We start from the raw sequence: 72,089 nt of genomic DNA, 5'->3' as shown, positions 1-72,089 counted from the left end.
TTCTAATTTTTGTCTCAATTTAGTCCTTATTTTTGTAAAAATAATTCAATTGCGTCCCTCTCCAAATTAAAACAAAAATTAATTTTATATGAATGTTATACAAATATTTTTATTAAATTTGATATTTTTATTCAAATTGATATTTTTATTATATATTTTTAACATAGCTAAGTTTATTTAAAATTGTATTTCACATTCAACTTTACTTAATTGTTTTCAAATTTTAAATTTATATGTTTTTTATTGTTACGTGAACTAGTTAATTTATGAATTTTTTTCTATTAACATGATTTTCTATTAACAACTTTAAAACAATTTTAAATAAAGTTCAATGTAAAATATTAGTTAAATGAACTTAATTTGGTTAAAAATATTTACTTAAAATATCAATTTTGATGGAAATATTTGTGTACATTTATATAGAAATTAAATTTGATTTCAATTTGGAGAGGGACAAAATTGTTAATTTTTACAAAAAATGAGACTAAATTGAGATAAAAATTAAAATAAAGGGATCAAATTGAGACTAAGAGAATGACACTTGACATAATACTGACACGTGTCACTGTCACTGTCACATCACTCTGTCATTGCCACGTTGCACGATGACAGCTTGACACGTGACAAATTTTTTGATTTTTAAAAAAAAATCAAAAATCAAAAATCAAAATAAAAAATTTGAGGAACTAACATGTGGCACTCCCTCTAACGACGTCAACCTTGACTTAACAGAAAGGGCAAACTTGAAACGTTTTAACAAAAAAAGGGACCAATTTGAGACTTTTAAAAATTTAAATATCATTTTGAGATTTTGACTCCAAAATGGAAACTAAAGGCATAATTAAACCAAAAAATATATAAGTCCCACATATATATAGAATATTGCATAATGTATTTTTTGTTATTTGCTTATAATGAGAGCTAGAGAGAGATTTACTCATTCTTATAAAATTGGCATAAGTTGTGTTTTTAAAATTGAAAATCTAATTTAAAGAATTTTTTAAAATATAGATATTAACTTCTAACTTAATCATTTCAAATAAGCATGATCTTTAACCATTTATCTCATATTAGGATAAAAAAATCCAAAATGTGCTTATTATCAATAATTTACGCAAATGGATCAATTTACTTTTTAATTTATGCAAAAAGCATTGTTTTTTAAAATATTATGAATTTGGGTGAAGTCGTGAGAGGAATACATACTTTAACATATTTTCAGAGCTTAAGTAGTATGATGTGTTACGACTTCTATTCTCTCTTTCTTCGGTGTAGTCTTCACCTTAACGACGACTTTAGTTAATTGTTTTTTTCAACTAAAGTTATATTAAAAGCGATGACTTAATTTTTTTTTTAAATGTGAAGTCATCATGCATGAAGACTTAAGTTTGATTTTTTTTTTGCAAACTTCTTTTTAATTGGTTTTTATTATTTATTCAAATGTATTTTTATTTTGTTAGTAAAGTTATTTTATAATTTTTATTCTATTATATTTTAATGATTTATTTTTTATTTAACTACTTTAATGTTTAAAATTAATTTAATTAATTAAATACATAACAAAGATTATTACAATAATAAAATTGCACATAACTACTTTTAGAAATCATTTTAAAGCTTTTTGTGAAAATTGTATGTAAATTTGTTTTTACCCACCCAGCGTCTAACTAGCTGGCTTGCAAATATTTTCAAAATACTTTTAAACTCTATTCATCATCCCCGCACTCCCCACCTTTGAGCTAAGGAAGGATTTGTTCTAACCAAATAATTAGGAAGAAGGGATAAATTCGGATATTTTTTTGCTAATTAATTAAGAAAATAGAAAATATAACGATCATGAATGATTGACCAATAAAAAACAGATTTGTAACTTTAAATTAGAAATTCAGAGATAAAATAAAGACTTTTATAAAGGAATGTTAAAAAAAAAAAGTATCATCGCAAAAGTTTACTTAAAAATGAGCATAAAAACTTTGATAAATGTAACATATGTTTGTTTATACTAAGATTAATAGCTCATTCACTAATAAAGTTTGTCTAATAAATTCTCTAATTAGTTAAAAGAAAAGTAACGAACATAGAAGTCTATAACTATAAAAATTCGTAGATAATATATATTTATGCAATCCTTAACTCTAAGACCCAACATGCTCAAAGTACAAGACATGGTCAACAACCAAATATGATCAACATAAAGTCTAACAGAAGACCATCTAATTTGAATAATCAAAAGATGTAACTTGTTCGAAACCTTAGATGCATCTTACATGTTTTCAAGATCAAACACATCAAATAATGTGAGACTTTTTGCAAAAAACTAAACTAGAATTCATTCTAACAATTATTATGATGTAAACCTTAGAAGGTTGATAGAATTTTAATCAACTCAAAAGTTGTTGGAGAAGAACCTTGTGTAAACATGTTTAATGAATATATTTTCTATCACATTTAGAACACTTAATATTAGTTTTTATAAAAAAATAATTTAGTTTAAATCTAGTGCTTTTACTAAGCTTTATCCAAATGGGATTAACCGAGCTTTAAATAAAATCATTTGTTAAATAAACTTTTTAAGCAATGTTAGATGATAAACTTTTTAGGAAAACTACTTACATTAGAAACTCTAGTTAGACGACTCTAGAGAAGTTGATACATGACAAGTCACCTAGGTAGTGTGTTGTTGAAGTCACATAATCCGTATATCATTGGAATCGTCTAATACTTAGGAGTCTCATTGGATTGATTATCATATTGAACCTTATACAAACAAAATTTTTTACTTGGAAAATATTTTGTTTATATAGTCTATTACACCCCTTATTTATTGTTATTTTATGTTCTTAACCTCAATATTCTTTTAAGCATTGGTTACATTGAAACTCTTATTGAATTTATTGGGATACAAATTAGGTTAACTAACCTTATCTAACTCATGTTTTTTATTAGAGTAGATGTCTAACTTTATTTCATTTAATCTTAGAAACCATAGTGATCGATGACCCATGGTTATTCAAATTCATAACTCACTAAAAAATTCAAATTCATAACATTTTGCAAACAAAAATAAAGAAAATAGATTAAGGACTAGAAAATGGATAGAACATATCACTTTTGTGATGAATTCCTAGAGCATAAGTGCATGAATATTAGCTTGAAAGGCTTTATGTCCTTGAAAGGCTTTGTGTACTTAGTTTAAAAAAGCAATGTGTGCTAAGTATGTAAGCTCAAGGAATAATAGCAAATGTCCTAAATAAGTTTTATGTACTCTTGTAAATCATAAGTGACAAAGAACAATACTTGTTATCTTTATGATTAACGGAACTCTTAACAAGTTGCAAAGGAGAATTGGATATAGTTAAAATATTTACTATCTTTTCTATTGCTTGAGTTATCTTTCATTTTGAGCTATGAAAGTGTTTGTTTGTGAAAAGTAAATATAAGATAAATAAATAATCATCAAAAGATATGATCTAAATATAAAAAGCCAAAGAAAAAATTAAATTACTTTTGCTACACCTCAATAACCTTCCAACTAAATTTAGATATTCAAGTTATATTAGAGTCCAAATTTTTACTAATTTTTTTTGTGTTGTCCTTTGCTAAGCATTAAAAATACACTATGTTGTTACTTTAAAAATATTTTTAATATATTTTAAAACTTTAAAATTAGTGACCATCATGATATTTTGAAGGCATAGCAAAAGAAAAACATAAAAGACCAAGTAAAGAATTCAAATTCGTTTATTATCTTATCAATGAAATAAGTTGGTGAAATGTATTAAATGAGATTTAATATAAAGGAATGACTTTCTTTGTCTTCATCCAAAAATAAATGATAGTTCTTAAGGAAATCTTTCCAAAGTAACCATTTCTTTCATTTTGAACTAAGGAAGAGTTTATTCGTAAAAAGTAAATATAAGTTAAATAAATGATCATCAAAACATATGATCTATAGAAAGTCATAGAAAAAATCAAATTAGATATTCAAGTTGTCTTATCTCATCAATTAGTGAAATATATTAAATTAGATTTAATACCGTAGGATGACTTTGATAATATTTTTTAAGGAAATCTTCTAACGTCTCACTTATTTTTTATTTTTTTTTCTCAGATTCATATATAAAAGAAAATTAGATTTCTCTGTCTCCAAAGTGACCCTACAAAACTTCAAAATTTTGTTTATACCATTCTTAAAATCTTAAGATTATTAATAATAGTTATTATTTTAATAACTAAATTAGTATCTAAATAAATTACTATATAAATTATTATATAGTAACTAACAATATTTTATTATTAAAATTATTTTTTATCATTAAAATTGATTGTTAATAAAGAATTTTACTATATAAATTATTATACAGTAATTAACAATCTTTTATTATTAAAATTGTTTTTTATCATTAAAATTGATTGTTAATAAAGAATTTTCATATAGCGTTGGTAATCAATTAAACAAATAATTCAATTATTAATGAAACTTAAAGGTTTTTCAAAAAACTATAAATATACTAAGTGGTTGTAATATATCAGTATAAAAAATATTGAATGCATTCTTTTTCTTCTTCATTTTCTCGTCCAAAACTAATTTAAAAAGGGAAGTTGCTAATAAAATATTTCTAAGTGTAAGTATCTTTAAAAACAATAATACTACTTTTCAAACTCTTTCTGATTTAATAATCAATAAGTTATGAATTTTTTTATTTACTAAATTCTGAAAATATAATATTCTAAAAAATTTAATTTCATGTATCGCATGTTAAACATGTAAGACCCACTTTTTCATATGCCCTTATTTTAAAAGGCTGTCCAAACTATTGGGCCTTAGGGCTGGCCTAAGAAGGGGAAAACAGACCTAAGTCTGTCCTAGCTCACTTGCCTCTTGTACTTTCAGAAAACTCAGTCGTCATCTTTCCCCTTGCGCCTAAAATTGAGCTCTGCTAGGGTTTAGCTTCCGCTCGTTCGTACCAGCTCAAGAGTTCGCTCCATCTCACCTCCTAAGCCTCTACTCGGAGCTGTTGTGCTCTACGTTGCTTGTCAAATCCTGTGTTAAACTCTTCCAGGTAAGGGAAGCTAGAACCCACTCGTGTAGTACATTTTTACTACTGTTTTCGCTCTTGTGTTGTGAACCTCTGGTCGATATGGCGTTCTGAATGCTTGGTTTGTTCTGGTGTGTGGTTTTGGTTTGGTATGAGTGACTGTCGCAGGGAAACAACAACAAGGTCTGATAATCTTGCCCAAGCGAGTCTATCTCGCCTAGGCGAGATGAGTAGAGGTTTGCCCAAAACTTTTGCGGGAAGGGTCGCTCAAGCGACCAACTTAGATTTTGAGCGAGCGAACGTCTCGCTCAAGCGAGGGAAGTCTCGCCTAAGCAAGAATGCGCAAAGGGTCATTGTTTTGTGTGTCGAGCTCTCGCCTAGGCGAAGGGAGCTCGCCTGAGTGAGAGTCTGTCTCGCCTGAGCGAGGCCCTTCAGCCTGAACGACGAGCTGGGCGAGATTGCATGTTGGTTTGGTGATTTCTCTATTCTTGAACGTATGGCTTGCGTTTAATTTGTTTATTTTATGATGGTATGAGGGAAAGGATTATGCATGTGTGAGAAGGTGTATGAGTTATGAATGGTGAACTTGAATGACTTTTAGCATGTGATGAATATGGAATGATTGGTTATGAAAATGGCATGATGATAAGAGGAATTGAAATAACTACATACAAGGATGGATTATGAGAAATTGGCTATAAAGGTTGATACGTTATATATATATATATATATATATATATATATATATATATATATATATATATATATATATGTTTGTATGAGAAATGTTAGTTGGCTGTTTGGATATCTTTGGTCAATGTCAGTGTGTAATTCCTTGGGATTTCTAGGTGAGATCTTTAGGGTCGTGCTTCAGTGGTTGGGACGTAATTCCATGACCTCTGTTAGTGGGTGCCCATGATGGTGCCCCATATGTATAACTAGGTAAGGATTCAAGGTAAGGTTGCATCCTGACACTCTAAGGAGTCAGTTAGTCTCACCTAGAGCGGACTGACTCCTGTGGTGAGAGTAGCAGGAGGCTTGAAATTCACTAAGGGCTAACCTTGTGGTGAGGGAAAATTGATTCATTGTAACAGTTGTAACATATAGCTCGGAGGTGAGTAGAGGTATCCACCACAAGTGCAAGCATTTGCTGAATCCGACCAGATTATACGTATCCGGATGAGTCGAGTCTTAGTGTATTGATTGAAGAGTCATAACATGCTTGGATGATGTACGTATATTGGATGGTGAAAGTGTATTTGATTGCATGATAAAAACTTTGTTGGCTCTAGCTTACCCTTTTCTTGTTGGTTGCTTTGTATGTTGTGTTTCTATCTTTGCGATGATCATCAATTTATTGATGGGAGCAGATGCGAGGAATAGTCGTGGTCATTAGGGGAGAGACGACTCTGCTGCTTAGTCTTCTCGGGATATCTTTGGGGCTACGACCTATGTACTTGTTAGTCTTTACATTTCTCTATGGTTCCAGCCTGTTTATCATGTTCCTTTATTTTTGGTGACACTGTGGTATGCCTTGGTTGTAAGGCGTTATGTTAAACTCTAGGACTGCGCTGCTATATTATAATTGTGTAACGTTTTTTTTTTAATTACACTCATTAATTAATTAGGACGTTACAAAACACTTTTTTACTAGTAGATAATTATCTAATATTCGGATAATTATTAAATATTGTATCGGTAACATAACAAATCAATTCTCGAAAATTTTAAAAAAATAATTAAGTTATAGATACACATGAAAAAAAATTCTAGGAAAAAGGATTTGTTTGTGAAGATTTTTCAAAGCTATATGTTAAAGTTATTAATGTCATTAATTACTTTTAAATTTGAGAAAGATCTTACGTGAACTGAATTCAAATTATGAAAAAAATAAATTAAAATTCTTAAAAAATAAAGAATCAAAAGAAATTTAAAATAACTAGGATAAAATATTTATAATGTACTTTAGCCTCAGAATAATTTTTTTATTTAAAATAATCCAACAAATGCATTGAAAAATATGTTAGAAGTTATATATACTAGCAAATACACGGCGTATGTGTGTTCGTATTTTTTAATTTTTAAAAAATTTAAGTTAAAATCAATAACAAATATATAATTAATTTTTAAAATAGTTGTTAAATGTAAAATTTAAAAAATAAGATTTGTAAATTTTTTTTTTCAAAATAATAATTTAAGACAAAAAAAGTCTTTAGAATAATAGTTAAAAGTAAATTATTTATAAAATAATTAAAGATAAAACTGGTATAATATGGACACAAAAGAAGAAATCTCTTTATATATTATATATATATATATATATTTATTTTTTGTGAGTTATGTTTTATGTAAAAAGATATTTTGCACTTTTAACTAATAGTAAAATATTGTAGTCCGAAATGTCAAGTAAAATTGGAATAGATACTAAATTAGTAATTTTAGCAGATACTTATAAGTAATAGGTAGATATTTTAATTCCTTCCATATGTATGATTATTATGATATCGGTCATTGTTAAATGTGAATAATTGATAGTAAATTTTATTTAGATGTTTTAAAATAATAGAGTGATTAAAATAAAAGTAGTAATGAGGAAAATATTGATTATTAAACAATTATTTAGAATTTAATTCTATATATAATTGCTTTTAAAAGGATTATTTTTCTAAATCTATACTTTATATTTGAACTTATTTCATCTTATCTCTTAAAAATATCAAATTTATTTTCATTAATATTTCATTATAAAATTTTATTTGAATGTATTTCAAAATTATTATTTTTTATTTGAATTTATATTTTAAATAATTTTATCTAAAATTAAGTAACATAAAAATAAAAAATATCCACAATATACTCATGAAAGTAAAAAAAAAAATCACAAGTATTTTGTGATATCAAAAGGTAGTAGGATGAATAATAAGACATTTTGTTTTTAAACATACCTAACCTTCTAATTAGTATTTGTTTCTCTTTTAAAAATACTTCTTTTGTTTTAAATGTATTAACAAATACATAATTGCCAAAAAGTTGTAATTTTAATAATAAAATTAGATTAAAAAGATGTATTAGTAATATTTCTTTTTCTAACAAATTTATTGGTATTAATTAAGAAGTTGAGTACAAGTAATTAATGAATTTAAAAACAAGGTTGAATTTGAAAAAACAAAAAATTCAAATTTTCTTTCCCTCTCAGATAAAAATCATGCTCATGAACAATAAAGGTTAAATTACTCTTTTGGTCCCTCTATTTGTCAATAAATTTTAGTTTGGTTCTTAAGTTTTTCGATTCTCAATTTGGTCCTCATTTTCTTAAAATTGACTCAATTTGGTCCTCGCCGTTAATTTTGACCAGACGGTGTTAAAGTCAACGACACGTGTGAATTTCTGAATTTTTTATTTATTTTTTAAATTTTTTAAATTTTTTTAAAATTTTTTACACGTCTCACTTCACAGTGTCAAAGTAACTCAATTTGGTCCCTATATTTGTTTTTAGTTTCAATTCAGTCCCAATTTTTGTAAAAGTGAAGCAATATTGTCCCTCCTTAGATTGACACTCAATTTAATCTTTGTATATAACTTATGATGATATTCTTAATAAAATTGAAATTTTTATTAAATATTTGTAGAAATATTTTTAAACAAGTTTTTTTTAGTTTTATTATTAAACAAAATTAAACCCCAAACTTAATTTCAAAAATTAACAATTTTGTCATCATATATAAAGACATCAAGTGTATCATATTATACAAACTTAGTGAAGATTAAAAATCAAATAACTTGTCACACATAAGTTTAGAAACAAAAATTAAAGTTCAAAACAAAAACCAAAGTCTAATGTTTTTTATAGAATTTAAAGTTAATTTAAAATATTTATAGAAATATTTAATAAAAAAGTTAATTTTAGTAAGAAAATCACCATAAGATTTATAAAATGTAAATTTAGTGTCAATTTAAGGAAGGACAATATTACTTCCTTTTTACAAAAATTGGGACTAAATTGAAACTAAAAACAAATATAGGGACCAAATTGAGTCACTTGGAACAAATTGAGTCACTTTGACACATGACACAACTATGAAGTGACATGTGTAAAAAATTAAAAAATTTTAAAAAAAAATTTAATTTTTTTTAAATTTTAAAAAAATTAAAATAACCAGAAATTAATGCGCGGCGTTGATTTTAACATCGTCTGGTCAAACTAACGATGAGAATTAAATTGAATCATTTTTAAGAAAAATGAGGACCAAATTAAGATAACGGAGAACTTGAAGACCAAATTGAAATTTCTTTACAAATAGGAAGACCAGAAGAATAATTTAACCAAAAATAAAAAATGGTTCAAAAGTACTTTAGGAGTAAAACTTAAAGAATTATTGGAAATAGGTTCTTCTAACTATATTGAAGATAAGTTTTAAAATAACATAACCTTGATTTTCCATAAGTCAACTAGGTAAAAGTGGGTATCACTATTGTTGGGTATTGTGGTCCACACAAAGGCACCACTTTCTTCAAAGTGGGAGAAAATTCTTCCTCTTCTCACCCTTCTTAATTATCTTTACTTCTCCCTCTCTATCTATGAAAACATTTGGGACCCATAAAGCAACACCAATGGATAACATTGCAAACTCTTCTCAAACAAACTTAACCATATAACGGTTACTTTGATGTTATCATAGAAAGAAAAGGTTTTGCCATAAATGCATTTACAAAATGTAAATAAATATGACTTACAAATTTTGTTAAATACATAGTAGTTATATTTAAAGTGATATATGTATATTAATTTTTTATTGTGTTTTTTTATCATAGTTTATTTTATTGAGTATGATGAAATGAATGTTAATAAGGGAAAAGTATCACAAGTGGGCTTAGATAGAGATAACTCATGATTCTTTTTTTTTTTTTGCTTTTCTTGATAAGAAGGAAATTTGCATTAGTGGAGAGTGTGCATGCTATAAGAATGTATCTATTTCTAATTCACTCACCAAACAAAATATTCCATTAAAAATAATGGAAAGTAGAAACAAACAAACAATAGAAACAACCCTCTTCCTAAAAACAATTGAAGTGAATGGGTGGTACCATCTAATCAAAGAATGCAATTCATATTCTAATGTCAAAGTCTTTCGATGATCATGCATTATTGAGAATGATCAACATATTTTAATAGCTAAAAGAATAATGTTGAAAAATTAACTAATTATCTTTCTTAAATTGATTTACCGGTTTAAGATTTTTTATATATAGCATCCACTTTAAATTCGCAAGCCTGTAAAATAAATTATAAAAATAATAAGAAACTATTACCAATAAGAATGAATTAAACAATGTTGTACCTAACATTTATTCTTATAATAATTCTGTTTACATGTTCATACATGTTTCACGATAGTATGAGATGGTAAAATATTATGATAATATTTTATAGGAGCTGTCTTTTGAAAATGGATTAGACTATAAGCTGATTTACTAGTTAAAATGGATTTGATGAATTTTATAAAAATAATTTAAATACATAAATTTAGTTGAAGGAGGAAAAATATTTTAATGATTTATTTTAAACTATATTTAAATATTAAATTTTAAAATAAAATATATAAAAGAAATCTATGTATATTTTTATGTTTTTTATATAGTAAAACCTAAAATATACATAATAAGAGATTTAATCTTAAATTTCTATATAAATTTTATTTAAAAGGAAATTTTTTTAAAAAAAAATTAATCTAAAATATGCATAATAAGTTTGTTTTTTAATATTTAACATATTTAAATATATATAAGGTAATTAAGTTGGACCAATTATATATCAATTAATCCAAGGGTGGTTTTTTCATTTCAATTTTAAAATAAAATTGGTGCGAATAGTATTTATTTTTCAATTAAACAGACTATAAGGAATTTGAATTTTCTTCTTGATTTCTAATAAATAATTAGGTAATAATTTAAAATAACAAGACTCTGTGTTCGGATTTTTATTATGAGAAACAGTAATGATTATGTACCTATTATAAGATTAATGAAGACTACATGATTCTGAACTATATATTTAATATTTCTTTTCTAGGTTTCATGTCTACCTGAATTTACCTTTCACTATAATACCTATGCCTCTAATACCACAAATTTTATAAGATTACTAATCAACATAATGAAAAACATATATAATTAACTGTATATAAACGAATAACTGGCCCATTAAATATACACTCTTCAACTTCAAAATATGGTCTATTCTTTATGTAGACCATGATTTCAATTAGCACCCCATAAGGTGTTGAAATGACCCGGTCGCTTTTATTTTCTCATTTTTAAAAGTTTTTTAAATGTATAACATGAAATATATTTTTCAATTATACAATCTAAAATATATTTTGATTTATATTTTATATTTTAAAATGTAGTACAAATCGTAATACAAATTTGTAATTTAGAATATATAATTCAAAGTATAAATTTGTAATTTGAAATCGAACTAAAATTTGTAAAATTTGTATTTTAAATTGTATATTTTAAAATAAAAAATTTTATGTTTAACATTTTAGATTATGTAATCTGAAATATCTCTAAATTACACACAATGAAACTAAAATCTAAAACTAGAAAACATAACTTACGAAAATCTCCTATGCACCAACAATCGCCACCATGCTACACCACTAACCACTCCAACACCAACACAAGCATTGCCTTATGAATTTAATTCCAAAAGGATAAATTTAGGGTTTTAAAATTTATTAGGGTGCAGGTTGAAATTTTGGGATTGCAACAGGAAATGCCCGCAGAATATATATCAGTTCAGATATCCAAATAAAACACAAAAAGATATCCAGCCCAATTCATTTTGTATATGATCTCTTTTTCTCTAAATTCAGATTGCAGAAATATTTTTGTCCAAACAATAGAACAAACTATTATAATGTTACTGACTGAATGTTCATATAAACTTCATCTTCAACATCATAAACAGCAATTGTTTATTTTTACTTGGAGACTTTTATGCATATCAAAATGCATGAGGAGACTTCATTAATATCATCAAAATCTCTGAAACAACTTCGAGTAATCCTTCAGTCAATCTACATAATCAAAATTCCAGCAACAATTTGATGACGCACAATATAGGATTAAAGCTTGTACTCAAACCTTCAAATTATTGTTATAAAAGTAAACTTTATATTTAAGATTACAGTTTCATGGTATGCAATCCATAACATATGATAATTATTCATGGATTGTTTATCATCGAAACTATAACACTAAATAAAAGAGATCATATAAAAAATATATGCACTTGATATATATACTAATTTTATATAAAATTGTTTTTTTTATTTAATTGCTGAATTATAATTTTATATTATTATTTTATGCTAAACTTTCAAAAATGAAATTCTAAGAGATTTTTTTAAATAGTTAAATTAAATTAACTGAACACGTAATATGATGACAAAAATAAATTGGGTTATAGTAGATGGATTTATTAAGTTATACAAATTTTGTATCTCACCCTTGTGAAATGATATTATTATTAGTATGTTAAAACTTATATGTATAAAAGGAAAATAAGAAACCTTATTTGCTATTTATATTTGAAAGAACTTACCTCTGCACTGTAGAAAAGGATTGATGCAAATAATTCCTAAATTCAACTTCCTTCCTTATTCTCTTTATATATATATATATATATATATATATATATATATATATATATATATATATATAACAAGACCTTGAAACATTTCTAAGTTTTATTAGATTTATTTTGACTATTCTTATTATTATCATAGTTTCTTCTTTATGATTTTCATTATAATCAATGCTTTCTTCTAATGATTCTTTTATTGGTGATGGAATACCATTTACATGTAATATAAAAAACAAATAAAAAGTATTGTGATAGTTGGTGTTGGATTCAAATCAACAGAACAAAAAAAGTGTAAGAACAAGATTGAAAAGGAAAACACTTTTATTTATTAGAAGGTTCTATGGAAAAGTTTGTTCTTGAGATATAGTACATGTGTTTGCCAATCTATTTAAACTTAATACTACTAAATGCTTTCTTAGTATACAGTCTTGTGTGCTTTTAACTAGACACATGATTTTGAGAGTTAAACATCATAATTTTTCACTCTAAATTAAGAAAAAAAGCGTTTCATCTTCATTTATCCTCAAAAGAAAAAGTTAATATATTAGGTTCTTTAACTCCATTAGCATATTGAATATCCTTCATTTTCCTCTTACCCTCCTCAGAATTAGAAGCTTTGGTAATTGAGAGCTTTGATGGCCCAAATGTATATCTACAAACTCAAACCAAAATCACCCCAAGGGTTCGTTGCTTGGGCGAACGACAAGGCCCAATTTTATTTCTTTGTTTGTAAATAAGTATTATAGGAGTAGAAATATGTATATGCTATTTAGGGTTTGTATTTCTAGGCCTTTTGTTCTTCTATCTGTTTGGGCTTGTACGACCCAATTTTGTGTGTAGCGTGTTTTCAGGGGTCTTTTCCCTGCACTTCCAAGTCTTTTTTAGTATCCCCAAAATTTATCATTTTACTCCTAATAAATTTGTAGTTGGCAGTGGGTGAAAATGGGTGAAAGTAGTAAATGATATTTACTGCAGCAACGTTGTATTTTGCTTATCTGAACGTTGCACCCCAACTATTTCCACAAAGTTTTTTCTCCTCTCCATTTTTTCTCCTCTCTGTTTTTTCTCCAGAGTGTTGTGCTTCCTGAGTGGTCCCTTGGAGGTGGCCAATGGCGGAGCATAGAAGGAGCTGGGAGGGGCCATGGCCCCCCCAAAGATTTTTGAATTTTTTTTAAATATATATATTTTAAAATTTTTTAAATTTTTTTAAAATTTTTTAAATTATACGTAGTATATTTTATAAATGGATGAAAACTTTTTATTTCTTTTATAAAATACAATCAATTAATGTTAATAGATAATAAAACATAAAATTTAATATATAAAGAATAAAAATATTTAGGTTTAATTAATCTTTTTGTCACTATTTTCATCTAAAAATATCAAGTTGGTTCTCAAGTTTTTTCTAGTCTCAATTTGGTTATGACTTTTGAAAAATTGATGCAATTTGGTTATTCTCATTAAATTTGTTAAAGCGGAACAAGGATTTCATCAAGATTGATAGTGAGAGTATGCTAATTATACCAACAAAACAAACTATCTTTATTTGCAACTTTAAGTTTAATGAAAAAACATTGATTTGTTTCAAGAAATTTAATGAAAATAACCAAATTTCACCCTTTTTTCAAAATTCAGAACCAAATTGAAACTAAACAAAATTGGAGGACCAACTTAAAATATTTGACCTAAAAAATAATAAAAAAATAATAATAATTAAACCAAATATTTATTAAGATATGTTTTATGTCATTTCTTGTTGTCTTGTTAGTTTTACAAAAATTGTATTTATCTCTCACTCTCATATTTTATTTTTTAAGAAAAAAATAATTATTTTTTCTCTCATTTCTCATTTGTCTTATTTCTTTTTCGAAGAAAAGAAAAGTAATTCTCTTTTATTTTACTTGATAATGAAATATTAATTTAATAGCTAACATTGTTTTTTTTATCTCATGAGCCTTTGGTATATTCATTTTTATGAATATAAAAGAAAAAACAATGTATTATGTATTTTTCATAACCGAATTTTAATTGTTACTTAACTATACTATATTTTTTCTTTAATATTTACACTTCTCAATTTTTTTAGTAAGGTATGATAAATTATTTTTAATATTATTTTAAAAATAGGTATATTGATGAAGAATAAAAGAATATATTCATTATTCAAAAATGATAAAAGTGAAATTATTCGTGAAGATGAAAACAAGATATATTATATTTTTCACAACATTAAACTAAAGATCAAATTATTCAGTTAGAGGAACCAATTTTTAAAACATTATACTAATGATCCAATAATTTAATGATGAAAGAATTATACTATTTGGCCCCTCCAAAACTTGTGGTTAAGATCCGTCACTAGAGGTGGCAGTGGTCCCTGCCTCTGCTTCATTCTCTTGTCATTGTGCTTCATTCTCATTCTCTTGTCAGCACTTGTCCTTGAAGTTGGTTCGTGGTCCCGAGCTCCGTGTGCATTAATTTTATTTTTGAAAGCTCTCCTCTTATTTTCTCTGCTGCCAGGTTAGTCTCCTTCCAGTTTAATCATATGAATGTTTTGGAATTTGATTTGAATGGTTGGAACCTTGTTTGTTTGTTAAGATCCGTTTTGTATTTTTTTTCTGTGAAACAAATGTCGAGATCTGTTTCACGGAAATGTGAAACGGATATTGACATTCGTTTGCTATTTTTTTTTTGAAATGGATGTCGAGATCCGTTTCAGAAAAGTATGAAACGGATCTCGACATCTGTTTCATTATTTTATTTTTTTCTAATGAAACGGATGTCGAGATCCGTTTCATACTTTTCTGAAACGGATATCGACATTCGTTTCATATTTTTTTTTAGAAATGGATGTCAAGATCCGTTTCAGAAAAGTATGAAACGGATCTCCATATCCGTTTCATTAAAAAACAAAATAAAATAATGAAACAGATGTCGAGATTCATTTCATACTTCTAGCTAGCCTGCCAGCCCACCTATTGGTGGGACAGGTCCAACTTCTGAGTCCGCTAACCCGCCAACCCGTTGACCTGTTTATTAGCGAGCCAGAAATGTGCCGGACCTAAACCGATTGGATCGACCCGTTTTAACATGGCTATAATACTATTTTCCCCCCTTTTTATATGTTTTTAAAGGTTATTTTTCAAAAATAAAAAGTATAATATTTGTTCTTTATTATAACAAAATAATTGTATATGAAAATAGGGAAAATAATAAATATGTTATAAAATTCTAAGCAGACGAATGAGAATTTTTTTTTTTTTTTTAAATTGAATCAACTAAAAAGAAACGAAGAAGTATAATAATTAGTACACTTTTATATTAAAGGATTCATTAATAAATTATATTACTTATTTATTTTTCATTATTCATGAGTTTATTTTAGTGTATTTTAAATTAAAATTGGTTTAAAATGACATAATTTTATAATAATTTTGGTATAAGTTATGTCAAAATTACACAATTTTAATATAAAATACTTTAAATTTGTGTCACATTATTTTAAAAATATTTTAAATTGAAGTCGTTATCTTTTAACAATTTCCTCATCGTGTTAAAGTAACACAACTTACCTATATTCATAATTTATTTTAAAAGTGATTATTTTAGTAAACCTTTAACAAGAGTTACATAGACTATTTCTAACTTTCCACAATAAATTAACCTATGATGAGAGAATTGTGTTTTCTTAAGACTAATTTTAGAGTGTTAAATATGATCCAAATTGATGGGTGTGTTAACTTTGAATGATGTCATATTAAAACGGATAGTGATATGTTAAATTGATAATGAGATATATGGAAAGAAAAATAATGTAGATGTACTGTTGATGCGTATATACCTATGTGGAAGATCAGAAAGTCACATGGTGTAGCCGTCCTACGAATTTGGGTGTACACGCAACTCAATGTTAACTTTAGACATGAAGAAAAAAAACATGAGGAGGAAGTTTTTTTAGGAGCGAAGAGCAAAAAGATTTTTATTTTTAAGGTCAAATAAATTTTGAATTTGAAAATGGAAACTGTGGTAGGGAATAAGCATGTGCAGAGGTGCATATGCAAAGATCTGTCATCTATGGCCTGTCTCCTCCATGTCTCTTTCATACACCACTCTTCTGTCAACTATAAAACATTCATACCTCAAATCTTTGTCTAAATCATGTCTCTTCTTTAATGCTTTCTTCAACACTAATAACACGTCAATAATTTTAAATTATGATTCAGTGGAGAGTCTTAGTTTTTAATTTTAAATTATTTATAAATTTTGATATTTTTAATTAAGATTTATTTTCTCATTAGAAATTTAAATTTTCATAAACTTTAATCGAATATTTGTTATTTTTCTTATTTAATGATTTGACTGTTACCAATAACTTATATTGTTAATTAATTGTATTATTTTATATAAATTATAATAATTCTAATATTAAAAAGACGATTAACCTGTTCAGAAATTTATCTGGTACGGGAAAGATAAAGAAAATTAATATTAAATAATTCAAAAAAAATATTTTTAAAATTAAAAAGAATTAACTAATCTTAAATTTTAAATGTTAAAAATTTTGTTTTTTATTTGTTAGAACTTGAAAATAATTTTTGTGAAAGAAATTATTAAACGTTTTTATAATATTATAATTTTTTTAGTGTATGGTATAATTTTATCACAAATTTTGTATGATTTTTTGTTTTTAAATTTTTTTTTAATAAATTTTTTCACGTTTAAAATAAACTTATTTTAAAATTATAAAATTTCACGTGTTTTAATAAGTGGAGACAAAAAACAATAACAATACAAAGTAATTAAATATCATATCATTTAATTAAAAAAATAAATAACAAAAATTTTATTAAAAATTGTAAAAATCTCAAATTTATTTAAAAAGCTTATTTAAAAATACATAAATTTATAATCAATTTAAATCTTAATTAAATGATCTCAAAAAACTTGTGTTATCTACTAATTCCATAGTTTTCACTTTTCTCACAACTTTTTACTGTGATTGTTTACTTTTACGACAATGGCTGTTATCTCTTAGATGGTCCAAGGTAATCATATATGGAAACCTTTGCTACAATTTATACAATACAAATAGTTCTCACTTATGTCTTACTCCCAGAATTTTATTTCAAGGTTTCATGACATATTTTCTTGATAATTTTTACTTTGTGAAGTGACTTTTGATTTACAATTATATTTTAGATTACATATGTTTTTGTTAAATTTTGTAATTTGTTAACATACTATTGACATTTTAATTTTAAGATTTTCTACTTGGTATTTATGAATTTTATCTCTAAACTTTTAATTCCTCTAATTTTATAATAGAATTTTCAATTTTGTCAAACTTTATCATTTTTGTCAGTTGATTATTCAATAACGAATAGTGCGATAATATAATGAATATGAGATGATATACAAATTTTAAATTAAAAATTTTAATATTAAACGTTTTTGCAATTTTGTAAATATTATTATTGAACCTTTAATTTTACTATAATATAAGTATACTGCTAAACTTTCAATTTATCAAATATAAGTCCTAAGTTGTGGATTACATTTACACCAATTTTACATTTTCAAATGGGATGTCAATTGATTACTGTTGTGATGATGTTACATGACGTAGTCAGGATGGAGATGATACAGCGACAGTATTTACTAGGATGGTTCAAAAAGAGAAAGTAAATTTGAAGTGTAATCTTGTGCAAAAAATATATAATCTGTCATCTTTTTTTTTTTTTGAAAAAAAATAAATATAAGCTTAGATATTTTATATTTACACAAACATTATGTTAAATAATTTGTATACTTTTAAAATATTTTTTATGTTAAAACTATTCATTTAAATATTTGTAACAATTTGGGGTTCATTAATTATGTCACAAAAAGTTCTCATAATTATTATCAATTATTTATATAGTATTTATTATTGAAAATAATTTTATAAATTTTCTACATATTCAATTATTGTGTATATATAATTATTTCCTCATTTCATCATTATCTGTAGTCAATTCAAATAAAATACTGATATAATGTTGGTAAGGTTTTCAATTTTAAGAACATTATAACACGACCATAATAATAAAAAAAAACATTTACAGAGCTTTATTGAATTCTAACTTAACTATCAGTAAAATAAAGTGAGAAATCCAATTTGTAATTTACAAAACATAATTTACATTTAATATTAAGAAAACTCTTTATGAACAAGATTGGTTGTCAATTGAACAGTTGTTATTTTATGCTTCATTTTAATAACAAAGAAAGTTTAATAAAGTTTAACTGTAATAAAGATTAATAAAGTTCAATGGATCTTGCATCAATATTTTAAAACGTCTAAAACTTACATAGTTTATGATTTTAGGATGACAGCGTTAAAGAGACCATTCTTTATATATTTAAGTTTAAATTATGTTTTTTTTTTCATAATTTTTATAGGAAAATATTAATTTAGTCCATTCACTATTAAAAATCTTAATTAGATTTCTATTTTCAAAAAATATATCAATCATGTCTTTTCTATTAAATTAGGTTTAACAGCGTTAATGGAACAATGACAGGACATAGTTTTATACGAATAAATAGTGACTAGACAAAGTAAAAAATAGTAATGTGAATTTAATGTTGTTTAATAATTAAATCATTAAAAAAAGGTCTATCCATGGAAAATATACACAGTAAAGGAGTTGCTTTGTGCAACAAACGATTTCCATCCAGATAACATATGGGAGAAGGTGGATTTGGAAGTGTTTACTGGGGTCGAACAATTAAAGGCGTTGAGACAATTATATTCATACAAATATAATATATTCTTTAAAACTTTGAGTATTTGATTTGTTTATGATAAATTTTAATTTGAGCTATGAGACATTTGTTTGTAATGTATTGTAATAAATGAACTTTGCAGATCATAGTGAAGCAGTCAAAGACGACGATTTCAAAGAGAGATAAAGTTTGTAGTTGAAATGAAAGTACTGAGAAGGGTGAGGCATAAGGGTGAGACATAAGAATTTGTTGGGGTTGCATGGATTCTATGTAGGTAGAGGCGGTAGAGTGGCTCAAGGGTGGCATTGGAAGGAGAAGAAAAGAGATTCCAAAATTAAGTCACACAATAAAGATGATAGATATGAAGAAAACTATGGAGAAATTAGAATAACATCAATGGAGTCGAGGAAGATGATAACTTTTAATCACCAATTTCTTTGAATAAGAAAACCCTAATATCACAACACAATCAAAATGCAATCTTTGTTCACTACAAAAACCCTCTTCAAAGACTTTTTTTAATAATTTATTTATTGAACAACACTAAATCCACTTCAATATTTTTCACTTTGTCTAATCAGTGTTTATAAGTACATAACTATGTCTTGTTACTGTTTCCTTAACATTGTTTAACCTAATTCAACAAAAAAGACACGATTAATACCATTTTTTAAAAATAGAGACCTAATTAAAACTTTTAAAAGTAAAGATATCAAATTGATATTTTCTTACAAAAATTGAGACTAAAGTCATAATCTAACCTATATTCAATGACTATAAACTTAATGAAAAATTATTAAAATTAGACAATATTAATTCAAGCTTACAAATTTCAGCAAAACAAACCCCTATTCAAGTACCAGAATTCAAACGAAACAATTTATATTATTTTTGTAGGGTTAAAATATGTCCACAATTGGTTTCCACAAGAAACACTCATGATCTTCTTTGTCTCTCTTAGGAGTTTGAGACGTGTACTTCCACTCAATAATATAGTTTAAGATGTGTTTGAATAAGATCTCTCCAACGTCCAAATTGGTGGTACTACTACAAAATGAGTTTCCCACGACGATTGAAACAACTCTCCAATAAATTTTTAAACTGTTGTAAATGTTGTTATCATTAAAAGTTAGATAAAAAAACGACACTTCAAATAATCTTCGTTAAAAATTTAAAAAAAACAATGATTATTGTTGAATTGCTGTTAAAAGTCATACAAAAGAAAGAAAAAAAATAACATAAACATGAAATTATATAAATTTACATCTTCACAAACATCAAATTATTATCAAAAATAAAGAAAATATATCAAACGTGAACAGAAATATTTTTTTACGGTAGAACCACATGGCAAAAAATTTTGTGCTAATTGTCAAGTTATAAACTCGACCTCATTGATTCAAAAACAAACTTTGCATATTAAAACATGAAAATAACTAGAGCTATAAAACAATAATAATATAAATGTTATTTTATTATTTAAAATATTAAATTACTCAAATATCAAATTATATAATTAAATTAAATAAATAGTTATTTTAAAACTCTAAAAGAATATATTTAAAAAAAAAGAATTAAAAGAAATTGAAAACTATGATCAAATTATTTAACTCTCTCTAATCCAATAAAAAATAAATTAGATTGTATGAAGTCTAATAAAAGACTACTAAAATCTAAATTGAGATAATTTTATAGAGTTTCCAACACAATATATGTCCCTATTTAAAAATATTAAGCCCCAATTTTCTAATATATAAAGTAAGTTATTGACATTAACTTTTCAGCCCTAATGTAAATTATAAATATGCAGCATCTAACTTGACATCAAAATATGTAGACACTAGTAAAACAAGACCTAGAAAGTACACTTTCTTTGTCTTTTCTGTCTCTCCAAAAGTGATGTTTCATAATTAGTCCACAGCTCACCGTCTGAGAATCCAACCAGGATGGTTCACAAAAGTAGTACTCTAATCAATAACATCTCCATTTTCATTGAAGCACTCAAAAGAGAAATATTTATCATACACTAAAAAATAACAGTGATCAATTCAAAGCTCAATGCAATCCTCTCAGGACCACCTGAATAACTTACCTTCAAAACAAACAAACCATTCACCCAACAAATTCAAAGCTTCAACTGCCTCCTTTAAAGACCATTCATAATTTCAAGTAACACAAAAAATAAAAAATAAAAGCTTTAAAAAAAATCATCATGAGATACCAAATTCACCAACTTGTTATTCAAAGAGAAAAAAAATGCAGATACACTAAAGAACTGAACTGAAAAGATAATCAATAGAACATAACTTCAATTATCATAACATAGACAATGCTGATGTCATTTTCTAATTAAAATGAATATTTTACCTAGACAACAGTTAATTTAATGATGATCTAGATAAAATGTCAACTTAAATCGGAAAACAACATGATGGATCCAAGTGCTTTTCTCTTTTACATTTTCAAATGTAATATGAACAACAATAATAAGCTAAGACTACCTTAAACTAGGAAATAGTAGTGAATTAAGTATCACTGTGGGCATGTAAGTTTTGCCTTGGATGTTGTTCTACTTTGATCTCTTGAGGGGCTTGGACAGGTGGCAAGTCTTGAATGGCAGGTTCCGGCGGCAGAGGAGGTGGAGGAGGCGGCGGTGCGATTCTGCCATCGACACAAGAGGAGCATTTGGTCTCAATCCAAGTTTCTACATCGTACTCTCCATGACCCATGACCCGACGACCTGAACAAAGCCTACCAATCATGCCGGCGATGACACCTAAGACGGTGATGACCGCTAGAACCGCTATGACAGGTCCAACCGTCCCGTGATCCGAATGGGTTGTGTACGCTTGTTGGGTTATTTCTATGGACGGTGGCTGTTGAACAAAAGGTGTGGACATTGGAGACAAGGGTTTGGAATAAAAAAAAAAACACAACTTTAACTGAAAAGAGAGAAAAAAATTGAGTCTTTTAGGAGAAATTCAGGTTTCAAGTACTTGAAAATGGGAAGACATTGGTGGGTTTGAGAGGGGAGATGAGAAATGGGGATTACCAAAATGGGTGCTGATTTCAACCTAGCATGAGTGTTTTGGGTGCCATTTTTTTCCCCAAATTGTAGCAAAAGTGCAAGGTTGTATTTAGAAGAGTGATGATTTAGGGTTACTGTGTTGTGTTGATGATAATGTGGGAAGTGTGTAGGGTTGAGTGTGGAGCAGATTGATTAAAGAGATGAAGGAATTTTTTGGGTGGGAGAGTGGGGTAGCAGCAGGAAAATGAGAAAGAGAGAGAGAGAGGTGTGGTTTTTTCTAGGTGCTTTTCCTGGTACTACAAACCAGTGACTTGGAGATAAAGCTTTGGACAAGGGAATCATTTGACTACCGACAAGGGAAGTGTTAGCAAGCAAGATACATTCATGATCAGAGTAAAAGTTCAAATCATAAAAATAACTTAGGTAAAATACAATAATAACAAAATTGTTTTCTTAGTTTTCTTATTTTGATTTCTAAAGTTATTATAAAATTTGATAAACATATTCTGCTACATTTGAGAATTAGTTTATTTATTTGATTAGAAAGTATGCGTTTTCACAACAAAAATGTAAGTTGAAAAGAAAATATAAAGTATAAATGCGATGAAAGAAAGAGAATTGTAAAATAAAGAGTTTTAGTAATATAGATTGATGTAAAATATTTTATACTTTTATTGTGTCAGAACTATTACGTATAACTCTTGGATTAAGTATTATAACATTGAACCAAATCAAATTGTTATACAGAACTATGATTTATGATTACACGATAATGTTTTTGTTGTTACTGTATACATTTTTCTTCTTTGAAATAAAGGTGGGATGAGTGTGAAGTTTAAATACCAAGAAAAAATAATTATTGATATGCAACTTAATTATTAATATCTTTAATTATTTTATAAATGAATATTAAATTATTTAATCTTTAAAATAATAAATACATAAATGAATAATTATTGACTGATTTCTTTTTAACTTTTGTTAAATATTTCTTTTGAAACAAATATTAATATGGTTAACTAACATAAACACATAAAATATGTAGATTATTACGGTTTAATTGTTTTTTTTTATTTTGTTCATTTTAGTTCAAAATAATACTTTATACCAATTTGATTATTTCTTTCTAAATTGATTTAACCTAATAAAATTCAGATTAGTGAATATCTTCAATTCTTGAAGTGACACTTCATGAGCAGCGGTGGTTAAAATATATTTTGTTGGTTAGGAATGCATAATAGATTGGTGTGGAATGTTTCTTTTTCTCAATATTTTCCAATAATTATCTTATATGCATTCAAACATTTTAATCACAAATAATGCAAATGAACAATCACAACAATACAACAACGACACCACCAAAACAACTGCAACAACACATAAACAATAAACAATTTTTTTTCCCATGTAACACACTTTTTTTAAAATATTCTCTGGATAGCATACTGTGCAAAATATTTACATGCATAGCACAATTTTATTTTCCGTTGAGAATTTGTGTAAAATATAGTTTCTAGTACTAGTAACTCTGCAAAAACAAAATTTTCTTATTTGACAATAAATTTCATGATGAATAACATTCAGAAATATATTGGTAGTTACAGTTGTAATCTCATTAATGTTTTAATGATATATGTTTGTTGGAGTTTTATTTCATTAATTTAATATTTAAAATTAATTTAATTAATTGAATACGTGACAAAGATAATAAGCAAAGAAAGTTTATAGTAATTTATATTAGTAAGAATGTTAGGATTAATTGACGAATTAATTCTATTAGTGACTCATTTGAAATATTATGATGAACCCAACTGTGATTTAATAAAAAAATATAAAGACTTATTGATTATTATTATGGGATGTGATAATAAAATAAAATAAAGATAAAGATAAAATAAAACCAACTTGATGGACGTTGGTATAAAAGGATTTTGGGGTTCTGTCTCTGGCCATAAGGTTATTTTCACGGTAACCCATCAAGAACGTGTGAGAAGAGAAAGAAAGGCAAAGAGATAGATTGGGAAACGGTGGTTGAAGAGCACACAAGATTACAAATTGAAGAACGAAGAACGCTCAACCATATTCACAGGATCTCTCATGGATCAAGGTTAGTGCTCTATTATGTTTTATGGAGTGAAAATCATAACTCTTAAAGATCCTTAATTAATTTTACATGTGGTATCAGAGCAAGATTGTATGATTTATGATTCTCCTGTTATGTGATCCCTTATGATGTTGTCCCCTAATGTTATAAATCCTAATTAAAGATTTAAAGGTTTAATTGTTTTCTGCTGCGTTCATGTAAATTATAATCGTTTCTCTTTTTGATGGGATAAAGCAGCGTGTTAAAACGTTGTCACTGTTTTTGGATCAAGCTTCTCCATTACGTGCGTATGTCAAAGGAGATTTATCTTTTTCCATGATTTGAATAGTGCATGCGTGGAGTCACATGATATGGTTTTAACGTGAATGCATCAGTTGTTTTTTCTTTTGGAATCAAATATAATAAATGAAATAATGTGTGAACGTGAATGGGTAATGTGTGAATGTGAATGGAATGAACTGCCAATGTGTGCATCGTGCATCAGTTAAGTTGCAATAATATTTATTTTAATTATTTTATTTATATAAATAATATTAATTATTTTATTTATATAAATAATTAATAATTTATTTTAATTTGCAATAATATTTATGTTTGTTATTGTTAAATTAAAATTAATGAAGATGCTATATAAAGTTTATAGCAATTAAATGTGTATTTATTTATTTGAAATTAAGTATGATAAATTTTGTTAGTCACCAAAGTGGCCAAAATTTTAAGTTTATATGATTTCAAATTATTAATATTTTTTATTTTAATTACCCATAGTATGGATGCTAAATTATGAATAATTAAATTTATGGGTTAATTAAAATTCATTAATTATAAGACATTTAAGGATCGCCCAAAGGTTGATTAATTGTTCTCATAATTAATGAACATGATTGTAGATAATTTTGTATGCGTCACTAGTTTTATTTATATACCCAAAGGTAGTAGGTGATTCTAGTTGATGCATATTTTAATTATCAATAATGTTATAATGTGATTAGCATCATTATGTTTATGTTTGTGTATTAGTGGATCTCCCAAAGGAGAACATTAGTATGCATAGAATGACTGTTTATATCTGAATCTGTTTTTTTTACGTTTAGTTTTATGACTCAAAGCATTGATGTTAGGCATGTGTTAATTGCAGTCTCTGTTCCGGTATCTTTACACTTGCATGCTTCGTCTGTTCCAGTCTTTAATGGGTTGAATTTCCCTGACTGGAGTGAGCAAGTCCAATTTCACTTAGGTGTGTTGGATCTTGATCTAGCTCTTCTAGTTGAAAAGTCGGCTGCTATCATGGATGCTAGTAGCAATGAAGAGAAAGCCCATTACAAAGCTTGGGCAAGATCAAACAGACTTAACTTAATGTTTATGAGAATGAGCATAGCAAGCAATATAAAGTCAGCTCTTCCCAAAACTGATGACGCAAAAGAATTTATGAAATTTGTAGAAGAGCGCTCCCAAACTGCTGATAAGTCTCTCGCTGGGACATTGATGAGTACGTTGACCACTATGAAGTTTGACGATTCGCGTACTATGCATGAGCATGTGATCGAGATGACAAATATCGCAGCAAAACTTAAGTCTTTAGGAATGGTAGTGGATGAAGGTTTTCTCGTGCAGTTCATTCTGAACTCATTACCGTCTGAGTATGGTCCGTTCCAGATGAACTATAACACCATGAAAGACAAGTGGAATGTGCATGAGTTGCACAGTACGCTAGTTCAGGAGGAGACCCGACTGAAGAACTTAGGAAGCCACTCTATTCAGTATGTGAAGAATCAAGGAGCTGTTGGAAAGAAAGTTGCTAAGAAACATGGAAAGGGTAAAGGACCACTGAAGATTGACGAGTCCTTAACCAAAATCCAAAAGAAAAATGACAAATGTCATTTTTGCGGAAAGTCTGGACATTTCCAGAAGGACTGCATAAAGCGTAAAGCTTGGTTCGAAAAGAAAGGTGAAGATAATGCTTACGTATGTTTTGAATCAAACTTGACTGAAGTTCCCCATAATACGTGGTGGATTGATTCTGGATGTACGACTCATGTTTCTAATGTGATGCAGGGATTTCTTACAACCCGAACCATAAACTTATGACTTTGCATCACAATGTTGGCATAAACGTAGTTTAATGGATGAACGATCTGCTTACTTGTGGCATAAACGTTTGGGACATATTTCCAAAGAAAGAAGACAAAGATTAGTAAAGAATGAAATCCTTCCGGATTTAGATTTTACTGATCTGAATGTGTGTGTGGATTGTATTAAAGGCAAACAAACTAAACACACAAAGAAAGGAGTCACGAGAAGTACTCAGCTTCTTGAAATCATACACACCGATATATGTGGTCTGTTTGATATAAATTCTTTCAATAAAGAAAAGTACTTCATCACCTTTATTGATGATTTTTCGCGTTATGGGCATGTTTATCTACTTTATGAGAAATCTCAGTCAGTAAATGCCTTGGAAGTTTATATAAATGAAGTAGAAAGGTAATTAGACAGAAAGGTGAAAATCATAAGGTCTGATAGAGGTGGTGAGTATTATGGAAGATATGATGAAAGTGGACAACACCCTGGTCCGTTCGCTAAGTTTCTTGAGAAACGTGGTATTTGTGCTCAATACACAATGTCAGGCACACCACAACAAAATGGTGTATCAGAAAGGCGTAATCGAACCTTAATGGATATGGTTAGGAGTATGTTAAGTAATTCATGTTTACCTGTATTATTGTGGATGTATGCTTTAAAAACTGCCATGTATTTGTTGAACAAAGTTCATAGTAAAGCTGTTCAAAAGACTCCTTTTGAGTTATGGACTAATAGGAAACCCAGTTTGAGACACTTGCATGTTTGAGGTTGTTAGGCAGAAGTAAGAATATACAATCCGCAAGAAAAGAAACTGGATGAAAGAACAATCAGTGGATTTTTCATTGGTTATCCAGAAAAATCAAAAGGGTATATGTTTTACTGTCCTACCCATAGTACAAGAATCGTTGAAACTGGAAATGCTCGGTTCATTGAAAATGGTGAAACCAGTGGGAGTGAAGCTTCACGAAATGTGGAGATTAAGGAAGTTAGAGTACAAGTTCCTATAACTAGTACTTCTTTATCAAGAGTAGTTGTTCCACATGTTGTAGAAACTCACAACAATCAAGAAGAACAACAAATTAATGATCCCGAGGTTAATAATGAACCGATAGTAGAACAACCACAAGAAATAGTATTAAGAAGATCTCACAGAGATAGAAAGTCTGCTATTTCGAATGAGTATGTGGTTTATCTACAAGAGTCAGAAAATGACTTAAGCATTGATAATGATCCAATTTCTTTTTCAGAAGCCATTAATGGTGATAATTCTAATAAGTGGTTAGATGCCATGAAAGATGAGCTTAAATCAATGACACATAATGACATATGAGACCTTGTGGAATTGCCAGAAGGATGCAAGAGAGTTGGGTGTAAATGGGTCTTTAAGACTAAGCGTGACTCTCAAGGCAATATTGAATGTTACAAGGCCCGTCTTGTTGCCAAAGGTTTTACTCAGAAGGATGACATTGACTATAAGGAAACATTTTTGCCTGTTTCTAAGAAAGATTCTTTTAGAATTATCATGGCATTAGTAGCTCATTATGATCTTGAGTTGCATCAAATGGATGTTAAAACTGCTTTTCTGAATGGGGATTTAGAAGAGGATGTCTATATGGACCAACCGGTGGGGTTCGCTGAAGAAGGAAAGGAGCACATGGTGTGTAAACTTAAGAGATCGATATATGGACTTAAACAAGCTTCTCCGCAATGGTATCTTAAGTTCAATGATACTATTATGTCCTTTGGATTTAAGGAAAACACCGTTGATCAGTGTATATATCTGAAGGTCAGTGGGAGTAAGTTTATATTTCTGATTCTGTATGTTGATGATATCTTGCTTGCGACTAGTGATCTTGGTCTATTAATTGAGACTAAGGTTTCTCTCTAATAACTTTGAAATGAAAGATATGGGTGAGGCATATTATGTGATAGGAATAGAAATATTCCGTGACAGATCACAAGGATTGTTAGGTTTGTCTCAGAATGCATATATTAATAAAGTTTTAAAGAGATTCAGAATGGATAAATGTTCAGCATCTCCTGTTCCAATACAGAAAGGATACAAGTTTAGTCTCATGCACTGTCCAAAGAATGATTTGGAATGGAAACATATGGAAAATATCCCTTATGCATCTATTGTTGGGAGTTTGATGTATGCTCAAACCTGTACGAGGCCAGATATTAGCTTTGCAGTTGGTATGCTTGGTAGATACCAAAGTAATCCAGGTCTGGAGCATTGGAAAGCTGCAAAGAAAGTTTTAAGATACTTACAAGGAACAAAGAATCACATGCTTACTTATAGAAAATCTGATCACCTTGAGGTGATAGGTTATACAGATTCAGACTTTGCCGGCTGTGTGGATACAAGAAAGTCTACATTTGGTTATGTGTATCTTTTAGCCGGAGGAGTGATTTCATGGAAAAGTGCGAAGCAGTCTGTCATTGCTGCATCCACCATGGAAGCTGAATTTGTGGCATGCTTTGAGGCCATAGTTCAGGCTAATTGGTTGCGGAACTTTATTTCAGGACTTGGAGTAGTCGATAGTATTTCCAAGCCGCTAAAAATTTATTGTGATAATTCTGCAGCAGTCTTCTTTCGTCGGGAAGTAGCCACTCTGGCAAGGGTTAGGCGGTGCGGAGAAGACGAACCTTGATGGTGGAGTGTATGAAGAGTGAAAATGGAGTGGATCTTGGATCTGTGTTCTAGTACGTTATAAGGAGAGAAAACTGAAAAGGCGTTAGAGTGTAATGATGAGAAGTTATGTATGGTCTCTGATTATGAGTGATGGTGCCCATGTGTTGTGCCCGTGACAAATTTCACAATTGCGGGAAGAAGAAAGAAAAAATAAAAGAAAGATTGTTCCCCCAAAATTAGCTTATATCTCTTTCTTTCTGATTTTTTTTCCCATGTAGCACACTTTTTCCAAAATATTCCCTGGATAGCATACTGTGCACAATATTTACATGCATAACACAATTTTATTTTTCGTTGAGAATTCGGTTTCCGGGCAACTGAATTCTAAATTCAATTTTGCAATTTTTTTTTCTTATACCAGTCTGAATTCGGTCCCTAGGGACCCGAATTCTGTACTGGTTTTTTTTTTTAAATGATGAAAACATAAAGTTTTTTTAAAATAAATATAATTAATTTTTATTTTTGTTATTGATAAAATAGAAATAATTAAATAAATTATTTAATATATAATGTTTAATGTGGTGTTGTATTATTTATTTTTTAATGTTTATTAAATATTTTAAATTAAAAAATTTGTTTGAAGTACGAATTATTTTTTATTTATATATTTATATTTTGATTTGTTTATAAGAATTTTATTGATAAAATATTTATTTTTACACAAAAATAAATAATGTAAAATTTATTGTTAGAATTTATAGTAGGTATTAAGTTTAAGGAAAATGATATATTAATATCCATTGATTGAGAACTTCACTCACAACTTGACGTTTTATTGTCACTTTCTATTTTTTTTTAATTTTTTTCAATTTTCACGTTGGTTTTCTTTGGAAGCAAGCAAAAAGAGAAAAAACAAAAGGTGAAAATGTAAATTGGAAGGGAAAAAGCAGAAAGTGTGAAAGGATGTGTGAAACCACTGTGCAGTATTTTTGGTTACCCATGGCTACATAAGTGCTAACCTATGGTATACATTTTGAACATGTGTGAAAGGATGTACAAAACTTATTTCAATCTTCACTCTCTTCATTATTAGTGGGGAGTATATGTTGGTGAGTCAAGGAATAAAATTTTTGTAATTTAATTAACAACATATGAATTCATTCCCTATGTGCCAACCCGTGACTTAATAAATGGTAACCCAGGTGCAATGTTTTGCACATGAATTTTTTCTTTCTTCAATAACTTCAATAGTGGCACTTTCATGCCTTGAGTTCATATGATAAAGTTAAATCTTCATACTCATATTCCTTCAAGTGAGTCTAGTTTGCCCCTATTTGTTGTTTGGAAAAGGAAAATAAAGGTGTATATATTTCTTCTTCACTACCAGTGTGCAGTATTTTTAGTTACCCATTGCTACATAAGTGCTAACCTGTGATATACATTTTGAACATGTGTGAAAGGATGTACAAAACTTATTTCAATCTTCACTCTCGTCATTACCAGTGGGGAGTATATGTTGGTGAGTTAAGGAATAAAATTTTTGTAATTTAATTAACAACATATGAATTCATTCCCTATGTGTCAACCTGTGACTTAGTAAATGGTAACCCAAGTGCAATGTTTTGCACATGAACTTCAATAGTGGCACTTTCATGCCTTGAGAAGTGTGACAACTTTGTTCATATTTAGTTTTCTTTTATATGTTTTAACATTGTACTTTAAGATGGTTGAACTTGTTCACTTTATCTAAAGAAGTTGTTGTTCACTATTTAGCAATGAAGCATTTGGAATGATTAAGTTCTTGCATTACTGATATGCGAATTTGCGTTAAACATGGCAAACTCTTACAAACACATAAAGACGACCTAATACATATGTAATACAATATTAAAGTACATATTTGTCCTTTTAATCACCGTAGTGGTGTCTAGTTCCATACTGAGGTCGACGCCAGTTTCTGGTGGGGTTCCTCCTATGCACTTCAGGTATAGGTTCTTCAACCAATGAAGATTGTCGTTCATGTTCCTCATCAGGTTCATGATCATCATTTACAGCAGATGATGATGCTTGTGTGTAAGGATTGTGGACGTAGTAAACTGAGTCTTGTTGTGGTTGATGCAGACCTTCAAAGAAATTTGGACTTTGGGAATATGTATGCAACCACGGTTGTGCAGAAGGTGGAGTTTCATAATAAGTTGCAAACATACTTGGTATGCCTAGTTCTGAGTTTGGTGAAACTGAATTCCTTGTTCCCTCCATACCTTGTGGTGGAGGAGGAGTGTTTAAGTCATGCGTAGTTTGTGGTGGTGGAGGGACATTTGTCGATGTTGATTGACGATGCATTCTAGGATAATTTAACATTTGTGGAACTGACAAATATAAAAATGAGTTTGAAGTATACCATGACATGTACTCCATTGTGTGTTGAAGTGGCCCAAGGGAACAATGGTGTCTTGCATATGATCAAGGAAGAAGGTGGGGTCACATAACAACAAATTTGGCTGAAGCAATAAATTCTGTCTTGAAGAAGACAAGAAATTTGCCAACTTCATCCATAGTATTGGCCACGTATACCAGGTGCAACACATACTTTACCAAAAGAGGTAGACAAATAACTGCAATGCTTAGTGCTGGTCATGTGTATTCTGAATATGCGACGAACTTCCTACAAGATGCAGACTCGAAGTCCAACACGCACCACGTCCTTGAATTTGATAGAAATACCATAAGATTTAGAGTGGAGGAGATGGTCAATCCCAGAGAGGTTCGTCCGGTAGGAAAATTTGTAGTCAGGTTAGATGAAAGGTGGTGCGATTGTGGAAAGTTTCAAAAACTACATCTACCATGTTCACATGTTATTGCAGCTTGCAAGCATGCACATCACGACTTCAGCATGTACATAAGTCCACATTACAGGCTGGATGTCATCGTCAAAGTATATGACAATTTATTTGGCGAGTTAAGACATGAAGAATATTGGCCACCATACCAAGGGCCACAGGTTTGGCCTCATCCTGCCACAAAAAGGACTGAGAAGGGTCGTCCTAAATCAAGTAGAATAGGATTGAGATGGACATTAGGGAAGGAAGACAATCAAGAAAGTGCTCTTATTGTAGAACTGAAGGACACACAAGAAATCATTGTCCTAATAACCCTGCACTTTCATGATCTGTATCAAACCACTTAGTTTATGTTGTACTTTGATTTGTTTTCAATAAATATAAACTTCATTCAATTCAATGGCACATCTTTTCTTATTATCTTTTATTCTTACTTATTTTACATAAACCAAAAACATATAAAAAATTAATTTCATATACAATAATAAAATCGTTTTAAATTATTTTAATTATTTCCTTCATTTCTAAATTAATTTAGACAAATTTACAATGTTTAAAATATAAAATTTTTAACAATTATCCAAAATTAAAAGAAGCTTATAATTCCAATTTTTGTTAACACATTAAAAAAAATTCATACTTCACTAATTATGAAACAAAATTTAAAATTAAATTGAATTTTATATTTTGAAATTACACATAAAATCACTTACTATACAATACAAATTCATTTTTTTAATTTACAAATTTATAAACACAATAAATTATTCTTTATTTTACTATTTTTTCAAATAACACCTCAAATAACTAATAAAACATTACTAATTCGATTTTTTTAATTTTTTTTACTCTTATCTATTTTAAAAAAAAATAATTATATCAATTTTAAAATCAACAAATTCAAAAACAAATAATTTTTTTTTTCTAATAACTAATAACACATTTATAATTCTATTATTTAAAATAATTTATTTAATTATTTCTATTTTATTGATAACAAAAATAAAAATTAATTATATTTATTTTAAAAAAATTTTATGTTTCCATCATTTAAAAAAAAAAAAACACCAGTACAGAATTCGGGTCCCTGGGGACCGAATTCAGACTGATATAAGAAAAAAAATTGCAAAATTAAATTTAGAATTCGGTTGCTCGGAAACCGAGTTTTCAACGTAACATAAAATAGTGTTATGAATGTAAATATTGTGCACATTATGCTATCAGGGGAAAATTTTGGAAAAAGTGTGCTACATGGGAAAAAAATCCTTTCTTTCTTCCTATTTCTATTATTTTATATATCACTTCACTATAATTATTGTCCTTACCAAAATAGTAATTATAAAACAAAATATCATTGTATTATTTGTCTATATCATTAAAAATCAATTATCAAGACATAACTAATGAAAATAAATTATCAATATAATTATTAATATAACCGTTCCGACTAAAAGAAAGATTATACATGATGAAATTATGGTGAAACCTCATGAATGCATGTTGTGACAGATAATTGAAACAAGAAAACTGATGCGTTGAAGAAGTGACATTAGTTAACATATTATGATTAAACTATTTAAATACATATAAAGAATAACAAATATTTAACAAATATTTTGCTAATTAAAAAAATAAGTTCTTTTAGAATATAACTATTACTCTTTATTTTATTTTTTTAGTGTTTTAGTGTTTTCACATTGGTTATTAATTGATGTAATATGTCATACATTTTCTACATTGTTGGTATCCACATCGACAATTTAACCGATGTAATGGGTAAAAATAACCCGTGTAAAATATAGTTTCTAGTACTAGTAACCCATCAAGAACGTGTGAGAAGAGAAAGAAAGACAAAGAGATAGATTGGGAAACGGTGGTTGAAAAACACACAAGATTACAAATTTGAAGAACGCATATTCACAGGATCTCTCATGGATCAAGGTTAGTGCTCTATTATGTTTTATGGAGTGAGAATCATAACTCTTAAAGATCCTTAATTATTTTACATGTGGTATCAGAGCAAGATTGTAGGATTTATGATTCTCCTATTATGTGATCCCTTATCATGTTTTCCCCTAATGTTATAAACCCTAATTAAAGATTTAAGGGTTTAATTGTTTTCTGTTGCGTTCATATAAATTATAATCGTTTCTCTTTTTGATGGGATAAAGCAGCGTGTTAAAACGTTGTCACTGTTTTTGGATCAAGCTTCTCCATTACGTGCATATGTCAAAGGAGATTTATCTTTTTCCATGATTTGAATAGTGCATGCGTGGAGTCACATGATATGGTTTTTACGTGAATGCATCAGTTGTTTTTTCTTTTGGAATCAAATATAATAAATGGAATAATGTGTGAACGTGAATGGGTAATGTGTGAATGTGAATGGAATGAACTGCCAATGTGTGCATCGTGCATCAGTTAAGTTGCAATAATATTTATTTTAATTATTTTATTTATATAAATAATATTAATTATTTTATTTATATAAATAATTAATAATTTATTTTAATTTGCAATAATATTTATGTTTGTTATTGTTAAATTAAAATTAATGAAGATGCTATATAAAGTTTATAGCAATTAAAGGCTTGGCCTCTATCCATTTGACGAAATCTTGGCAGTTTGCTTCCATAGTCGGCCAAAAGTAACCAGCGCGAAGGATTCTGGTAGTCATGGTACGTGCGCTGGAATGATAGCCGCATATGCCTTCGTGTAATTCTTTGATGATGTATTGGGCTTGTTCTGTAGTGACACATTTGAGAAGTGGTTGGCCGTATCCGCGTTTGTATAGATCATCACCTATCATCGTATACCTGGCGGCTTTAGTTATCCAAGTTCTGTCGGCATTTGGTGGGGGGTTACCGGTTTGGAGGTATTGGATGTAAGGAGTGGTCCAGTTGTTGGCTTGGTGTTGAGTTAGGTTATGACAGGTATTTGTGATGGAAGGAGAGGATAGCGTTTGCTGTAACAGTGATCGGTGGCGACTTTTTAACTTGGTACTGGCTAGTTTGGATAGGATGTCGGCTCTGATATTTTCGGATCTAGGAATGTGTTGGATGCGGACTTGGTCGAAAGCGGATTGGACGACTGTTCAGACCAGATGGTAATATTGTAGAAGGGTGGGATCTTTGATCTGGAACTCGTCATTTAGATGGCCTATAGTGAGCTTGAAATCGGTTTTGCATGTTAACGATTTGACGCCGACCTCGCGGGCTAGGGATAGGTCGACGAGGATGGCTTCATATTCAGCCTGATTGTTGGATGTCTTGAAAGCGAAGTGGAGGGATTTCTCAATGAGGATATCGTTGGGGCCTTCTAACACGATGTCGACACCTGCTCCCTTTGGATTTGAAGAGTCATCAACGTTGAGTGTCCACTGGTCTTCTGTGGGTGTTTGTTGGAGATTATTGACAAAGTCTAGGAGGCATTGAGCTTTGATGGGGCCATGAGGTTCGTAACGGATGTTGAACTCGGATAACTCGCGGCCCAGGACGACATTCGTCCCGCCAGGTCTGGTTTCTGGAATATCTATTGTATTGGGTAGTCGGTTTTGACGATAATGTTATGATTTTGGAAGTACGGGCGTAGGTGGCGGGCTGCGTGTACTAAGGATAGGGCCAACTTTTCCACCATCTGGTATCTGGTTTTGTGATCTTGCAGGGTTCTGCTTACGAAGTAAACGGGATTCTTCGTGCCGCCTACGTCTTGAACCAGTGCGGCGCTGACGGTGTGATCTGTAGCGATGATATAGACCAGTAGGGGTTGATGGGTATCCGGTTTGTGGAGGATAGGCAGTGAGGTGAGGGTGGTTTTCAGTTTTTGGAAAATGTGTTCACAATCGTCATTCTACATGAATTTGGCGGATTTTTTGAGTAGCTGTATGATGGGTTGGGTTTGTTCGGCTAGTTTGGGAAGGAAACGGGAGATGGCCGTGAGACAGCCTATGAGGCACTGTACTTCTTTGATGCTGGTTGGGCTTCGCATCTATATGATCGCGTTGCACTTTTCAGGGTTAGCCTCTATGCCGCGCTGGGTCAGCATGAATCCAAGGAACTTGCCACGATCGACACCGAAAACACATTTATCAGGGTTGAGGCGGAGGTTGTATTGCCGCAATGTAGAGAAGACTGCCGATAAGTCCTGAGCGTGCTAGTGATGGTTGGGGGATTTTTCGACGCATTTACCCATTAAGTGGCTGAAGACTTTATCCAACAGTTGTTGGTAGGTCGCTCCTGCGTTTTTGGGACCAAATGGCATGACCTTGTAGAAGTAATTGGCATCGTCCGTGATGAAAGCGGTTTTGTTCATATCAGATGCGGCCATGGGAATTTGGTTGTAACCTGAGTAAGCGTCAAGAAAATTGAGGACCTATTTGCCAGCGGCACCGTCGACTAGTCGGTCAATATTGGGCAATGGGTAGGCATCCCTTGGACAGGCTTTGTTGAGGTCGGTGTAATCAACACACATTCTCCACTTGCCATTGGCTTTCTTGACCAGGACTACGTTAGATAGTCAAGTGGTATAGTGGGCTTCTTTAATAAACCCTGCGTTTAGCAATTTATCGGCCTCAGCCTTGGCCGCTAGGCGTCGCTCCTCGTCGAGTTTGCACTTTTTCTAGGAGACATATCGGGCCTCCTTGTAAATAGATAACTTGTGGGATGCCACTTGAGGGTCAACTCTAGGTAAGTCGACAGCTGACCAAACGAAAAAGGTCTAAGTTGGCGACAATGGTGGGTGTTATGATTTCACGTTGTTCGGATTCGAGCCCGGTACCGAGCTTGATGGTGCGGCCATTAGGGAGCTCCAGGGGGGTGGTCTCTTCAACAGGTTCAAGGCGGACATCCCGACCCACTCTGGGGTCTAGATCATTGCTAGACAAAACGATGTCAGAGTCGGATGGTCGCTCTATGTTGTTAGTTTGCAGGATGGGAATCTGTGAGCGTAGGCTGGCCATGTAGCATTCGCGCGCAAGACGTTGATCGCCATGGATGGTGAGGATGTCGCCCGATGGGGAGGGAAACTTCATGGGGAGGTGAGGTGTGGAGACAACGGCGCCAAGGGTGTTGAGTGAAGGGCGGCCTAGGAGGACATTATAGGATGTAGGCGCATCAACGATGAGGAAGCGGATAAGGACAATTTTGGTTTGGGCACCATCGCGGAAGACAGTGTGGAGGTCAATGTAGCCGCGAGTGGAAACTTTTTCCCTAGAAAAACCATAAATTGGTTCATCGTATGGTTAGAGTCTTTAATCCATGTCGCTTTAGGCGACGATGACTCTACTTGAATGGTAGCCGCATTGCAACCCTTGGCGTTGACGTCCTTAATGCAATCTTCCAAGATGTTGATGTCAAAGATGATGAAGTTGCGACATGATTTCAAGATGATGATGACATGAGTGAGCTTGATTAACGCTACCTCCTGCATGAAATACTGATAAGTCATCTGAAGAAATTTTGTGATGCATTGACTTTCAACTAAAAAAATATCTCGTCCAATGGTGGACCTTCTTAGAAGGTTCGTAGGAGGGTCATGCTCAAATATGAGAATATATAGGAAAACTATATCAAATACAATTTCAAAACTATAATTTTTGTAAGGAGAAACATACAAAAATTTCAATACTAAATTATATATATTTTTATTATATTAGTAATAATAATTAAATATATAAAATTTGAGTATATTATTTTGATCTTTTCAAACTTTTTAATCAAGATCCGTCACTGATCACGTAATGTACAGATGACCTATTTAACAGCCACATGAAAAGACCAAAATCCTTTCTTTTACAAAAGGCACTTACTAAGCAACACCAAAGTTGATTAATGTACTCTTATGCAAACTAGCTTTTGATGTCTTTCTAATCACATGTTCAAGGAATCTAAAGAGTGCTCTCCCTCTAGCTCTAGTCCTCCACTTCTTCGCAAATTAAGAAATACAAACAGATTATTCACTCTTCTTTTTGTCTTCCTTTTTGTTCGTATAAATTGTGTTTATACATAAACAAACACAAGACATGCATTGTTACACATCTTACGAACAAATTGTCTTTATGCACAAACAAACACAAGACATGCATTGTTACATATCATACAAACTTCTTTTTAATACTTTTTTAATTCAAAACAATTAATTATCCTAAATAAAAGTGAAAAAATGTTAAACTAAAAATAATTTATATATTATAATTTTTAAACGACTCATAATATTAAATTTATTTAAATTATTATATATATTTTTATTTTTTTATAAATTTAAAATCAAAATTATATTTTCTTATTTTAAAAAAAATTGAAAAGAATAAGAAAAGTAAATGAGAATTTCGATCATGGGAAGTTGAATTTTGAGTTATTTTCTAGAATTGGAAGCCATTATTTAATAATTAAGAATTCTTTTTAAAATTTGATCTATCGTGAAAAAGAAAAAAAAAAAACCTGTGGTTTAGTCGCATTGCATGGTGTGACCTTCTTCCATGACTGAATATGATAGGATGCATGGCATTGATGTCAAAATCTTCTGCCATTTACAGGAGTTGTGACCACACCATTCTTTATGATTTATAGCTCTCAGTCCCCAAAACATCACATCAATAAAGCCTTACAAACTTCACCACAATATCTACAGTGGAAAGGATACGTCTATGTCTATTTCTAAAAGTACAACAAATAATACAATTATCTAAGTTTTCTTTCATTATAATTAATCCGGTTGTAACATTTATAGCATTTTTACTTTTAAATATTTATAATAAATATAATAATTTGATAACAAAACTTATTATACTAGTTTTAAATCTATTAATAAATATTACATAATTGTTTAAAATTACCCTCCGAGTTATCTATAATAGATTATGTTTATTTTACTTATTTTCTAAACGTATACAAATTAATAAATAATAATTAAGTAGTAATAAAGCATTATATTAAAATCATTATAATATTATTTTGAACTTACCTTTATTAAATAATCTCTGTAAAAACTAAGTAGAGTAATTACCTAATTTAGCCAAAAAGTGGTACTAGCACAACCTTCCTAAACTATATTTAAGAAACTTTTGTTAAAAACTAAAATTAATATTAATTTTATATATGTGATGTGCATGTTTATAAGAATCACAGATCGAAGCATCACTAAACTACTCTGCTGAATATAGTATACATACTAGTATATTTCATTTTGAAATTTTAAGATGAAGTTCTCCTTACACGAATTTACACATTCGTGCATTCTAATTTCCAAAAAAAATATTTAACAAATCATAAGAAAGATATTAAATATCAGAGGCTAATTATAAATTTTTATTTATAATATTAATTATTTCAGTAACCAATAGTTTTTTATTTTGTAAATTAATATTTAAATTGGTCACCATAATAATTAACAGCTTTGGTCACTAAAATTGATTGTTAATAAGACATTTTCTTATAATATGCACATCATTGTAACAAATTTTTAATATTTTCTTTTATTTAATACCTTTTAATTAATATGTTTTAAAGATTGTGTCATTACTTACATTTAAGTTACGCTACGTGTTTGATGAATGGATACGAAACATTCTCAGATTGTTATAATAAGTTATTATTATTATTATTATTATTATTATTATATACGTACTTAAGAACTACAACATTTGGGTTAATCATGGAGAACATGGATCAAAGGTTTAGAGCTTAGGTTATACATTTGGTAGCTATGAAAACATGAATCATGAGGATCAATTTGCTTTAATGATTGAAATGGTGTATAATGCTTGTATGCATATATGTGATCTAGGAGCTTTAGATGGCAATGTGAAGAAGAGTCCCCTCATGCTGAAGCGCAAAGGTTTTATACATGTTCACTAATGCAAATGAGCCCATTTATGAATAGCTATAAGGCTTCTAGCAACCATAACCAATGGACATGCTGCTGAAAAATGCTTAGAATATTTTATTCAAATGATTGTTGATGTCTCTCCTAAAGATAATTGCACACCTAAGATTATGAAGCAAAAAAGATTGTGTCCAATCTTGGGTTAAATGTTAAAAGGATTGATTGTTGTGAAGATGGTTGCATGTTATATTACAAGGCTGATGACCAATTAACAAAATGCAAGTTTTATCATCGTTCTAGGTACTTACCTCACAAGGGTGGCACAAGAAGACACAAAAGTGTTCTAGTAAAAAAAATGTTCTACTTGCCACTAATCCACATATTACAACGACTATATGCATCATTGGAAACTACTAAACAAATGAAATGACATTATGAAAATAAAAGATATGATGGTGCGTTGCGACATCCATTCGATGAAAAATCATGGAAACACTTTGACAATGTGTATCCAAATTTTGTTGCTGACCCATGACATATAAGACTTTGTTTATTCTATACAATTCTAACACTTTTCACATATTATGATTGAATACTAGACATATCATCAACGTGTACTGGACATGGAGACAATTAGTTCTACAAGAATTGCAATAACAACAAAGATTCAATGTTGGAAAGATGCTATTGGAGGGAAAAGTAGAGGGAGAGTTTATGGAACTGGGACTTGGTTGTCAACATTCATCATGGCATGTCATCCCTCACTCAACCTTCTACTTTAACTTGCACAATTCATCCAAGACATGGATAATTGGTTGAGATGGAGAGGCTTCTAGAAGAAGTAAAACAAGCCACTATGATAGCTAATGAAATTGATTAGAAATATGCTCTCGTTCAAGAAGAATTGAGTTTGAACAAGCAACAATTAGCCATGATATTGGAGAAGCAGGCTGCAGACACTTCAACAGGCACTAGTCGCGTGCATACGTATTATGATGAAGACTTGGATAATCAACTTGTTCCTTGAAGATGGTACATGTTCAAATTGTGCACACTTTTTAAAATTTTATTTTCTTAATTAAATTATAGATACTTAAAAAGTTGCTTTAGAGATTAATCTCTTACCTTTTAGTTTTTCATTTTCCAAGTTTCAGCGCAATCCTTCACTCTTCCATTGTGGATTGTGGCTTGGATGTGGCTGCTACTAGGTTTTATGGCTAAGTAGTATAGGCTAAGCAATAAAATTTAGGATGTAATGCCAATGTGACTGTAATGACAAAATCACTGGACTTGACTTATTTGGATCTTTGACTTATGGATTTTGTGTGACTATTGTAATTTGATCTAATTACAGTCATAATGTACTTAATCTTATGTTTTCAATTTTAGTTCTAAATGAATGAATATCCTGAAATGTTGGATTGCTTGAAATGTGTATGAATGTAGGTTCTAAGATTGGATGCAGGTTCTGAGATGTGCTTGGAAACAAATATTTCATATCAAAATTTTCAAGCATTTGTATTGGCCAAGCCCACGCTACGCCGACACAAATAATTATACTTTCAAATAATTTGCGTTGGCTTAGCCCACACAACACCCACTCGAATGCATTAAATTCTCCACATCTAGACTAACGAAAGCTATTTTAAATATTTTATTATTTCAATCATTCGTGGGCTTGGAATTATTATTATATTTTTATGTTTTTCTGTTGACTAAGCCCATATGAAAATCTCACTCGAATACGTTTAATTCTCCTTGTTTGCGACGTCCAAATTGACAAAAGTTGTTTTAAAGTTTTTATTTATTTCAATTGTTTGGGGGCTTGACCCATGATGAGCAGGTAATATATAGGTGTATTCATGCATTAGTTTAGGCCATTATTATTCATTTGCACATTATTGGACTGATTTCATCATGCATTATCTTGTTTTGGATCATACATTTGGATTGGTACATTGTTTGTGTAAATAGGTCTGGAGGGAGTAAGCTAGACACAAAACAACATATTCCACAAGTGTTAGGTGGAGTCTTCCACGACTTGTGAATTTGGCTTAAAAAATTTGAGTTTCAAATTAGAGTGTTCCATAGGGGCCTGGTGGATTTTTCCACGACCTGTAGATTTTGCCTCAAATTGAAGGATAGAAAACAGCATGTTCCACAGGTGCCTGGTGGGTCTTTCCATGGCCTATGAATTGTTTAGCGAGAAATCTAAAGATTACGTGAACTGATAAAGATTTAAAGGAAAAAGAAAATAAAAGAAAGAGAAAAAGGAGGGAAACGGTTAGAGGAGAGAGAAAATTACCTCAACAAAGGTAGAGAACATGAAAAATATAAAGGAGGAGGAGCGTTCATGAAAAAACTTCTTTTTTCTCCTCTATTTTGTTATTCGCTTTGTCTACCTCTTTTAGTTTTTTTCTTTTCATTATGTAGAACTAGTTTTCCTTTTTGTTGGAGGATTGATATAAGACTTTGGATTATAGGTTCTACTCTTTACATTTGATATTTTGTTAATGTTCTTCATCTTAATGCTCTGTTTATGGTTTTATCGTTTATTCTATGAGCGATTTCACAATTGGGAAATTGGGGATTGTTTGCGATTATAAACAAGACGGGTTAGGTTATGTCATAATTGAAAAATTGGACATATCTAATTAGTTTACAATAGAGATGATTAATGACTTTTCATGATTCTATTGAATATTTGTAAACTGACCTAAGGAATTGGGGGATCGAATTCAATGAATAGATTTTACCTACTAAGGGATTAGGGGTAAAACAGCTTTGAGTAAACTCAAGTGGATGATTACATTGTTTGCATCAATTGAAAAAGAGTAGAATTCTATAGGAAAGGGTATGAAATCAATCCTATAACAGTTTTTATATTTATTGAAGTTTTTGTTAAAATTTTATGCTTTCAATTTTATTGATTCTTATTTGCTCACAATTATGTAATTTAGGAATTTAGTATTCAACGAGTCAATCTCACAGCACGATATTTTATTACTAAGTTAATGATTGGTTCACTCACCAAACGTTTATTAAGTTTTTGGCACTATTGCTGGGGATTGATTTTTCTGTTGTGTTAGTGATCTAATTTGCTTAAGATTTGAGTATTAATTTTTAGGTAGTCAAAATTTTTTGTGTTTTCAGTTTATTCTTTTTTGTTTTAATTATATTGTTTGTTGTTAATGTGTTTTCACGTGATTTTTGTTGTTAGAATCTTATGTCTTTAAGTTATTTATGCGAGATACAATTGCAGAAAAAATCTTGCTTTTTGACCCAGAAATTGAACATACTGCTATACGCAATAGGAGTATCGCAAGAAAGAAGAAGCAAGAGAGAAAAGCAGGGCCATAAAATCATAAGAAAGAACACATATCAATGATGGGTGAAGAACAACCTGTGAGGAGGACTTTACCTGATTATTCGATGCCAAATACAAATAATTACCAAGGGAGCATCGTGAGACCTCTTGTTCAAGCCAACAATTTTGAAATCAAGCCTGCACTATTACAAGTCATCCAACATAATCAATTTGGAGGTGCAGTTTCAGAGGATCCTAATTCTCATTTGGAGAATTTTCTGGCCATTTGTGATAGTTTTAAGATTAATGGAGTTTCAAATGATGCAATCCACTTGAGGCGTTTTCCTTTCTCATTACGGGATAAAGCTAAAAGTTTGCTTCAAACACAACTTCCAGGCAGTATTTCTACATGGGAACATATGGCTACAAAATTTGTAACCAAATACTTTCCTCCATCCAAGTTAGCAAAAATGAGAAATGAAATCACTATTTTGTGCAACAAGAAACTGAATCTTTGTATGAGGCTTGGAAGAGTTATAGGGAGCTCTTGAGAAGATGCCCACATCATGCTTTACCAAATTGGTTGAAGTCCAAATATTCTATTATGGTCTTGCACCATCTTTTAAAGCAATTCTAGATGTGACAAGTGAATGATCGTTTAATTTGAAAACACATGAGGAAACTTTGGAGACTATTTAGTTAATGGCAATTAACATTGTGAATATGCAGTTTGACCGACAAAATAGAAAGCTGGAGTGTTAGAGGTTAGTACTTTTTATGTTATCCTAGCTGAAAACAAGTTGTTAACACACAAAATGACCGAGTTGATGCAGAAGTTGGGTAATATACAAGCAAAAGCAGTTAATACAACGTATCTACTGTGTGATTTTTATGGAAGAATGCATCAAAATGGTGAGTGTCAAGTAACTCAACAAGAGGCCAGGAGAATGTAATGTGCCAACAACATAATCAATTTGCTAATAATTTTTCAAATTGGAGGAGCCCACTAAACAAACCTTGGAATGGTTCGAATCAATCTAATCAACCAAAGCCTCCTTATCAATATCAAGCATAATCTAGCAACCAAGGAAGTAAGTTGTCTAATTTGGAGATTGTTGTGGAGAAGCTAACAGTGCAAACCTCAACATTTATGGAACAGACTTCTAATTTCATGAATTAGACAAGGACTAATCTCAAGAATTAGGAAGCTTCAATCTGGAAGTTGGAGAATCAAATTGGTTAACTTTCACGACAAATCTCGAAGAGGTCTCTTAGAACATTCCCTAGTGACACCATTCCAATCCCAAAGGAGCAATGTAAGGAAATTCAATTGAGGAGTGGAAGGTTGGTAGAAAATGAGAAAAAAAGTAATGTGAGTAATGAGAAAAATGCACGAGGAGATGAGATTGTAAAAGAGAGTGGAAAAAATGAGCGGAAAAATTGTGAGGAGAATAGTGAGGGAGAAAAAAGTGAAGAGAGTGAAAAAGGTAAAATGAGAGAATATGTTTCTACGATTCCATTCCCTCAAAGGTTGAAGAAGAAAGATCAGGAGAAAAAAATTGCAAGATTTCTTGATGTCTTTAAGAAGCTCTACATTAATATTCCATTTGTGGAGGCCTTAGAGCAAATGCCTAGCTATGCAAAATTTATGAAGGACTTGTTGTCTAGAAAGAGGAAGTTGCAAGAAGATGAAACCATAATACTCACAGAGAAGTGCAGTGCAATAATTCAAAAAAAATTACCTCCCAAGTTGAAGGATCCAGGAAGCTTTGTGATTCCATGTGAGATTAGAAATATAATGGTGAGTAAGGCATTGTGTGATTTTGGAGCAAGCATCAATTTGATGCCTTTATTCATTTTTAAAATGTTGGGAATTGGACAAGTGAAGTCTACAATAATAACTCTCTAATGAAGCACAAGGTGGACAAGGAGGATTGTTTCCGACTTGAGTCTTTAGTGTTAAAGGAAATGGATAATCATGGGAGGAAGAGTCCATTAGAGCGCACCTTGTTGTCAGGAATGGACGCAAAGGAGTTACTTGAAGAAGTGAGTGATGAAGAAGTGGTGCAATGTGCCCATCAATTAGAAGTTCTCAAGCCTTTATTCAGTTCTACCAGAAGAGTAGAAGACCTTAACAAGAGTGAAGGTGGAGGAGACGAGACATCCAAGGTAGAATTGAAACCACTTCCTTCTCGCCTTAAATACAGTTTCTTAGATGAGACAATGCTCAATCCTATCATTATAAACAATGAACTTACCGTTGTTGAGGAAGAGGAGCTTGTAAAGGTGTTGAGGGAGCACAAATCCGCTATAGGTTGGCCAATTGATGATTTACAAGGTATTAGTCCTACGATGTGCATGCACATAATTTATTTGGAAGATGACTTCAAACCTATCTGTCAACCATAAAGAATGCTCAACCCCACAATGAAGGACTTGGTGAGGAAAGAAGTAATCAAGTTATTAGAAGCGGACATTATTTATCCAATTTTTGATAGTGAGTGGGTGAGCCTAGTTCATGTGGTACCCATGAAAGGTGGGATAATAGTAGTGACAAATGAAAAGAATGAACTCATTCCCACAAGAAAAGTGATAGGGTGGCGCATGTGCATTGACTATAGAAGACTTAATCAAGCCACAATGAAGGACCATTTTTCACTCCTGTTTATAGATCAAATGCTTGAGAAGTTGTCTGGACATGAGTACTACTGTTTTCTTGATCGCTATTTTGGTTACAACTAAATAGTCGTCGCTCCTTTTGTGTTTGATGATGCATGTTTGCAAGAATTCATGACTTTAAAGAAACAACTTGTCTCTGCTCCTAAAATTACAACACTTATTTTGTCTTTACCATTTGAACTTATGTGTGATGCTAGTGATTATGTTGTGGGTGCTGTATTAGGAAAAAGAAAAGACAAAGAAAAGACAAAGTCTTTTCCTCATGACTTGACTTTTCAGCAAAGAAAGAAATTTTTGCATGATGTTAAAAGTTATTTCTAGGATGATCCTCTACTATTTAGAAGATGTGGTGATGGTATCATTAGGCGATGTGTTCCTGAGAATGAGTTTCGAAGTATCCTTTGGCATTGTCATGGATCAGTTATGGGGGCATTTTAGTGTTGAGAGAACAACTTCTAAAGTCTTACAAAGTGGCTTTTATTGGCCTACTCTTTTTAAAGATGCCCGTGGTTTTATTAAGAAGTGTGACAAAAAGGGTAGGAAATATTTCAAAGAGATGCCTTTAAATAGCATTCTGGAAGTGGACATTTTTTATGTGTGGGGTATTGATTTTATAGGATCTTTTCCTTCCTCTTTTTAGAACTAATACATTTTGGTTGCAGTGGATTATGTGTCAAAGTGGGTGGAGACTAGGGCATTACCATCAAATTATGCTCAAGTGGTAATTTGTTTCATCAAGAAACATATATTTTCTAGATTTGGGGTGCCAAAAGCAATAATTAGTGATGAGGTTCACATTTCCATAACAAGAAATTTGCAGCACTTTTGGGGAAATATGGTGTCAACCACAAGATCGCTACTCCTTACCATCCACAAACTAGTGGGCAAGTGGAAATTTCCAATAGGGAATTGAAGAGAATTTTAGAGAAAGTTGTGAGCTCATCCAGGAAAGATTGGTCTAGGAAACTAGATGATGTACTTTGGGCTTACCGTACAACTTTTAAAACTCCTATTTGAGTGTCTCCATATCAATTGGTGTATGGGAAATCATGTCATTTACTGATGGAATTAGAGCACAAAGCATTTTGGGCTATTAAATTCTTGAATTTGGATTCGAAGATTTCAGGTGAGAAGAGATTATTGCAAATGGATGAGTTGGATGAATTTAGATTGCAGGCTTATGAGAATGCTAGCATTTATAAGGAAAGAACAAAAAAATGGATTAAAATTTGAAAAAACACAGAGTTTGGAGTCGCTACCATAGTTATTATAGAAAACTATGAAAAACCATAAAAAAAGAGCAATGTCTGCGAAAAACCGGATTTTGGGTCAGGGAGTCGGTTACGCTTGGGAAAGGTATTAACATCGCACAACGTCTGTCCTAAGCTGATACTTTTAATTAAATGTGAAAAAGTTATGTGGTGTTTCAAAATACTTATTTTTTCCCAAAAATAATATAAAAGAATGTACAAAAGAAACAAAAATATATATATTTTTTATTTTTTAGGCCCGACAAGGATTAATCCTTGCTCTACGTATCTCCATTTACAATGGAGAATCAGGGTTACGCAGTTCTTTATGAAAAACTATTTGGAAAACTATTTGAAAAATGATTTAATTTTTTATTTTTATTTTTTCAAGACCTTTCTACTTAAATTTTTCGTATTTCGAATTATTTTAAAATTGGTGTCACGCGACACGAGTAGATGGACAGACACTTGAAATAAATTCTTTGTTTTATCTTTTACTTTCTCATTTTTTAATCATTTATAAATTTTTAATAATTTTTTAAAGTTATTTAAAAGTGGATGTGGATGTCGTGAGCAACAAGATAAATATCAAGAAGTAAGCAAAGAAAACTATTTATTTATTTATTTTTAGATCATCTATATATATTTTTCAGAAAAAAAAAGTTAAATTGGATGTCATGCGATGCGAGCGGCCGGACAGACACTAAAGAAAGGGGAAAAATATTTTTTATGATTAAAAAAAGTGAATATTGGAAAAACTAAATCAAAAGATGAAAGAACTGAGAGTGTCATATCTTAAAAAAATTTTAATATCTTCTCACCTTATCTCTTTTGTTATTTCTTGCTTCTTTTCTAATATTTTTATGTTTGTTTTTCCAATAGAGATAAAAATGAGAGGTGTCTATGTGGGCGGTAATGAGAAAGAATTACAGAAGTATAGAGAATGTTTTCTTTTATTTTTTCTACCTCCTTCAATGGTTGTTTTTTTTTTGAAAGAGATAAAAAAGGAGGTGTGTAAGTGGGAGTGGTGACGGCGAAGAATTAAAGAAGCGTAAAGAATATTTTTTTCTTTTTTTTACATATGACAGAGTGCGTATTTATACTCACACCTTGCAATATCAATGCAATCTCTGCCTTAATTGTAATGAACAATATAAGGAAGGTATTGGTCATGATAGCATCACATTATGGGGATCAAATCATAGCAAATCAGAGCACAAAATCAAATCCCAATTAATAATATTGATTCTTACCATTTGAAAGAGATAGTGCTTGTAATTATTAGAATCATATCACTAATTTCTTTATCACGAACAAAGAACAAATGGTATGTTGGATTATTGGGCTTATGAAAAAGTATGTGATAATTAAAAACAAATTGGGTTTTTTCTTCTTTTTTCCTTTTTTTTTCTATCTCTTTTTTTTTTCCAAAATTAAAGTTTGAAAATCTTTTGAAGAAAATTATTTCACCTTTTACCATTAACTAATAACATTTTTTTTTTATTTTTATTTTTTTGAAAATAAATTTATTCACCCAGACGAAATTGGGTGTTGACAGTTGCCCCTCTTTACTTAGATTTTACTAGATAATATGAAAATTTGACTTTTTCATATTATCGTAATAAAAGCTAAGTAAAGATAAAAACACTAATTTCGTTCGGGTTTCAAGAGAAGACAAATTTGAAGACAAACTTGACCATTCGAGAGGAGATGGTCTATATCTTAAAGAAAAGAACTAGGAGACCATTACCAAGTAGAGGGTCTCCATCTGACACACCATTTTTTTTTACGTTTTGAAAAAAAAAACAAATTAGACCAATCCCGTGGAGAGGGTCCATTCATAGGATTCAGTGACCATTACCATGTAGAGGGCCTCGATGTGACATAAGAAATCAATGACCAATGCCTCGCATAGGATCTTAATGTAAAGAGATCGATGATCATTGCCTCGTAGAGGGCCTCGATGTGACATAAGAAATAAATGACCATTGTCTCGCAAAGGGTGTTGATGTAAAGAGATCGATGACCATTGTCTCGCAGAGGGCCTTGATGATGAGAAAAACCATGACCATTGCTTTGTAGAGGGTCTTGATGTGACATAAGAAAATCAATGACCATTGCCTTGCAGAGGGTCTTGATGTAAAGTGATCGATGACCATTGCCTCGTAGAAGGCCTCAATGATGAGAGAAACCATGACTATTGCTTTGCAGATGGTCTTGATGTGACATAAGAAAATCAATGATCATTGCGTTGCAGAGGGCCTTGATGTAAACATAAAGGAATCAATGACCATTGCATCGTAGAGGGTCTTGATTTAAACATAAGAAAATCAATGATCATTGCATCGCAGATGGTCTTGATGTAAATATAAGAAAATCAATGACCATTGCCTCGTAGAGGATCTTGATGTGAACATAAGGAAATCAATGACCATTGCCTCGTAGAGGGTTTTGATGTGAACATAAGAAAATCAATAACCATTGCCTTGTAGACGGTCTTGATGTAACCATAAGGAAATCAATGACCATTGCCTCGTAGAAGGTCTTGATGTGAACATAAGGAAATCAATAACCATTGCCTTGTAGAGGGTCTTGATGTAAACATAAGGAAATCAATGACCATTGCCTCGTAGAGGGTCCTGATGTATAAAAGGAGAACCTAAATTTTGCTTTTGAAATGTCGACAAACATCGCGTGAATGTCTAACATTGGTGAGACTTACACAAAAAATTATCATTGTTGACTTTTTTTTTGAAATGATTTTCAATGATTTTGTGGATTATGATGGATGACTTGATGATGCATGACAGGTTATAATTTTCTTTTTGAACCTATATGATGATGCATACATGGATGCGTGGATGCATGGGTGGAATTTGCTTTTTTTTCATTTTTCATTTTTCCTTTATTTTAATTTGAGAGCGAGGAAAACTAACCTTAGAGACTAAACAAAGATAGAGGCCAGACAAAACTGGAATTAGGGGCCAATGTGGAAATTGTGCTTAATGGCCAGTGGAAACTAGGCTTAAGGTATATTGGTAATTCATATGAATGAAGAGGATTTTGATTGAAAAGATGGAAAATATTTTATTCAAAAAGATGGATGACCAATGTATGCATGACTTAGTATGATGTATGAATTACCTTATGTATGAATTTTTTTTCTTTTGCATTTTTTTTAAAACAAATTCGAATTGTTCCCCATTTCATTGTTATTTCGAATTCATGGAATCATTCTACTTTGATACTTTTTTACTTTTTCAAATCATTTCTTTGGTCTAATCAGTTTACTAACGAACACTTTTTTTAATCATTTCTTTTCAAACACTATTTGAATGACATCCATGAAATTGCCAAGGTCTTGAAAAGGTTTAAATGAGGTGATGAAGATTAACTAGGGAGTTGCCCCAATTTGAATTGGTCTCAGGGCACAAAATGTGTTTGGGCTTTCCTAGTTACTGATGGTATGAAGAAAATGATGGGGACTTCAAAAAAAAATCGCCCCTGGTGTGAGAGCCTAGAATGGTCTTAGGGTACAAAAGCGTGTTTGACTTTGCCCAATTGAGGAGATTGAAAAATGATGAGGTCTTCACAAGTTGCCTCTAATGTGATCATAGTCTTTGATGTAAATAAATGCCCCAAGTCAGAATGAATTATCGAAATATATGAATTACAAACAAAGTGACTACCTTAGTTTGGGTTTGGGATTGATAAAGATGGACTATTTTAAGGTTGGTCAAGGTTTAGGCTTAGAGCGAGGTTATTGTTAGAGCAAAGATGGAGTTTCATGAGGAATGAATTGAAAGAGGACAACCCAAATTTAGCTTAATTGTCTGATTGCCCATGCTAATTTTGAAGCTTTGGAAATATGTCACCCAGAAAATTGCCCTAGTGTTTAAAAGCAAATATCTGAACACACTTTTTTAATATTTTTTTTAGAACAAACCTGTTAGCAAATCAAAATTTTGATCTAAATTAAAACCTTTGAAAGGTAACAATCAATCTTTGATCTGTGTGGACTTTATTAGGCTTGTATTATGGCCAAGGCTAGGGGTATGGAAGTAAATGATAGTAAAGGCCGAAACAAGTGATGTGAGGATTGTTTCAACAAGGATCTTTGAATAATGTTTCATTCAAAATTTGTTTGACTTCTTCTTGTTCACCTTTTGCTTCTCTTTTTCTTTTATTTTCTTGATATAACCATTTCTTTTTTTTTTCCTTTTTTTTTCTATATATTTTTGTATTGGTGAACTACCATTCAGATGAAACAAATGCAAATATTATGTCAACCCTTAGTGTGAGGGTGACCCTTGTTTAGGGTAATTTGAATAAAACTTTATGGAAGGCTCAAATTGGTTAGCAAAGGATAATTACTTTTGTTTTTTTTTGGATAAAGAAACATGGCCACACATCATTTCAAATCATGATTGTTTTTCTTAACAAAAACTTTAATTTAGATGAAAAGAATTTAGTTCATGTGACAGGATGTCCCTTGTTTTGTTCTTTTTTTTCACTTCTTTTTTGTCTTATTTTTGCCTAGACTGTCCTTCAAAGTTTTTAGTCTAGCAGACTTTTCTTCATTTTTTTTGTTTTTTTTTGTTCAGAGAGTTTCTTGAAATCATTTTAAGGTATGTGTCCCCTTTATGATGATCCTCCATGGAAATGAAAACAAAGTTTATGGTGGAAGAGAGATGAATATGGAAATAGATTTGAGCAATTTCATGCATGCAAGATTAGATGGGTGCTTCAAAAGAAATGATAATAAACAATATTTAATTTCTTTATTAAAAAAGTTTTATTATTTTCTCATTTTTCATAAGAAATTTCCAAGAATTTGGTGATAAAGAAAGTGGGAAACAATTTGAACTTATTGTAGAGTGTAAGACCCGTGAAATTTAATTAATTAAATAAATAATTAATTAATAAATGCGGGTGGGAGAATTAATTATGACATTAAATTATGAATGGAATGATATGGAAAGGTACTAGCTTAAGTGGTTGAGAGTACTTTGATTGTGTGAGAGGACTTGGGTTCGAGTCCTATGTATGCCATTTTGTGTTATTATTCATTGTTATTTTAAATATATGATAATCATGTTGTGAAATAATATGATAATTGAATTATGATGGTTAGCATGAAATATGATTGGTTGAATTGGTTGTGCTTTTGAATTGTGATTGAGTGGTTATGGGTTCAAGCCTTGGAGGAAGTTACATTAAACTTAATTTTTGATATTTTTGGCTTTGGTTTGAATATGAAGAGTTGAGGAACATCCTAGTGGAATGGCAGAATAAGGGTGGCTGTGAAACAATGAATGGGAATTAACCACCATTAAGTGGTAATTTTCGTTTTAGGTTAATAACCTAGTTTTAGGCACACTTTAAAAGGGAAAAAGTGGGTAAATAGCAAAGGTTTGGCAAGCTTAAAATACACCAAAGAGAGAGAGCACGAGAATTTGGAGTTTCTGGGTGCAGCGCCTGGCGGTGAATCCCTATACCGCCAGGCGACTCAAAGTTTGTGAACGTTCTGGGTGTTTTCTGATGAATTTCTGCCAGGCGACGCTAGGCGATTTGGCTGCTGTAAGTCCTAAGCATTGGACTTTGTAGGGTGATCTACCAGGCTTTTGGTGATGCCTCAAAGGTAAGATTGCTGGGTTCCTTGAGTTGAGCTTGGAACATATCCCTTGAGTTGAGCTCGGGATAGGGGTTAAGCACGTACATTCCTTGAGTTGAGCTCGGAATGGCATCCCTCGAGTTGAGCTTAGGATGGCGGATGAACACGAGGAACCCTTGAGTTTAGCTCGGGTTGGCGAGTGTTGCCGGTGTGAGTGTGCTGGTTGTGGCCAGTACGAATGGGTCCAGTTAGATTGCCCTCCTCAGTCGTTGGCTGACGAGTTTGGTAGTCTTGGGACATTACGGACTATGTTCGTAATTGGGAACTCCACCTGGCGTTATGGTGTGTGATCCGTGGCATTGGTTCCCGCACGTGCTCTGTTGGTTGTGGCCGATATGTTTGGCAACAAATTATCTTGGGGTAATCACTAGAAGAGGTAGAACACGAATGGTCTGGTTGTGGCCAAGCGTTAGAGAATTGAGTAAGCTATGGCATCTTGATTTTTGTAGAGTTTATAGCTGTATAACTGGTTATTTGATTATTGTTATGATGTATGTTGTTTTCATAAGCTCACCCTATCTGCTTGTGTTTGGCGATAATCGTGGACGCGGTACACATGAGCAGAAAATGTTGATGCAGGTGGAGCCGGTGAGGCTTAGTCACAGAGCGTGGGAAATGCTGGGGAGTTTTATATATTTTTGTATTGTTTTGAGTGGGACTATTTTGTAAACTCTTATGAGAGGTTTTATTATGAAATTTCAGTTTTATGAACTATGAATTTTGCTTTTATCCTCGTAAGTTAATAAAAATTAAATTTCCCGCGTTTTTGGGAAATGAGGTTTATTCATAAATGCGACAGCTTTATTATTTTAATAGTTTTATTTATTTAAATCAATAATATCCTGACGGGATGTTACATAGAGCAATATTTTTTTTTTGTTTATTTTTTTTTAAATTATGCATATGCGAAAAACCAGATTTTGGGCCCGGGAGTCGGTTACGCGTGGGGAAGGTATTAGCACACCACAACGTCCGTTCTAAGACGATACCTTTAATTAAATGTGCAAAAGTTATGTGGTTTTTTAAAATATTTATTTTTCACAAAAATAATATAAAAGGATGTACAAAAGAAACAAAAATATTTTTTTTTTACTTTTTTAGGTCTGACAAGGATTAATCCTTGCTCCTACGTATCTACAATTACAATGGAGAATCAGGGTTATGTATTTCTTTAAAAAAAACTATTTGGAAAACTATTTGAAAAATGATTTTTTTTAAAACCTTTCTATTTAAATTTTTCGTATTTCGAATTATTTTAAAATTGGTATCACGCGACGCGAGTTACTCGACAGACACTTGAAATGATTTTTTTTTATTTTTTATTTTCTCATTTTTTAATCATTTATAAATTTTTAATAATTTTTTAAAGTTATTTAAAAGTGGATGTGGATGTCGTAAGCAACAAGATAGATATCAAGAAGTAAACAAAGAAAACTATTTATTTATTTATTTTAAGATCATTTATATATATTTTTTAGAAAAGAACAAAAGTTAAATTGTATGTCATGCGACGCAAGTGGCCGGACAGACACTAAAGAAAGGGGAAAAATATTTTTTATGATTAAAAAGTGAAAATTGGAAAAATTAAATCGAAAGATGAAAGAACTGGGAGTGAAATACCTTAAAAAAATTTCAATATCTTCTCACATTTTCTCTTTTTTTTTGCTTCCTTTTCTAATATTTTTGTGTTTGTTTTTCCAATTAAGATAAAAATGAGAGGTGTCTATGTGGATGGTAATGAGAAAGAATTAGAGAAGTATAGAGAATGTTTTCTTCTCTTTTTTTCCACCTCCTTCAATGATTGTTTTTTTTTTTTGAAAGAGAGATAAAAAATAAAAAAAAGGTGTGAAAGTAGGAGTGGTGACGGGGAAGAATTAGAGAAGCGTAAAGAATATTTTTATTTCTTTTTATTTCATATGACATTGTGCGTATTTATACTCACACCTTGCAATATCAATGCAATCTCAGCCTTAATTGTAATGAACAATATAAGGACGGAATTGGTCATGATAGCATCACATTATGGGATCAAATCATGGCAAATTAGAGCACAAAATCAATCAATATCAGTAATATTGATTCTAACCATTAACAAATCAGAGCACAAAATCAAATCCCAATTAATAATATTGATTTTTACCATTTGAAAGAGATATTGCTTCTAATTATTAGAATCATATCACTAATTTCTTTATCACGAACCAAGAACAAAGGGTACGTTGGGTTATTGGGCTTATGAAAAAGTATGTGATAATTAAATAAAAATTGGGTTCTTCCTTTTTTTTCTATCTCTTTTTTTTTTCTAAAATTAAAGTTTGAAAATCTTTTGAAGAAAATTATTTTACCTTTTACCATTAACTAAAAACATTTTTTATTTTTATTTTTTTGAAAATAAATTTATTCACCCGGACGAAATTGGGTGTTGACACTAGCATTTATAAGGAAAGAACAAAAAAATGGCATGATAAAAGAATTGTGCATAGAGAGCTTACACCAGGGCAACATGTATTGTTATACAATACCAGGCTCAATTTTTTTCCTGGTAAGTTAAAGTCCAGGTGGTCTGGTTTGTTTGTTGTGAGACAAATATTTCCATTTGGTATAGTTGAAATTTCAGACCTCAATTCAAAAAGAAGTTTTAGAGTGAATGGTCAAAGATTAAAGATGTATGTTGGTGGTGTTTTTGAAAAAAATGTGACTAGTGCTGCATTAACATCACCACAGATCATGTATTATGAATGAGTGTTTTTCATCTAAAAAAAATGAGAAAAAAGGGAAAGAACAATAATGTGACTGTACAATATGTTGGAAAGGGGGAAATTAATTTTCACCCATTAAACCCCAAGGGCCCCCCACTTTTCTCATCAAATTATTTTTCTCCTATTTGCTCACGTTTTCCAATCTACTCACATCTTCGCCTTCGCACTGTTCACCAGCCACAATAACTGATTAACATCAATGACAATGTACTGTTCAAGCCGCCTCCTTTCGACCATGAAGTCGCCTACTCTACTCAAGCCTCCGCGCCTGTCACCGTTAAATTAGTCCAACATGCTATTTTTATGCATATGCACTCCCAATCATTGCAAAGTTAGACCTAAACTTTGTCCATATTACACACAGGTTCACTTGTCCATACTTTCTACATACAAATTTCGATTTCATAGAAAATTATTCAAAAACAACCCAAATGCAGAATTACAAAACAAAACGTCAATCTGACCCTATGCTGAGGTGTCGCCTGGCGACATATGCTGCACCGCTAGGCGGTGCATCCAAACCTAGGTTCTGCCCAGTTTTCCCCCATCTCTACACACCTTAAACTTCAACCCAGCCAATCTAGCACGCGTTCTAACATGAACTGAAAGTCCAATTATATACAGAGATCGTTTGTGTTCCATTTTAACATTAATATAATGCATCATACCTTAAATCATACTCCATTAACACATTTATTCTATTACCCCTCTTCCTTATAAATAACAATCCTACAGTCAAATACATACATCAAAATTCATATTCCCGCATGTAGAAAATCACTACAATGTCATAAATAACTGAAAGATCCAAAGCAACTAAAAAAATTGGACTCTCTAGTTCGCGTCGCCTGACGGATCATGCTCTGCCTCCAGGCAGCTCATGCAGAAAACCTTGAAAGCCATAAATTGGACTTTTCCACGTCATGCTAGTTAGCATTTAATGCCATAAAGGCTTCCACTACCCGCATTTATTAAATAATTATTTATTTAATTATTTAAATTCTTTGGGTCTTACAAATATTTTACAGGGAAAGAATTGCATAGAGGGGTTGATTAAGTTGTGATTGCACAACACTAATTACACTCTTGAGTTAGCTGAGTTGAATGCCATTTTTGGGTTTCCTAGTGGTGGTGAGAGGAGGTACCCTCGTGTTTTTAATGAACATGCCTTTTGGTGTCGTTTATCTACTTCTAGTAAATTTGTTTCATCTGATTCCAAGGAATCTCACATCCATCACCCTTGTTTTCGTTATGCTCATCAATTATTAGCTCATACATTGTTTGCTTGGGGTGATAACACTGCTGTTGTAAGGAAATCAGAGTTATTATTTATGTGGGGTAAGATAAATGATTTTCACTTAGACTCAGGTGCATGGTTGGCTCGTCACTCACTAAGGTTGGTAAAGTTTCCTCAGGAAACATAACAATTGGTGGGCTGATAACGACTATTGCTCTCCATGATAAGCCAATATTTGGGACATCTCATATTGATCTTGATATGCTTGTAAACAATGACATTGATTAAACGGGATGGTCAATATTGTTTGGTGATGAATTCTATAGAAGGCATGACACTTCAACCTCAACCTAATCCTGAGTTTACTACGGTGTATGGTAGAGACATGTGGACGTTCTCCGCTTCTGATGCCCTCAATTCCTCTCCTCCTACACTTTTTTAACCCTCTAGAGTGCCATCAAGTCCTGCAAATTCTCATGCTGAAGCGTTTGCTCATATCAATCAGTCCCTTAGTGAACTCCACTTGCAGCAACAACACCATTACAATGAGTTCGAACAGTTCTACGATAGTCAACTCCTCCATCAACAACGTGTAGAACAATTGCTCCAAGACACTATGGCTTTGCTCCGCCACCACCATTAGTATTTTTGTGAGTCCATCCCTTCCTTTTTTAGTTGTTTTGTTATGTTGAGGACAACTTAAACATCTAAGCTTAGGAGGGTCAATTGCATGTAGTTGTTGCATTTCATTTTATTGTTGCATTTGCATAGCATACACATTAATTTGATTCAAGTCTAAGTTTATTCAATTATATTTTAGGGAAGCACATTGGATAATTGTTAGGGAACTTATATATTACACAAGAGGAGGTCTGGACACTTGACATGTAAGGAAGATATATTTTGAGTGATAGACTTAAAGGTTCTTTTTAGGTTTCTAAGATGACACTCACTACATTTCGTTACTGGAGAAATGTCTGTCAATTTCACCAAAAAATTAGAAAAAAAAGAAAAAAAAAAAGGAGAGGGGGAGTATAATTATTAATAATAATAAGTGAAATAGACATCCCTTTGAGACGGTTAGTTATTGGGAAAAGAGACATTCCTTTGAGACTGGGGTGGTAAGTGCAAAGCATTTGAGTGGAGGATCCAAGCTTAGTTAGCAGGTAAGTGTTTCCTAGGCTAGAAACCTAAGAAGATATCCTTTTTGCAGAGAGCTTTAAAAAAATCAAAGATTTTTCTCCTTAATGTCTTGTGCCTTTACTCATTGATTAAATTGCACTCGGGGACCCAACAAATGTGGAATGTGTGTATCTAGAGTATTATTGAGTGAAATTAGATTTGAGATTAGATACTAACTCATCATTTTGTTTGCATTTACTATTCTATTTCATTACATTTTCTTTGCTTGAGGACAAGCAAAAGTCTAAGCTTGGGAGAATTTGATAAGCAGATAATATATAAGTGTATTCATGCATTAGTTTAGGCCATTGTTATTCATTTGTGCATTATTGGACTAATTTCATCATGCATTAGTTGGTTTCAGATCATACCTTTGGATTGGTGTATTGTTTGTGTAAACAGGTCTGGAGGGAGTAAGTTAGACACAAAATAACATGTTCCATAAGTGCCTAGTGGAGTCTTCCATGACTTGTGGATTTGGCTTAAAAAATGCGAGTTTCAAAATAGCGTGTTCCACAAGTGCTTGGTGGATTTTTCCATGACTTGTGAATTTTGCCTCAAATTGGAGGATACAAAACAACATGTTCCACAGGTGCCTGGTGGGTCTTTCTATGGATTTTTCAGTGAGAAATCTAAAGATTATGTGGACTGATAAAGATTTAAAGGAAAAAGGAAACAAAAGAAAGAGAAAGACGGGGAAATGGTTAGAGAAGAGAGAAAATCACCTCAACAAAGAGAGAGAACGTGGAAAATATAAAGGAGGAGGAGCGTTCACGAAAAAACTTCTTCTTTCTCCTCTATTTCGTTATTCGCTTTGTCTACCTTGTTTAGTTTTTTCTTTTCATTATGCAGAACTAATTTCCCTTTTTGTAGGAAGATTGATGTAAGACTTTGGATTATAGGTTCTACTTTTTACATCTGATATTTTGTTAATGTTCTTCATCTTAGTGCTTGTTTATGGTTTTATCGTTTATTCTATGAGCAATTTCACAATTGGGAAATTGGGGATTGTTTGCGATTATAAACAAGACATGTTAGGTTATGTCACAATTGGGAAATTGGGCATATCTAATTAGTTTACAATAGAGATGATTAGTGATTTTTCATGATTCTATTGAATTTCTGTAAACTGACCTAAGGAATTGTGGGTTCGAATTTAATGAATAGATTTTACATGCTAAGGGATTATGGGTAAAATAGCTCTGAGTAAACTCAAGTGGATGATTAAGTTGCTTGCATCAATTGAAAAAGAGTATAATTCTATAGAAAAAGGTATGAAATCAATCCTCTTACAATTTTTATATTGATTGAAGTTTTTGTTAAAATTTTATGCTTGTAATTCTATTGATTCTTATTTGCTCAAAATTACGTAGATTAAGAATCTAGTATTCAACAAGTCAATACAAGAGGACGATATTTTATTACTACATCAACGATTGTTTCACTTGCCAAATGCTTATCAACACACACATAGGAAATTATTATTATATTTTTAGCCGACGGAAACAAGCTTTGCATCTAAGTAATTGACGTGGTCCACTTTACTATCGCTGAATCCACACAATCTTCCCTTATCATCGATTTTGGTCTGGTGACATCCGTTTCTAACAACGCCAAAAACTTATATTCTTGTAGTGATATAGTATAAGACTGTTATTAATATATTCTTTTTTTTAGAGTAGTAAAATTGTTAAATGTGTGGAGGTACACTCTCTTCATGTAGAAGTGAAATAGAATATTGGGAGGGCAGAGAATCTAGGTAGCATATTCAAAAAACGTGGTGATTATGATTTAGATACACAAATAATTTAAATTTGAGGGTAGATGACAGAGGAGAGGCCTCGATTTGTCTCTAACAAAAGGTGTCGTAGGGCATGCATCATCACTTCTTCTTCTATTCTGTGTATATTCTTTTTTTGACTTCAAGTACCCTTTGTCGGTTTCTCATTTGAATCTAGATGCATACTCTGAGTTAATCTTCTTTTCATGATCACATGCAGTTCACATTATCACCCAACTACAATAGGAGGAGGTAAAGGAATAGCAGAACGTGGTTCAGTTCTTTTATATTGTCGTGAAAATTAATGTTATTTTATTTCATTTCTTGCATTCCATTTAGAAGAAAAAAAAAGGTTTTAGGATTGTGTTAGTTTTGTTTCAACTCTTTTTAGGTTTGTACCAATCCTATTATTCTTCAATTATTATCCTAAAAATGTAATCGAAAACAGTTGATACCGAATTCTACCTTTACAAAATCGGTTGTATATCATAACATAATACCTCTTAAAGTCGAATTATGTTTGATTAATAATAATAGTTAAATTAAAATCATTTTGAAGATATTATAGAAAAAGATAAGATACGTATATCTTTAATAATGATAATTTGAATTATTATAATTATATATTTTTCATATCTTAATAGAGATAAGTATATTATATCTTAACGAAAGATAGCTTAAATTACTTTTTCAAGATTTTACTTTTCCGAGTCATAGAGATATAAGATGTTACTCATGCTGCGACCATAATGGTATAAATAAGAAAATGTATAGACAGCTAGAAGTGACATCATTCTATAATTAGAATATTTATAAAGACTCATTCTAAAATTTTTTATTCTTTAGTTTAGCCTCAAGACCGGAACAAAAATATGTTACTATTTATTATATTTCAGTAATTATTTATATTTTAATAAAAATATCTACTTTTCACAAACGTATTTTATGCTTTTAACATCACCATATTCCTAATTAACAATTTTGTAGGTTTAAACAATAATTTAGCTAGAAAAAAAATGATAAAATAAAATATTTTGTTTTCTTGATAATTGAGCTGCAAAATTATTTATTAAATTTAAATTAAAATAATTGTAATATTTACTACAACAAAAATGACTTTAGACAACACTAAACGAGATCAGGAGTATAAAAATGTGGTCTAAACACTGTAAAGACAACACTTTTTTAGATGTGACTTTAAAGTTATCTGAAGCAACATTTAATAAATGTTGGTAAAAAGTGTGGGCTAATCCATTAAAATGTGGTCTAAAATACACTAAAAATTAAAGTTTTTATATTACCTCCCTCTTTTTTAGAAATATTTTCTCCCTCCTTTTTTGACTTAAAATTCAAAACTTAGCTCCAAAAATGCACAAATTTGAATTTCTTCCCTCCCTTTGATTTTATGCTAAAAACGCCAAAAGCTCGTAATGTTGAAAATGTGAAGTTTCGAAAAATACGTACATCAAAATCGTTGCTTTTTATAAGGATTTTAAGCAATGATTTAAAATTGTTGTTGTACTGAAAACTATAGCCTTTTATCTACAACTACGCTCACTAGACTACATCTAAAAAATTGTTGTCTAAACTTTAACTCACGAATTTTATGGTTTAACTCACAATTTTTTATTGTTACTTGAAGCGATTGCTATTGTACTCAATAAGTAATATAGCTAATTCTTTCGACAAGCGTAACACATCATAATTAAAGTTGCGGGTGATATCATTATATAAAATAATATTATATATATTTGGAAACAAAACTTAATCTTTTCAGACAGTTCAATATATATATATATATATATATATATATATATATATATATATATATATATATATATATTATTCTTTCTATGGTTGGTTAATTTCATTTGTTAGCTTTTTTTCTATATATCTTTAATTCTGAAACAAGATTATGAAAACTTGAATCACCGAATTTTACTTGTTCGTAGTATTAGGTTGACCTGTTATGTTATTGACGGTGTCTTAAGGTAGTTGTTCATGCAGAAACAATAATAAAATATTATGAGACTTAAATCTTATTATACCTCAACCTTGGAATCTCTTGGATGGGTACTCTTCGGCTTTTATTCGAATTATCTTTACATCTTCTTGTCGGGTAGAACAATTTGGAGGTTACCTGTAGAAAGGACTCCAACAATCAAGTCCACAAATGCTCTTAAAGTCAAATCTCAGTTTTCGATATTAATGAATTGCGTACCTTTAATTGTTAGGGGTCCACCTATTTTGATAGAGCATTAATTATGTTTTACTGTGCTTAGAGGTTGGGTCCTTATTGGGCTTATATGGGCCCAGGCTTCATATTTGACTCGAGGTTTCAACTTGTTATATCCTAAGTTTGGGATATAATATAGAGCCAACTTCTTCATATTTGTCATATAGAGCATTAATTATTAGCGATATAAGTAAGTGGTTAGGTCTAAGTGTTTTGCCTTAGCGGCTAAGACCGAGTACTAAGTTCGTGCCAATCTTATCCGCCTTATAGTATTGTAGTTAAGTATAAAAAGGTTGTAATACAGACTTCAATAGACACTACATTCACAATACACAGTTTACATTCTGCATAATTTATAGTTTTCTTAAAGTAGTTTGCTCTTTCTTAAGTTCTTTATCTCCTTGACTACAAAGTGAGCTTGGTGGTGAAATTCTTGGGAGCTGGAAACTATTTTACACTTGTAGTAATTCAATTTTTGGTTTGATTTCTATTCCATTTCTTAATCAGTTTAATGCAAGTTTTACTGATTCAGTCATCCATTTCTTTGTTTTCTCGAACAAACCAATGCTAGAATTTAGGTTGAATTGAGTAATTCTTGTTCTTGCTTCAACACTGGTTTTTATTATGGAATCCCTTTAGAAACTAGAGAATGCAAAGTCACCAAAGTAGAATCAAAGTGACAACAAATTTAGCCTTGGTTCTAAGAATGAGAATTAACCATTTCTACTCAAATTTGGTGTTTAACTTAGTTCGCGAGTTCACATTCTCTATGTTACATGTTTGTGTGCTATGATTTTTGGTGTTAATCAAATTCTACATGTTTCATTCAGTGTATTCACTTTGTTTTGATATTTGCAACTCAAGTTTTGTCTTAGCTTTCGTGTACAGGTGGAAAAACCAAATAAAACGGTACTTAGAAAGTTATGTTCGTTAGGTTCGGTATTCTCGTTATCTTAGGTTAGATCAGTTTAGGAATTCATGGTCTATTGGTTATATAAAACTTGTTTTTATGTTCAATTTGACATTCGCACCACACATTCACTAATTGGAATCGAAACATACACACCATTGTTCTCAAGTGCACATTCAATGTTTTACATATTCTTAGTTTGTTTCGTGATTCACTATTCAGAGTGTGTAGATTGATTTTTGTTCCATTCTTGTGTTGATTTTAGCATTCGAAATCTACAAGAAGCATTTGCATTGCAATTTAGCATGATTAGTTCATTAATGCATAATTATGAACATTGTTATCATTGTAATAGAGACAATTTCACAACCATTTTCCATTTATATAATTATGCATTGTTTTAGTTACTCTAAGTTCAAGTTAGGTTCCTTAATTAGCATCTGCACATACATTTCAAATCTTTATATACCATTTACATGCATTACTAGAAAAATGACAAATAATAATTGATATGGGTGACTGGAAATAGTAATTATTATTAGTGTCTGAAATAGTGTTCCTAAATGAGTAACTGATATTTCAGTCATAAAATAATAGTCACAATGTATGGACTTCATGTATATCTCCATCTTGTTTATCTAATAAGGAAACTTCTAAGAACACAAGAGGCCTAAAAACGAAAACTCCTTTAGTGATGAGATGTGGTTCCATATTGGATATTTTCTTTTATTCATGATAAGACGTTTAACCCTTTAGAGGTTGAGCTCTAATACCCAATTTGAAAAATAGACATAATACAAGAAGGAAAGTTAAGTTGTGTTTTAAAAACATTTTGCACCTTTTATTTTAAGTATCATATGATTGTTAACATTAGATGCTAGAAACTCCATAAGACAAGTCTGAGACAAAATATGTTTAAATGATAACAAAAAAAATGATGAAACAAGCATATATAAGTAAATATAATGTTGCAAATAAGCTTAGCATTGTTAGAACAATAACTTAGATAAAGCCCTAAACATAGAAAGGGTTAGTCAAGTGATAAACTTCATTAAAGAAATGAACATGATTGTAAGATAACCTAAGAATGTGTGCATTATCTGCTTGTAAATGCTTATATGTATATGTTTTGTTCAATGAGTTTAAGCCAAGCACAACTCAACAAAGAACATGTTAATGCTTAGTGAAAGAAGCAAACATATGAAAAGGCAAGGATCAAGTTCAGTTGAAAGCATTGGGTAGACGAGTTGAAGGTTGGATCAAACAACCAAGCCATCAGACGACTCAGGTTCTACACAAGTGTCACACTAATAGAGTGAAGTTGAATACATTAGACAACTCAAGACAACTTGTCAGAATATCAGGACCGACTATTTCAAATAGTGCAAGAGCAAAATGAAGTTTCAGACGACTACATTGACAAGACGAGTCAACCTAGAGTAGTAAAACACTAGACTTCTACAAAGGAATATTCAAAGAAGCACCAGAAAAATCAAGGAAAACAAGTAGAAAAGTAGATAAAAGGATTTAGAAGTGTTGGAACAGGTCAAGAATGTATTAGATGAGTCAATGCAAAAGGCACACAAATGATACTAGATGGGTATCTATCAGACAAGTTAATGACATGTTCGACGAGTCAACACTAGCATGCAAAGACATTACACAAACATTTCTCAGACAAGTTAATGTGACGTAAGACAAGTCCAATGCTAGCACACAAAGACAGTAGATGAGTATCTATGTCAAATGAATCAAAGTAAACTCAATGAGTTGAATGTCGAATATACTTATTTATTAGATGAGTATTCATCAAACGAGTCAAAGTCAATTAATGAAGCATACCACTGAAACACTGTTTTGACGAGACTTGTATTAGATAACCTAATTGGAAGAATGACTAGACGAGTCGAAAGTCAAAGCACTTAACTAGAATCAGATTGATCAAACAAGTCAAGTTCATAATGGCACAAAGGCATTATATCTAATCATAAGGTGATCAAGATCATTGGCAAAGTTATCAAAATAAATCTAATTGTTGAAGATTGATGATCAAAATGATAAAGAAAATTGTTCAACAAGTCTCAACATTATTTGAAGATATTTTGTGTGAAGACAGAGTAAGTAACAAAGGATAATTGAAGAAGATATATTTGAAAAATATATATCTAGGATGCTAATCATATATCACATTATCTAGAAAAGGAAGTAGTTCAAATTCCTCTCTGATTGATTACTCTAAAATATTGTCGTATGAATATCAACAAATCATGAGATAGGAAATAGACTCTGCATATTGAAGATGACAAGATAATATCCAGATGATTGAAGCCCCAACACCATAGTATTTGAAATTCAAATAGTTGAAAGGCTAAACAAGGAAAGAGTTGATAATTCACAAGAAGCAATACACTCTAATTGATTATCAAAAACTTCCAAAGTAAAGAATGACAGAGAATATTTGAAGATATCAGAAGATATGAAGTACAAAAACATATTGAAAATCATTCTTGAAGAGAAAAGACAAAATAGAAAAGAGAGAAACATTATAAAATTATACTGTCACATCTATCTTTGTTATAGAGTGATATTAGGTTGAATGAAATTTTTGTAAATCCTTCACTGTGAAATTGAACCATGCGAGCTTTATTGTGACACTCTTATGTGTGAGATTATTTATCTTTATTGTAATTGAAAGTTCTCGATCTCAGGGGGGGATTGAGACGTGATATCTAGAGAGCTTGGTACTCATTGTAACCTAGAGAGGTTTGTACTCATGATACCTAAAGATGTTAAACTCGTTGTAACCTGAAAAGGTTCATACTCGTGTTAGTCAAAGATGTTGATTATGAATTTCTTAAGCAGGTAGTTTAAGAGACTGAATGTAGCCTCAAGTGCTGGTGAACCAGTACAAATCCTTGTGTGCATTATTCTCTTACTTACTATTTACGTTATGTGAATTTGTTATAATATGTCAAAAAAAAGCGTAAAATGTCTACAGGCTATATTTAAACGCCCCCTTTTAGAGCCACTTTACACTAATAATGTATAATCAGACGATATGTTTATACTAATAAGACAAACTAACAATGATTTTCAAAATTTGTATAATCAGACAATATGTGTATACTAGTAAGACACATATCTTCTTGGTGACATGCTTTTTTGTAAGGATGACAACATAGGCTGACCTACCCTTATAAGTATGCATGCGACTCGTTTAAGAATTTTAATAACTTTATTTTTTTAATTAAATTAGTAGAATTAATAACTTTTATAAGGTCATTTATTAAAATAAGTAATATTCATAATTTTATAAGTTATCATTTTTAAGTACAAGCATATTTATAATAAAGATGGTTTTGAAGTGACACAATAGAAGGAACGTGAACGAGGAAGCTACTTTTGGATGAAATAGGGCGAATGAACAAACTGCTCTTGGATGGATTGGAGAAAAAATGCAAATGAACAAGTTGCTTAGAAGAAACACTTACCACATGTTGTGTTGTTGGATGTTAGAAATTTAAGTCAATGCTAGCTAGCCCAAAGTTGACTCGTTGATCGAGGTTGTACTTGACCAAATAGAACAGTTAAATGTAATACTCAGTAGTTAAACCAAGGTCATCTCTCACTGACCAATCTTTCATTCAAAGCCCTCTAGATTGCAATTCAACACAAAGGGGAGGGGGGTTGGCAGATTCAAATGCTTACAACAGATTAAATGAAATGCAATGGTGATTAAAATGTACTGACTTCCTTGATTCAAATACAATTTTACTTATCGTAGGCCACCAAATTAACACCTCTGTCTGCTCTCAATCCACTAGACAATAACCCACTAAGCGAAAGTTAAAATCCAGTTTCATTATGCAATTAAGCAATGCATACATCTGTGAATTCGTGATAGCCAAGCTACATACATTAAGCATGAGCATAGTCTAGCCCAAACATTTGCAATTAATCTGCAAATTAAGCATAAACAGATGAACCACATACATTCCACGAATTCAAGATAAGGACATGGTAGATTTCACAAAGCAAGCACAACCTCAAAGCTTCATTGCATTTTTCATCAAGGAGTAAATACACGAATTTACCAAGCCATGGAAATGGAGATGCACAAAATATAACATTAAAACCTAACTTGGGTCTTATTGAAACGCAAATTCAAAAGCAAATGAGAACGCTAAAAACCAAAAACCCCATACATGAGTGTTCTTCCAAGTCAATACAATCCACAAAACGAAATGCCCAAGCTAGCAAATGAGTTGAAAACGTAAAATCCACATTGGGTGTCAATGGTGCATAAAAACGCTAAAAACAAAAATGGAAGAGGCACCTCCATGGGTCACCAACCTAGCTCAAGAACGTGAAAATGGAGAATGGGGGAGAAGATGGTGGCTGCCCATGACAAAGATAACATAAAACTCGTGGTTACATCACCACATTTATACATATTTACAAAACTGTCCTTTTGTCACTCATAAATACAAAAGTGCCACTATGGACTAAAAATGGGGACCTAATGAGGTGGACAAGTTAAATGACATAACACATATGTGACAATGATGTGGAAATTGTCTCTTCATCTTAAGATTAATGTCTAAGCTCCAAAATTTGCTCCACAAAATACCTAAAAATAATTAAAAACAAATATTATACCAATTAATCTTTTCATAAAGTAATTATGAGTAACTTTTCTATATTAGATAGAATATTCTTAATAAGAAACTAATAATATACATTTGGTCCCCTAGTATTTCAAAACTTAATAATTTTAAAATTAATCTTAATATATTAACAAAAATATGTTGATGTGTTATATTAATTATATATATATATATATATATATATATATATATATATGAATAAGTAACTAATATTATGATTATTATTACATTATTAATAATGGACATTTCGATGTTTTTCTCTCGCTAATAATCAGATAATATATTAATGTTTAATAACTTTTCTATATTAGATAGAATATTCTTAATAACAAATTAATAATATACATTTGGTTCTCTAGTATTTCAAAACTTAATAATTTTAAAATTAATCTTAATATATTAACAAAAACATGTTGATGTGTTATATTAATAATATATATATATATATATATATATATATATATATATATATATATATATATATATATATATATATATATGAATAAGTAACTAATATTATGGTTATTATTACATTATTAATAATGGACATTTCGATGTTTTTCTCTCGCTAATAATTAGATAATATATTAATGTTTAATTACAATCACACAATTTTAAAAAATTGAACAATCAAATGTGTAAATATTTTTGTGTTATTGAAAACAATATTTCATATTCACAAAACTATAAGGATTAAGACTAGATAAGTATATATTATAAAATTTGATGTATATGTTTTTCATGAAAATAGTTTATTCATCTTTTAAGGTTCTATATGTTATAAAACATTCTTATCAAGATATTAAATACATATTTTGTTATGTTTTTACTAGTTAATGATGTTTTCTTTAGGATTTATTTTAGTTAATTAACTTATATTAGAGTAGATTCCTTTATTTTGTTAATTTCACTTTTATTTTAGAATTAGCGTTAATAGGACAGTTTTAGCAATTTTTTTTAGGATTGTTTAAGTTGTTATTAGATTTTAGCCTAGCAATTATAGGACTTTGGACTTTAGTTTAGTTAACTAGTCTAGGCAATCTAGTATTAGTAGGAGTTTAAGCTCTAGCTAGATAGATTTCTTGAGTTATATATTAGTAATATTGTTGTTAGTATTAGTTTCCTTTAATTAGAACCATAGCTAGAAAATATAGATTGTTTTGGATTAATTATAATAGTAGAACTAGAGCTATTTCAGACTTTTTTTTAGTTAGAAGTAGATTAGTTTGCTAGCTTGGTTTAGGGGTTTTTCGTTAGTTTTGTATAGCTAACTTGTGTAACTTGATTTAGTGCAACAAAATTAAACCAATGATAGCTAAAAGAAGTTTATTGAGGGTTGATCAAGAGCAAAGAACGAGAAAAACAACAGTTACGAAGCAATTCTACACCAGTTTTGAACCAAATTTTGAAATGTTGACTTTTAGTTGACTTTTTCCAGTTTAACTCTTAACCTTGTACCAGCTGTGGAAGACTTTAAGGGACATAAAAAGACACTTGCTAGGAGTTGGGAAACCTTGGAAAGAGGGCTGGAAGCCGATTAAATCAAGCATCTCATTTTATAATTCCTTAATTAGTTACCTTAGTTGGTTTAGCTAGTTTAAGTAGATTGGATGATGTAGTTTAGTGATTAGGCTTAATTACAGTATAATACTAGTTTTATTTTAGATATTGTAGGAGTAGTTAGTTCTATTCTTAGATAAGTTAGAATTAGTTTAAAGTAGCTTAGTTTAGAATAAAGTTGAGTAAGGTATAGGTTAATACATGCAATCCAGTGGTTTAATGTTGATTAAAGGAAGAGTACGTAATCAAAATTACAGCAAATGCACAATCTGAAAAAGTGTTTGAAGGCTATCATATCATGCGACGTGTTGAAGGCTAAATTAACCATTGAGTGCTCTAAAACACTGCCAACTGGATCAACGTTAACTAAGCTTAGTCTAAGAGAAAGTCTAGTTTAACTTTAGTTGAGAATTTTTAATTTTTCTGTTTTGAGAAGGAGACCAGTTAATTCCAAGATTTGTAGACTTCATTTGCTATCATTCTTCAATATACTGTTCTTTTCTATTTTCACCATTCAATTATTTCTCTACTCATTGATCAACTTCAGTTCTGTACCATTTCTACTATGTGTTCATGTTGTTTTTGTATTTTACACTCAAGTTCTACTTAAAGTTTTGAATTGACCAGAATTTCTTCAATAATCTACTAGGTTTGGGTTATGGATTCATGCCTATAACCTAGTGCGTCCAAAAAGCCAAAATGTACCAATGTTTCACTTACAAGCGTAGCCATAGGAAGCAATTATGTGTTAAACACAAATTTAAGAGTTCTTGACTACACACATTTGTGATTTTGGATTCATGCATGATATTCGTTTGCTGTGAGTTTTATACACTTTGTTTTAGTTAGATTGAATGTTCTGAACACGTTGCATCTTTTAATTTTTGAATTAAACTCAAAAAACTCAAAAATGCACTTTGACTGTTAAGTTCGTTAAACTTCATTTTTCGCGATAGAAGCTAGGTTCTATAAAATTGTGATTTTCATTTCTACTTGTTCTTTTCGTTTAATTTCATTTCCTATAATCAACTAATGTTAAAATGAACCATTCTACATCATTAATTCATCGAATGATCCATTGTATAAGCTAGTTCAGCCCTAGTCCTGCACTTTCACATGCTCATGAACATTGTTTCTTTATAATTGTTGGATTTTCTAGTTTTAATTGCGTTTTTCAGTTTCTATAGGTTTTGTTCAGTTATAAACACATATCTTTGTTGTTTTAATCATTTAAAACATGTTCCATACATATGCATCGTAAAAATATCATTTCACTTTTGTTTTTCGTGGACAATGTCAAGTTATTAGGGGACTCAAACTTTATTTTGCTACAACCTTTGGGCTCTTCGGATGGATACTTCAATGTCTTGTTCATGATGCTTTCATCACCGGATACTTGATGGAGTATGGGGAGGTTACTTGCAAAAAAGACTCCAACGATCAAGTCAACAAAAGTTTTCAAAGTCAAATTCCATATTATGCAATAATAAATTATAGTAGCTTTAATTAGTGGGATCTACATTTATTTATAAAAGATTAATCACTTGTAATTCCCTTACTAGGTTTACTTATGGGTTGGGCTTTGACTACGATCAAGTGCCTATGACCCAATCTTTATTGGGTTCAACCGGGCTTAATTGGTCTCGCGCTTTAGGTTCAATAGTCTTTTAAAAAGCTTAATTAAGACTTTGACTTATTTTTGCTTAAGTTAGAGTTGGTTTGACAACGTATTGACATAACAAACTTTGTTGTCTACATATATGGGATTATTGTCCATCTCCTCTTTAACTGACAAGGCCAAGTAGTTAAACATTTTTGTCGCTATATGATGTAGCTAGCGCCCAGGCGCCATATTATTTGCTATGCCATCCAACCATGATGTCTATAGTATATTGGATTTAGTGACCATTTAGGTTAGCGGTCATTTTGGGCTAGCGAATCTTTGAGTTGACGATCATTTTAGGTTATCGATTTGGTAGAATAGGGGCCAATCTGACTCTTATAGTACAACTTTCATTGAAACATTTCATCAAATACATAGTGAAAACTAGGGTTTGATGATCATTTCATCAAATAGTTTGCTTAATCCTGTTTTTCAGTGTTTGTTAATTGATTTAAAGTGTTAGCTTGTATACAATAGTGTCCGGATTTTAGTATTTGTAGTTAGTTAAATTTCCTCACCACACTTCATGTACAGGCATTTGCATCTCCAATTTGTTGTGTCCAAGGATCGATACCTAGCTTAACCCTATTCTACATTTTTGGAGAAATTGGATTTCTGACTAGAGTCTTATGAGACTAAAAGACTTTTATCACATTAAGTAAAATCTGATCCATGGTTATTTCAACCTTATAACATATATGCCGAGATAAATATACATTCAGACTTTATGAAGAGAAAGTGGAGTATGTTAAGTATCATATTAAATTGAGTTTATAAAGCAGAAGATCAGTTTCAACACGTAAATAAAAAGATGTTTCCCATGCTTATATTGCAAATCTGAATCAGACGATAGAGACCTGGGTAAAATTAAGACATGCATGCGCAATACATAATTTAACAATGAAAAAGAATTGAGACCACTATAAGACTATAACTACGTCCACTCCGCAATAGTTTTATTCTTACCATTAACTTTGTCCCATCTATTACAACAAATGCATTTAGATGCTCATATAACAATAGTACAAGCCCTATTTTGATCTGTGATTACACATACTCGTGTATAAAATAGGCAATGTATATTGATTTATTTCAAATTTACAGTTGTGTAATAATCTACAAACTTAGCAAAAATACACACATAATAATAAGTTAAACAAGCTTTGTGATATGTGACTGCTGCATTAGACTGCATAATGCAGTTATTTCTTTTAACT

At 30.7% G+C, this 72,089-nt stretch overlaps 4 protein-coding genes and 1 non-coding gene across 5 annotated transcripts in view; 2 read left to right on the top strand and 3 right to left on the bottom strand.

The window, feature by feature from the left end:
• Positions 1-21,983: 21,983 nt before the first annotated feature.
• On the bottom strand, positions 21,984-22,358 carry LOC114175191. The gene has a single exon (XM_028059955.1). It carries the CDS (start codon positions 22,356-22,358, stop codon positions 21,984-21,986), a length of 375 nt encoding a protein of 124 aa, XP_027915756.1.
• A 9,569-nt stretch (positions 22,359-31,927) lies between these two features.
• On the top strand, positions 31,928-32,494 carry LOC114175190. Its single transcript, XM_028059954.1, has one exon. The coding sequence runs from the start codon at positions 31,928-31,930 to the stop codon at positions 32,492-32,494; it is 567 nt and encodes a 188-aa protein (XP_027915755.1).
• Positions 32,495-43,742: 11,248 nt separating this feature from the next.
• Positions 43,743-43,848, bottom strand: LOC114180033. The gene has a single exon (XR_003603609.1). It is a non-coding gene; the product is annotated as a small nucleolar RNA R71 (small nucleolar RNA).
• Positions 43,849-44,767: 919 nt separating this feature from the next.
• On the top strand, positions 44,768-46,971 carry LOC114175189. Its single transcript, XM_028059953.1, has 4 exons — positions 44,768-45,076; positions 45,190-45,613; positions 46,617-46,675; positions 46,765-46,971. The coding sequence occupies exons 1-4, from the start codon at positions 44,768-44,770 to the stop codon at positions 46,969-46,971; spliced, it is 999 nt and encodes a 332-aa protein (XP_027915754.1).
• A 24,860-nt stretch (positions 46,972-71,831) lies between these two features.
• The window catches only part of LOC114175944 (peroxidase 10-like), a 3,137-nt gene continuing 2,879 nt past the window's right edge, over positions 71,832-72,089 (bottom strand). The window contains exon 4 of the mRNA XM_028060797.1: positions 71,832-72,089. This exon is cut by the window's right edge and continues 576 nt beyond it. The gene's annotated coding sequence lies outside the window, so the exon portion shown is untranslated.

Source organism: Vigna unguiculata, chromosome 3, assembly GCF_004118075.2.
Source record: "Vigna unguiculata cultivar IT97K-499-35 chromosome 3, ASM411807v1, whole genome shotgun sequence".
Lineage (NCBI taxonomy): Eukaryota > Viridiplantae > Streptophyta > Magnoliopsida > Fabales > Fabaceae > Vigna > Vigna unguiculata.
Note: the sequence above shows the minus strand (reverse complement) of the source record. Positions and strands in the feature narration are given on the sequence as shown.

Bases quoted from the DNA above. Each gene is read 5' to 3' on its own strand.
- LOC114175191 (XM_028059955.1), bottom strand. From the start codon at position 22,358: ATGTCCACACCTTTTGTTCAACAGCCACCGTCCATAGAAATAACCCAA.
- LOC114175190 (XM_028059954.1), top strand. From the start codon at position 31,928: ATGCTTAGTGCTGGTCATGTGTATTCTGAATATGCGACGAACTTCCTA.
- LOC114175189 (XM_028059953.1), top strand. From the start codon at position 44,768: ATGAGAGAATATGTTTCTACGATTCCATTCCCTCAAAGGTTGAAGAAG. The intron at 45,077-45,189 runs GTGAGTAAGGCA...TCTCTAATGAAG, and splicing joins GTGAGATTAGAAATATAATG to CACAAGGTGGACAAGGAGGA. The intron at 46,676-46,764 runs GTAATTTGTTTC...TTCCATAACAAG, and splicing joins CATCAAATTATGCTCAAGTG to AAATTTGCAGCACTTTTGGG.